This window comes from Gouania willdenowi, chromosome 14 (assembly GCF_900634775.1).
Source record: "Gouania willdenowi chromosome 14, fGouWil2.1, whole genome shotgun sequence".
NCBI classification, from domain to species: Eukaryota; Metazoa; Chordata; class Actinopteri; order Blenniiformes; family Gobiesocidae; genus Gouania; species Gouania willdenowi.
This window is the reverse complement of record NC_041057.1, coordinates 27,444,397-27,516,485: the sequence shown is the minus strand read 5'-3', so window position 1 is coordinate 27,516,485 and position 72,089 is coordinate 27,444,397. Positions and strand designations below refer to the sequence as shown.

The following is a 72,089-nucleotide window of genomic DNA, read 5'->3' as shown; positions in this document are numbered from 1 at the left end:
AGCTGTGGAGAAGTGTGAGGATGTGCAATAAAAGGAATGTTAGAGAGTCGCGTGGGCCAACTTTGTAATAAATTACAATAATCAGACAAGTGATGAAAAATCAGGACAAAACATCTCATCTTGGATTCGTTTTTAGATTATTTTTTAATGCAAATTAAACACAATGTCAGTGTTTTGTTCTATTTAAATAAGCAGTGCTGTCACCACACAAACAGCTAGCACAGCCTGGTTCACATCATCCACATCTTATTTACTCCACATCAATGGCCATCAACTATGGACCATGTGAGGGGCCCTCAGGCATGTTCTGGAGTTCTCACCACACTGTAAATCCGAATAAGTTACCAGAACCCAAAAGAATTGAGGAAATTGATTGCCTCAATTTTTAAAAGTTTAAACATTTTCCAGAACTTATAAGGTTGGATGACTGGCTATTTGTACTTTTTAACAGTTAAATTTAAGTGCTATATGAATATATTTTATTTTTAAATAATCCTTATTTGAAACATTTCATCGTTCTGAGCATGTAATTACTTAAAGGTCCTATGTCATGCTATTTTTCACCATCTCCATTTGTTTTAAGAACTCCAAAAACATAGTATTTGAGGTTTATTTCCCCAAACTCACCCGTTGTCCAGAATTTTAGCCCTCTGAAAAGTCACTTTCTGAGCAGTTCTCAAAATGGGGCCTACTTATGCATTTTCATGAGTGGGCGTGTCTATAGACGCTGACTTTATGTCTCGCTCTTTTACGTGGGGAATCAGTGATCACCAAAGCAAATTTATTTTGCAATTCACACACTGTTATTATAGTTTTCAGCAAAAAAACTGCACATGACTGTAAAACACATGACTATTTAAGCGGCTATTGTTATTGTGAGTCCGTCTCAGCGCTTCAGGGTCCGTTTTTATCTCAGCAGCAGCAGCAGCCATTTAAACTCTCACCGGAGTGTAGTAAAGTATAATATACTGTATATATATTATTTTTTACTAGACCGGCAGGTTACGCAGAAGTGCCTGAACACATATCACTGTGCCAATGCGCTGAACCACAAGATGCACTGAAAACCACAAGAGCCGAGTACACCTCCGCATGAACAAATAGTACACACACTGCAGTGCATGTTCACTGTGGAGACGCGGCACAGGCAGCAGGCAAGTTCTGTATTTAGTTTTACCAGTAGCCATCACTCCTTCAACAGAAAACAATTCCAGACTTTCGCAAAAGTTTTAATCAGGTTGGGGGTGGAGTCCATCACCTATCTCCTATCACCGCTCAGAGGAAGTCGGCCCATGTACATGACTCCTGCTTTGACGTCATGGTAGGAGCTGAATCTGATCAGCCTGTAGAAGCGCCGTTTTACCAGTAAGTGGGCTGCAGAGACCATCCAAGAATCGCTTGTTTTAATTCTATGAAGTTGTACTTGAGTTGTGCTTTTAAGTTGTGTTTACTTATAAGCAAATATAGTTCCATTTACTAAAACAAGCTCTGCTGAACTACGGCCGGGCCCGCGCAACGTCTCCGCGCCGAATAGCGTGTACCATGTTACTGAGAATTCAGTCAAATGACTCCGGTTCCACCGAGTAAAACAAAAGAAATTGTGCGACGTAAAATTGTAATCTACGTTGAATTACCTTTGAAACTATATATCACACGACTATATTCCCATAAATTTGGAAATTACCAAAAATGGGGGTGTGCCCCCGGGCCCCATTTTTCTAAAAAAAAAGGGCTCCAAGCGTCTCATCATATCCATTCATAGAGTATTCATACCAAACTGCATTCCAATCTAATGAGAACTAACTTAGTAGTCATTTGTAAAATGGGGCCCCCTGGCACCCCAGCGACACGTACGAGGTTATGGGCCCCATTTATATATTGGTAGATGCCAATGATTTGGAACCACCAATCGTCGTAATATTTGACTAGTAAATAAATGAAAAATCGACTTTCCTTTTTTTTTGTCTTTTGGGGTCCCTTAAGGCCCCCTGCTCATCAAATCAAAATTCGGGCTCTAACATTGATGCGTACACATCCATCGATTATACCTAACAATTTTCAGGCTGATCCATTCACGAATAAAAGAGTAGTAGTGATTTTAACTAGTGTACACAACAACAAGAACAACAAAGTGAGTGGCGTTTTGAGTCCAGCAGCCTGGCCTAAAAATATTAGTTAAAGTTACACAAAAAGGAAGAACATGTTACACAACTTGACATAATTAAGTTAGTCAAACTTTTTCCATAACTTTGTGTATAAATTACTTATCCTATTTAAAGCTGATATCTGGAGTTTCTGAGAAACGTCTCGATGTCCCGCCCTAAACAGCCTCACTTCCTGCCACTGCCTCTGCCAATCTACCGGAAGTCACGCCTCTACTTTTCTGCGGAACATAACAAGGTTGCATCGGGTCTCCTTGATATAGGTCTATGGATCAGGTAAGAGCCAAAATCATTATTACCTGTTTGCTGACGCGCGGCCTTGTTTCCGTGCACAGTTCCACATTCACTTTGATTGACAGCCTCAAAAACATGAAGTCGAAGCCTATTGGCTGGGCGCAGTCGGCGATCGTTTCCATTTGTATAGGGGTCTATATGTATATATATATGTATATGTATATGAATGACCACTGGCAGTAGACCATAGTAAAAAACTAGTGCCATCATACATAAAACATAGATTTCTCAGAAACTCCAGATATTAGCTTTAATGAATTGAAAAGTTGTGGTTTACAGCGAAACCATGAGCTCCATCTAAAAATCTGATTTATTGCCAAGCTTCAAACCCACACAGATAAAGACAGATGACAGATATAGTTAGTGCCGTAGTAGAGTTACACACTGCTGCACTTTATACCTTTTTGTCTTGAATTAACCATCTTTTTTTTTTTTTCAATTCACTGAAATATTGTAACATGTTTTTAAGTGTCACAGATTTGTACATGGGTTGCCAACGGTTAAAAAAATGAAGTCGATCTTTGAAAAAATATTACATTATGGGTAAATTGTACAAATACAAACGATATTACGATTATTTAAAGTTATTGGTGCCTAGTAAAATAGAAAAATGACAATTTCCTGTGAAATGTAGTGAAAATAAAACAATTGCATAAATAAGGGTAAATTAAGTGTCGCGTGTTGAAGCTTAAAATGAAAACTTAGTATTTAATAAGTGCTTTTTAAACTGGTAGCGCTTTGGACTACAGTATTCACAAGCTGTGAAGTAGCTCTGAGTTTTAGAAAGGTTGGTGACCCCTGTTCCATATTATACTGGAGCCTCTCAAAGGCTCAGTGATGCTGTTCAGAATTATTTACATGTTTTTATAAAACAAAACCAACTTTAACACTCAGGTAGTTGTAGTCGTGCAGATATTATTATATTATTAGTATATTTTACACTAGTGGTTCCCAAACGTTTTGTGCCAAAGGCACATCAAAGGACAAGTAAAAATCTATTGTGCAAAATAGCCTTTATAACACGTGTTATCACTCATATCATGTACAATATCTGTAAATGTGCAGAATTTTTTACTAATGCCAAAAAAAAATTTTTACTTGTGAAATATTTATTAAATTAAATATTTCAAAAACCTTTTAGTGATAGTTTGCCTCTGTATTATGAAATGAGTGCATACAAAATTAGTAAATTAAAAAACGATTATTTTTATGTAGATGTATTTTGCAATAAATGTATAGTTGTCACAAAATCCCACAGCAAACCCAGACTTGCCTCACGGCACACGGCACACTGGACACCGTTTGGAAACCACTGTTTTACGCACGTATTCACAAATAATTACAATGACAGACCTACTGTACATAATGAAATGCTTAGATTGTCTGGTTTCTACCATTGTGCACTCGTTTTGACATGTGAAAACAAAAACAGACGAATGTAAAATAACCTTAGTTATTTTAATAATTTTATATATATTCCTTATTGAGGGGATTTAAAAAAGTTGCTTTTCTCAATCACTATGTTCTTGCTCTTGGTTAAACATCGAGATGTGCATATATATATATATATATATATATATATATATATTTTTTTTTTATATATTATTGTTTTTCCGTGGAGTCGTCTGCCTTCTCTGTGAAATTAAAAATGACTGGTTTGATGTTGATATAAATTGATCGTTTGATCACTTATAATTTTGGTTTGCCTTGGCATGTTTTGAAGCTGATTGTACTGTTGTCCCTGGCAAACAGAAGTCGTCATTAAAAATGTGGCTGCTGAATTTATGGACGCGGTGAATTTATGGACGCAGCTGCTGAAGCAGCACAGCTGTGACCTGCGGTGTGCTGCTGAGGAGCAGGGATTGCAATGTAAATACTTTGGGGAACAGAATCGTGTAGGAATGCAGTATTATCCAACGTCCCTGTCAATATACTGCTAACAGGGAAGAGAGGAGAAAAAAAGAAAAGGGAATGGAAAACATTAGGAAACATACATTTACATTTCATTTATCAAACTCGGACTGGCAGTAATATATATAAATGTATATATACATATAAGTGTAAATGGTGTTACACACACACACATATATATATGTCTTTTTCTTTGCATTCCAAAAAAATTATCATTGCACAAGTTCCCAGTATACCCATAATACTGATGCACAGACAACAACACAAGAAACGGAAGAACAAGAGGAGAACTCGTGGGCGTTAATTTGAGTTAAAAAAAAAAAAATAAAACGGCTTGAAAACAAAAGCCCAATTGTGTGCAAATTGTGGAATAAAGAGTTTATTTTCAGGCTCTTCCACCGCAATGCTAAACATGTAGCAGCTAGCATAGCACGGACAATGGCCCTCGTCCGAGCAGACACTGTCTCCAGTCCACACTGGACAATATGACAGGGTTCACAGCCAGAATGAATAATGAATAAACCCATGAGTGACACATGAACAAACTCAATGGATAAATGGATTGTAGTGGACTGGGTGATATAGGATGTGGGCGGGGCTAAAAGGGCTGCTACAGATAGCATCGTCTGACCCAACTTATCAACTATGTTGAAAGACTATTTCAAAATAAATCCATCAGGTGGTCTATTTATTTCATGCCACATATTCTTACTATTTTTTTGCACTGTTCAGTTTCCACTTCTCTAGAATGTTCTGTACTAAGAACTGTTTTTTATTTTAATTCACAAAAACATATTTGTTTTAGAAAGTTCACAAAAAAAACTGTAAAAGCATGAATATAGCTTACTTAAATTTGAGTTTGTGCTTTTTGAACAATGCAATCATAATAATATTTATTCATATTGTGCATCATGTTATACTAAATAATAAACACAATTTTGTCATATTTATACCAAAATCCATTTAAATTGAAAAACGTTGCTTCTCGTGTCAAATTTGATTAGGCCATTAATTTATATTTATCAACTTTGATTAAATACAAAAGTCTGTAATTAATTAGATTACTTTTTTAATTGAGTCTGTATATATATATATATATATGTATATATTTGTTTATTTTAAATTTTATATATTTTATTTGTAATATTTCTTGAGCCTTTGTAGTGCAATAATTTCCTCCTGGGATAAATGAAGTATTTCTGATTCTGCATATACAGTATATGACATTGAAGCAGATGTCTTAAGCTCAAGGCCTGTGTGCTAATTTTGCATATTGATATTTAACATGGAAAACACCATAATGCTCAGTTTTATCTGTGAGAAGTTTCTCTGATCTATTATAAATAATTCCATTCTGATTGTGAGTTAAAAAGCTGAGTTAAAATGAACTATATATATATATATATATATATATATATATATATATATATATATATATATATATATATATATTCTGATGCTCTACAGCTCACCACTGATGAATGAATGAATGAATGAATGAATGAATGAATGAATGAATGAATGAATAACTGAATGAACAAAATAAAAACGGACAAATAAACCAAGTGATAAACAAATGAATACATTTTTTTAAATTAACCACTGTTGGATTTTTTTCCCCTCTCAAAACAATAAACAGAAAAAGTTGAAAAATGTTCCCATCACACAAGAATGAATAAAATCACAAATTCATGCAGACAAAAAATTCTAATTAATCAAATTCATTTTTATTTAAAACAGTAATGGAAGTACCACAAAGTTATTTATATTAGATTATTATAATAATTATTATTATTATATTATTTACATCAATAGCTGTTGCAGATCTCAGAAATTTTCTGAGTTCTGAATAAGAACTTTTTATGAGAACGACAAGTAAAAAAAAACAAATATCTCTGAACTGACAATAGGAGGGAATGTGTGATTGACTGGATGGATGATGGATAGATGATGGATGGATGGATGATGGATGTATGATGGATGGATGATGGATGGATGGATGGACTAGATTGAGTTTTTCTTTAACAATTTATGGCTAAAAGATTTCAACGAACAATTATTATTTTGATCCACAAAATAATATAATATAATTTAAAATGTTATTATCATCCACAGAAAGCAGCATCATCATCATCATCATCATTGAGCCAAACTAACTCATAGCGAGCGGCTCTGAGCTAACCAAGGTTATAACTACTACCACAAAGTCGCATCACACTTTTTTATTTTTTACAATCATTTCTAAGACATCAAAGCAATAATTTTCCATAAATGCAGCCAGACATCAGACTTTTTTTTAAAGTAAAAAACAAAAAAAAAACCTTGCTGCTGGTCTCAATATTAGCCGCACTGACCTCTTTTGTTGGCGTTTTGTTGGCAAGCTTTGGTCACTGACACACACACTGATGAATGCACGCACACGCACGGCTTTAGAAGACAAAAGGCGACCCTGCAAACAGGATCACTGCTGTCAGTCTACACTTCTGTCTCTTTGCAAGTCACACAACAGCCCTGCAAAGGTTGGATTACTCCCATGTAACCAAGATGGCAGCAGCTCCTGCACAATGACTCCACCCAGCTGAGCTCCAACCAAAGGCCAGAAGTTAAGATTCTGACTCAGGAGAGAAGAAGAAAGCAGTCGAGGGTGAATGAACTGGCAGAACATCTGAGACGTGAACTGGAGCAGGAGGTGCTTTGATCATGGTCTCTTCATTTTTCTGTTTATGTATTAAATTTAAGTAAACCACCATGAACCCTACACTGTATTACAGAATGTACTTTTCTCCTCCTGAAATATTCATATTTTTCCGTTTTATTTTTCATTAAAGTGAATAGATTCACAAATGTTCAGTGAAAATCATATACCACATGCTTGCTTCAAGTGGTTGACATAGCCACCTTTGTTCCTTTAGGTTCACTAAGCATTGTGTATTCATTTAGCAGGCTTTTTGAATTTACTGTTAAACAAATGTGACTGCAACCCCAAGACTAATGCTATTTACTCAGCTACAGAAGAAATCAGAAATGGATGAGAAAGAAAGATCTTTGCCGATATGGGCCACTTTCATCACGGTGGGGGCCACAAAAATGGGATTGTATCTGATCCAAGGACCAAATGATCAACATTCATATCAGCAATAAGAATAATGACAAACCTAAGCTTTAATACAGGACAGAACAAAGAGTTTTCGCTGTATTTTTCTGTATGTAATGCTATAGAAAAGTGGGAGGTTAAGTTTTCAGCCGCGCGGAGCCTCGACTGGAGTGCAGCGTCGCTGGCCCGGTGGGCAACTTGTGTTTCAGCTGACTCAGCATCACGTGCATGGCGCATTCAGCATCACGTGCGCGGTGCATTGCCTGACATTTTTGTTTACTCTTTGTACCATTGGCTTTGGGCATGTTAACATCCACAGGTAGGTGGATATAAAATTGGACTGCAAAAAAAAAACTACAGGATTCAGTTTAATAATGGAAAATGAAAATTATGTTTTGTTGAGATTTGATGAATTTGTTTGCTGTCATTGATGTCTAACTTCACTATTATCATCAGTAACTATCTAGGCTTTTAATTATGGAAGCTGATCCGCAGAGATATTATGAGGAACATGTGCATGCCCACACACACACACACACACACACAGATTCCTTGCTTTTAAGAAGTATGACTGATGACATCATCACTGAGTGTAGAGCTAAGACTGATGACACGGTCACTGAGTCCGTCGACTCAGGAGGTGGGGTGTGTGGTTGGGGCGTCCAATCAAATCCGACGTTGCACACCCTTGAACCAAGCAGCAGCCATGTTGAAACTTTCAGGTCAGTCTGCTCTGCAGAGATATTTGAGGAACACACAGACAGACAGAGATTCCTTGCTCTAATAGAGAGATGTGTACTGTTCTCTCATTATATGTGTTTTTGTTGTCATTTTGTATATTTTTCTGTTATTTCTGTATGTGTTTTGGAGGCATTAAGTATATTTTTGTTGTCATTTTGTATATTTTTCTGTTATTTCTGTATGTGTTTTGGAGGCATTAAGTATATTTTGTTGTCATTTTGTATATTTTTTTGATAATATTGTTGTCGTACTGTGTATGTTCTGTTAGTTTTGTGTGTTTTGTTTGTTTTTTTTAAGTAATTTTAAGTATTGTCATTGTTGTTTTGTGTACTTTTAATATTTTGTATGATTATGTTGGGGCCGTCACACAAAATTAGATAAAGGGCCGAATGCGACCAGTAGCCTATAAACTGCAATATTGGAAATCATCAGTAAAGAGAACACTAATTCTATAAAAATATTATTGCTAAATAAAATATTATAACATTGTATGATGATTATATCAGTGATGGACACATTTTGTTTTAGCTAAAATCAGAGCTGGAATTGTATAATGATAATAATAATTAATTTTTTTTAAAAACACTTTTCAGGCCACCCAAGAACACATTACAGTAAAAATGGAATAATGAAACAGAATAATGAAAACAGTGCAATACATTAAAAACACTATAGTACATTTAAAGAAGACAAGCAAAGAAAAGCAGTGTAGGTGAAAAAGAGATGATAATTTACAGAGAGTGGGCTGATTGGAAGACAGGGGCTTTGAGTCTGGATTTAAAGAGGGGTATGGAGTCAATGTTTCTGATGTCTGGGGGAGGGAGTTCCAGAGTTGGGGAGCAGAGCGACTGAAAGCTTAGCTCCCCATGGTTGTGAGGCGGCCAGTGGATACAGCAACTGCATTGCTTTTTTCTGCTCTTTCTAACCCAGCTCAGATCGAAGGATGTAACATGACGTACTTTCAATTCTCAAACCACAAATTCAAAACAATACAAGAGCACTCACAAAGCGCAAACCTCGCCACATTTCCTTTTTGCTAAATTTTTGCAGTTATCTAGATGTGATCGTGAGCATTTTATCATAATCATTCAGAAATTTCTGTTTCCATTAATAAACACACAGTAGGTCCAAATGTATCGGCACCCCATTGTTTTGTTTTTTTTAAAAATCCTTTAAATGGCCAGTCTGGATGAAACCAGATGGGGTAATTGAGGACCCAACTCAAATTTTATTAAGATCAGTCAAATATGAACCAAGATGGGGCGGTGTTTAGCTCAGTGGGTAGAGCGCCCGCCCCATGTACAGAGGCTGTAGTTCCTCACCTGCAGCGGGTCCAGGTTCAATTCCCGGCCTGGGACCCTTTCCTGCGTGTCATTCCTTGCTCTCTCTCACCCCCTTCCTGTCAAGCAACTGTCATATAAAGGCCACTAGAGCCAAAAAAATCCTTTAAAAAAAAAAAAAAAAAATATGAACCGAGATATTATTTTTTTTAATTTCCCTAATGATGAAAGATGGGATTTTTCAATTTTTTCAATCTGATCCAGAATCAGTTTATTGATGCGGATCCACTCCAAAATGTAGTTTTGAAGTAACTCTACCAATAGACAAACATATATACACGGTTAAATAATGGTAACAACTAAATAGAGCAGGGGTGGGGGTGTGTAATTCACTCAGGTGGGTCGAACCAAAAAATAACAGAATTCTTTGAGAGAAAAAGTGCAATAAGGCCAATATTGTGAAGTAAATCACTCTCTGTTTACACAATGTATGTAATTCACAGAGAACAGTGGTTCCCAAACGGTGTGCCGCGGCAAGTCCGAGTACGCCGTGGGGTTTTGTGATAATCATAAATTATTATTACTATATACAGCTACACAAAAATAATGTTTTTTTATTTACTACTTTGTATGCACTCATTTCATAATACAGAGGCAAAATCTATACCTATAAACAATTCTTAAGAAAAAAAAAATCTTTAAAAAAGGAAAGAGAACGCATTATTCCGCTGTTCCCAGGGTTGCAGGCGGGAATTATAAGACTGTGACAAAGGCTGTAGGACAACATTCAAATGCTCTGAGGTGTCATGTCAGCGTTAAGGCTTTTGCACAATAGGTGTGCCTCCAGATTTTTACATGTCCTTTGGTGTGCCTTGGCCACAAAAGGTTTGGGAACCACTGACCTAGAACATCCTAAGGCAACATCTACTATTTCATTTTAGGAAATGTTGAATTTGCATCATTTTTCTTAAAAATTACAATTTATCAGAATATCTAATAGGACTATTTGTGAGAAATTGTAGGGATGTTGAAAAAATAAGTGAAGAATTTGTGATTCAAAAATGTTGAAATTCTTCTTGAATTTGATAGATTTGAAGAACTGAAATATTTGGAACTACTGTAAGTAGTGATAATGATTTTCATTCTTTTTTTTTTTTTTGTTATTTTTACTTTGACTAAAACATTCCCACGAGACAAAGAGAAAGCTCTGGTGGGCAGGATGTGGCCCGCGGGCCTTGAGTTTCACACCCTTGACGTAGAGCTTTGAATCAGTAAAACCTACACAAGTGAGAACATGTAAACCATAAACAAAAAGGTGAATAGATTTTTTCTCAAGTAGAAGCAAAATAAAGAGACATGATATTAGGTTAGAGTTTTATAATATAGCCCATTATGATATGAGTTGTTAGCAGATTAGCTGCTACGCTAGAATGGAAGAGTAAAGTTCATGGTGTATTTGCAATGAATTGTTTTCCCATCATAAATATAAACATGACAAAACATTAGGCAGGGACTAAATCACATTAAAACCTACTGTAGTGCATTGTAGAAATGAGATAAACTAAATGTTTTCTCATGCAATCATAAAAGCTGAATTAATGAAAACGTTACATTGTTGAGTTCCAAACATTTCAGTGCGTGTCTCTCTGTCACCTACACTTTACTGATGATCAAAGGTAGCACAACATTTTCCATAATTTCAGATTTTCTGGAGAACAAAGTCTTCTACGACGAGGCGTGTCGCATATTAGACAGTTCACAAATTGTGTTAGTGCTGCAAAGTGTGCTAATCACACATAATGGCCTCTCAGGCTGCCCTTCCCACTCAGGCTTTTTCTTTTTACAAATGCTATTACCTCACTCAGGCACAGGAATATGGAAGCAATTAGCACAGACTGCATGGGCTATTTTGGCGACCACTCAAAATGACCCTAATCTCATGCAGGACTGCAGGACAGGCTGGAATAAAACGCCTTCTACATAAAAAGATGAATATCAAATAGTTTATAAAAATGTTGAAAGATTCTCAAAAGCAGAAGATTGATTTTACAGCGATGTGCATCAGATGCTGCAGAGAAAAAGTTTAAAGTTACATTTGAACGGCTTCAGAGAAAATGCATCATTAAACCAGTCAGGCTGGATGTTTTTTCTATGATCATATGTCAGCGTTAGAGTTAAACTTAGAGTTCTGTGCCACTGAACAACTGAACTTTAGGAAGAAAATGAAAATGCAGTCTTTGTGTTTGGAACAAAAGGCTTCAATAAGTTGAAAGCCTCTTTAAAGTCCATGATATAGAAATAAAGAACCACAAATATGAATGTTCTCCTTCAACCTTTGGGGCGCTGTGAAAAGGAGACAGATTATTTGTCAAAAAAAAATATGCAGGCCTTACATCTGTTTTCAATTTACCAATATATGGAAAACAATGTCCGATCCAACAAAATCCACTTGTGCAATCACTCCATAAACCAGGACACTGGACCGAGGGCGAGCGCTGCATCGTGTGCTTGTTTTTCTTCATTTCTCGTGCTCTGATAAAATCTGCTTCTCTGATCATGAACAGTTTAAAAAGCGTGAAAATCGAAGAGAGAAACTCATCACTCGTAAAGCTACTTCTAGAGAAACATCACCACTTTAATGTCTGCCCATTTTTCAAAGCCCATGTGTACAGCGTTGCTTTGATGGCGTTACATGACATCAGTGAAGTTAGCGTGACGGCGGCCTGTTCTATTAACAGTCACTCACAAAGGCAACACGTCCGACACTGTGGTCAGCGTGGGGGGGCCGGGGGGCCGCGTCATTTATCAGATCATCTCACTGATATTATACAGCTAATGTTTCCCTCAGACACACAGAGAGGTTTCATTCTGCCTGAATCACCTTCTGCAGACAAATCAGAGAACAGCTTCTAAATCTGTGACTTCTCTCCTTGAACGATCCACTGAGGTTTACATAGTTTAACTCAGCCAGACACTGGGTAAACATGGCGGCGCTCGACTGATCTTCATGTGAATAAAGGCGAGCCGCTCCCCTCTTTAACCTTTCTCAGTGATGTTAGCTTTTTTTTCTCCCTCTGGTTGTGTTTGCTCCTCCACTGAGGGCACAGGCTGCTCTCTGTCCACCCCACCCCCCCACACCACCCCACCCCCCGGACAGATTTACTGTGATTACGCGGACCAATGTTTACTTTTCCCAGCATACTTAACTTGCTTCTTTAATTCTTTTTAATTCAGCCTTGATTTCATCTCCCTGCGAGGCTCTTTTCATTTCTAGTGCTTTTGTTCAAATACACTGAGGCTTTAGCGTCGGCATTTAAAACCTTCTATTAGCATCACTGCAGGCTATGGATCTGTTTAATCTGATGAAAATGATGCCACATATTTTTGTATTTATTATGCTGAATGTGATTAAAAACAATATCCAACAGAAAAATATTAAGGGAATAGAGTATTTTAGCTACTGAAAATATGTCATGAAATCATAAAATGATAACATTAAATATAACTGTAAACAAACTCCGTCCTAACTACATGGGAACCGAGGTGTACACAAGTGTTTTTGGTCTGATGCTCGGATTGTTTTAAATAAATGTTTTCAGCATCCAAGGAGGAACCACATGTGCACAACGTAACTTTAATTTAAAGTGAAAATGAAGAGATGCAGCACAACTAAGTGTCTGTTCTTTACAGCCTCACAAAATATGAATGTATTTCTATTAGAGCTGGGTCAGAACTGGGATTCCATTATTACATGAGGCTTGGGTGCAATTCTGCAGATTCTACTTTAACGTTCCTATTTTAAATATGCACTACACCAGAGGTTCTCAACTGGTCTCACCCTAGGACCCACATTTTGCCACAATAATTAAATCGCGACCCACTTTTTTTTTTTTTTTTTTTCAGAATTCAACCAACTAAATTTAGTTTTTCAAAACTAGCTGTTGAAAACACACATATATAGTCTTTTTAAAACATAATTCTATATATTTTCCTGTGAAAAAGGCATTTCACAGCATACATGTCAAAAAAAAAGTTTCTTTCAAAATAAAAGACAAGTCCAATATAAGAGACATTAAGTATTTATTCATTTTTGACCAGTTGTCCGCAACCCATCCAGTACAGGTTCTCAACCCACTTTTGGGTCCCAACCCACCAGTTGAGAATCGCTGCACTACACTACATCTCGTGTTAACCGACACCAACATATTACACAGAAAAGTCAAATGAAATAAATAAATAAAATTGAGAAGATTTTTAGAGATTGATTATGAGGATTTTTAATACTGTCACCAAAAAAATGTGATATATCATGAACCAATATTTGTTTCCACCCTATATTTATTCTTGTAGAATAGTGTGAATGACTGACATCTCCACTAACCAAGAGTCCGTTTCTCTCAAACTGAGCATAAACACTATTTGTAGATGTTGCAGATGAAGCAAAGACATTGTACTTGTGTATATATTACATATAATATTTAATATTGTATGTCTGATTTTTATAAAGAAGGGTAATGTTTTCTTTAACTGTAGAATTACTTTATTAGGTTTGGATTTTAAAACATAAGATATTTTTAGCCTCTGAAGTCAAAAACAAATAAAAAATTAGAGTGACCCTATCAAACACTAACACTAAAGAGACTTTCAAATAAGATAAACTCTTTTATTATTTTTATTTATGAACTAATAAACAAATATCTGAACACTAACTAATTGATTTAATAATCCTGCATGCTGTCTGTATACCGTCAATGTCTTATTTGATTATCATTTTATTCACTTTTGAGATTTGTCAGATCATTATTAATATAAAAATAAATAATGCATGTAAAGAATCTTCCTAGATATTCTTTACAATGTTTTAACCATACAATGGAGACTAAATATAATAAACTATAATACATCACGAGTAAACTTCAGTCCTCTGGTAACAAATAGTTGATTTAAATAATGATGTTTAGTATTGATGCGATAATTTGTGGTTTAGTTAGTTCAACATCAACCATAAAGAGAACATAACTGTTATTATCTACATCCAACTCTTCCTGATATTTACACATTTGGCCATTTATGGAGTTTAAAAGACATAACTAAATATGGTTTTATCTTAAAGCTTCAAGGATCACTAGATACAGTTCATGCTCTTGGTTGAGTGCTTTGTTAAACCAGAGTATATAAGCTCTACACATTTCAGGGAGATTTTGTTGGGTTTTAGTGAAAAGCCTTTTATCTGAAAAGGCACGAAGAAAAAGTTACATCAAAGAAATACAATTTAATTTTATGTAAAAAATGAATTAATAATATTAAAGATTCTAAGCAGGATGATACGGTTAAGGGTAAAAAACAACAACACCTGGTTAACAAACTTTTTCAACTAACTACAAATAACCTGTAAAAGTGTATTAACCTGTTTCCTGGTCATCCATTGGTTCCTCTTTATCCAATGAGGTACTTAGTTTGCACCATGTCTTATCTATTAGCAACATTCCTAGGTCACACACACACACACACACACACACACACACACACACACGTGGACACACATACATTAAAAAAAAAAAAAAAACGGCCTCTAACAGCACAAACTGCTGCTCCTGTGTAAAAGCTGGGGGTTGAGGGTCGGATGGGGTCCACAAAAGTCTATTTACAGTACGGGTCAGTACATCTGAAAGCCTTTACCACTCCAGCCAAATTCTTTGTTTCCCTCTTTCACTGCCAGTTATCCAGACTGTGGGCTGCACAAAGGCAATTGGCATTATATTGTCCCAGCTGACATTAACCCCGATATTTCACTGCTCTCCATTAAAGAGCTCTTTTCCTTCTCCATTACTGGGCGATTCCCACAGAGCGAGGGGTCACACCAACCCAGGGGACGCTCAGACACTGACAAAGACCAACGGAAAAGAAAAGTAACATAAACTGCAGCAGCAATTAGCTGACTTTTTTCCTCCTTTACTTTTGTCTTTTCATTGTGTGAAAGGAGAAGTTGTCGACAGCCTGGATGAGACAAACTCTAAATCTGTCTTCTTTCCAAACCCTCATCAAGACGGTTGATTCACGTCGGTTTTTTTTACTCCACATTCAACATTAAAGTGGGACAAGAAGGAACAGGTTGACGTCGGGAAGCACATAAATGCTTTATTCCAAGAAAGATAATTCAGAGGAGGTTAGTGGGAGGTCAGCTGAATAGTTGCACGGTTTAATGATAACAATGGTTGCTCAGAGGGTCAGATGGCCAGCGCTCAAATATCAGACAGGACAGCAGGTCAGAATGAAAGTTTATCTAATCTTTAAAGACGTGTTGAAATTATGCAAAGCTTTGCTTTGAGCTGTTCTTTTTGTATTGGCATGTGACAAACTCCAGGAATAACCAAGGCCTGATATTGTATTTGATAGATTGTGTTTTCAAAAGCTTGTAAAGGACGTATCTGATATTGACGTGCAGGTTTCCATTCATTACATTTTGCAACACACCATGATAGGAAGTGATGATGGTTTGGGATAATAATTATCGCATTTAAGAAGTGAATTATTTGATTAAACACCTCCAAGATTTTGTGTGTGTGATTGCATGTTTTTTTATAGACTTTTTTTTTTTAAAGGATCAAGCATAACAGCAAACTGAACTATTTTTTTGTTACTATATAGCGTCTGACTAATTGCTATACTGCTGTTATTGCTCAAAAAGTTGCTGCAGGAGGAATGAAGTGTATGATTTACACAATTATCTGAAAATACTACAAGAAAATATCGAACCATCAAATGTTCATTTTCAACTGTTGGAATTTATTTAAATCTGTGGCATATGATAACAAATTACAGATTGGGATTTCCAACCATTAAAAAACAAACCTTAAAAAACATTTTCAACACAAAGTTAAGTTTTAAGGGAGGATGATTTTAATAAATCCATGTCCAGTTTCAAACAAATGTATTGCCAGTGCATTTTAAGTCACCATGTTTTCGTCAGAAATTTGCCCTTATGAAAAATATCAGTCTCAAGAAGCTAAGTTGCGCTTTACAGACAATATGATGTCATTACAGTAATTTCACTCACGCCGGTTGAGGAAGACTTTGAATCAGCTGCTTTGTTTGGCGTCTGAGACGGAGCTGAGAGAGAAACAACCACAGTAGAGTGAAGAAAAGAAAACAAATAACAGGAGATTTTTATCAAAAGTTGTCAGATCTACAGAGGATAGTTACTTAGAGTACTTATTAACTATATTGTTAATATATGTAATGCCACAGAAGTTCTTAACTTGTGGGTTGAACACCCATTTTTACTGAATCGCAGGCAAAAAGCAACAAAAACTTATTTTGACTTCCCTTCACACCTCTGACAGCAGAAATAACGTTTATTTCTTTGCTTAATCGTGACCTGCGCCAGCCCTCCCCAGAGAAGGATAAACCAGACTTTATTAGAAGGAAAAACATAAAAAGGGAGGGCAGTAACACTGGAGTGAGGGGAGGGGTACAAGGGAAAAGGAGTTTGGGAGGGTGACAAAAAAAATCCTATTTGATTTAGAAGATCGCACTGCTGAGACACTATGAAGACAGATGTGAACAGAGGGGGTGAGTGTGTGTTTACAGGAGTGACACGGACGCTGTCTGAATGGAGAAAACATGCGTGAGAGCAAGTGAATGCAGAAGTCATACAAGTCATACATATTATCTATTGGTTTTTGTTCTTTATGCCTAAAATAAGGTCTTTACTTGAATAAAAAGCATAAAATTTGAAGGTGATCTGTCAGCCAGTTTTTATTAGGAAATAATAAACAGCATAAAGTTGCATTTTGTTTGTTCAGGAGTGATCTCACACAGGACTCTGAGGCTGATGAAGCGCACAGTAATAAAAGCTAACGGATGGAACAGTGTATCAGTCTGTCCTGTATGGTTACAGTAAAAACAGACCAATTAAAGCTGTAAATGGGCTGATGTGCCGAAGTGGGACAATGACGATCTCCATTCATCCGGACCAGAGTAGCAGCCTGCCTACCTGCACGTTCTGATTGGCTGACTCATTTATAAGACACCCTCAACAGCCAATAGATTGTAGCTTACGTCACGGAGCGGCCGATCTGTGGATTTTCCCAGGAATATCTTTCTGTTTTATTTAAAATTTCATTTTTTGATTCATTTGTAATAAACGTCACTATTTCTATAATTTATTGTTTGTTTGTTTTTATATTAACTAATAGTGTGACTATTACTTCATTGTAGTTGTCTTGATATTCTGCTACATATTGTTCCATATTTGTATTTATTGACATTAAAGTAGAAGGTGATATCAATCACTGTATTATATTGTATATTGAATTAAATCTCAAATACTTTTTTAGTATCACAATTGTTAATGCACGAGTACGGGAATGTTTTAAAACCAATCTTTATTGGCCCCTGCCTTTGTAGAACCCCAGAAGCTGGGGCTATTGAGTGTTCATATATTTTCAAAAAACACCTAATCTTTCAGTGGTTTGGACAGTGACTGGTTGTATTTTAAGGCTGTGGTCTGGGTCCTCAGTGAGCAGGTGACTGACAGCAGAGGTTGATCTCATAACCTATTCTTTTCTAAGTTCCCGCTGAGGAATTCCAATGACCAAAGAGTCCTTGACTTGTCAACTGACAAGTCTGTGTTCAAGAAGAACCCACGCACACAACACCCTGTCTGTGGCCACACATACTGTCTGTTGTTTCTATAGTTTCTTGGAGTCAAACACAGATGAGGCCAATCAGTTCCTCCTTGACTTTGAGGTCTAAGATTAGTTGAAATGGAAAAGCTGATTGACTGTCGATAACCTTCCCCCTTGGACTGTGCCAGCTTGTTTTGCACTCACTCTGTGAGCCTACACAGGCTGGGGTCAGAAAGTGTTCCAGCTTCAGTGAGCGTGCAGCTCACACGGCCTGTGCTGCCATGTATCATGTGAGCTCTCAGCATGGGGCTCAACAACGTCCACAGCTATTTCTGTCAGGGTAAAATCATGGGAACCACTTTAACCAACACAAAGCTGGTCAGAGGGTAATGCCTCATTTTCTCCTCTAATAAGACTGGTTTGCAGAGCTGAAATAAATTGGATTAAAGCTTTTATAATCTGATGTTTGTCCATTGGAGGTCTGGGCCTCAGACACACAGGAGTGTCTGAATGTGAATGCTGTGACGTGAGTGACAAAAATCCCTTTCCAATGGCCTTTGTGAGGCAGAGGAATGTCCAAATAAACACTTTCCCAGGGTTTGCGTAGAACAAAAGCTGAACCAAAGTGCTGTCAGGTTGGACTGAGCTGATTTACAATTACATACATTATGCTTGGCTGGTATTTTAAAGTGGACAGGGTTTCAAAAGCAGAATAACATACAGTATTCACATAAAGATGATGGTAGAGATCGTTTAATTATTTTATAAATACTTCTTTCTTTATTTCCGTATACAAAATAACAGTATGTACATCCACACTGAAGTGGTTTACAAAATCCATAAGTTTAGCTCATAAGCTCTGAAAAATATACTATATTTGTAGTGACTGTAAGTCAGACAGAAAAGAGATAATGCACCATTTCACAAAATTCTTCTCTTCATCCACAGGGACTGCAAAGTGTCCTCATCCACATGTGACACCTGTTTCATCTCCAAATGTTTCAACCACAACAATTTTATTGTGAGTGGAACGTCCCAAAGTTTCCCTTTATGATCCTCTTCTTCTGCCAGATGAGATGGTTTTAACAGAACCTGAAAACAGAGCGTGGATCTGTGAGGGCCCACGGTGGAATGAAGCCAAACATAAGTCTTTGTCTAGTTGGAGAAACAGAAAATCCCTCTCGTCTCCTCCAGCATGTTTTCAATAGATTTTTAATAGAGCTATATTACGGTAGACCTTTACAATCCCAGATGAAGGGATTTAGGACAAGGACCCACCCTGGAGGACGGCGGTCTTCACGTGAACCACATGGTGCTGCCACCACATTCTGAATGTCCTGGTTCGTGAAGCCAAACAACAAAACGCTTGAAGCCTGATGGTAAAAGAATGATGCGATGCAATATGACCCTCTTGTGCCTGAGATATGCAGTATGCTAAAAGCTGGAATCTGTATTGTAGTGCTTTGGATAATCTGGAAAGCCTCGGGTGAGTGGGTAACACAAAGGAGATGCAGGGCGTTCATTTGCAGACGTATCTCTCCACGATGCGCTCGCACTTCTTGCAGGTGACGTAGCAGCACCAGTGGTACTTGCAGTTGCAGCGCTCCACCAGCTTCTCTGTGTAAGGGTTGTAGCCACGGCCACAGCACATCAGGTCACAGCTGTCACTGCCCAGTGAGGTCCTGTTGCACTGCCTGTAAGGAACACAAAGCAGACTCTGTCTATGTTGTGTTGTGTCCAGAGGTGTATAAAGTACCTATAAAAAAATAACTGAGTAAAAGCACAAAATACAAGAACTGAAAATGACTTTAAAGTAATTTAATAAAACATGTACAGTTGGTGGTGATATGCACATATTCAAGTTGGTTGCAACACGCCAATAACCAAGAAGGGAGAAGAAAGAAGACTTTGGTAAAAGTGAAAGTCCCTCATTAGAAAATCACTTGAGTAAAAGTATTAAAACAGCTCAGATTGAATGTAATCTTGTGAGAAAAAAATACTCAAGTATCAAAAGTACAAGTAAAAGTTAAGTATTTTTTAAAGTGTGCATAAAAAGAAGCAAAACAGCCATAAATGTTTTCCCCTTGTTCTCTTTATTTCACTTTCAAGTAAATGAAAAGACGTTGAATGATAAAACAAAGAAAAATACACCTGAGCAAACATGAACAGTTAGTGATGTAAGTGTGTGAGATATTGGTTCATATTGCCTGTAAAGCTTTCAGAAACCAATGGAACTTCTCAGATAGAGCAAATATTAGCTACGCTACGGTCTTTTAAATTAACGTGTTTCCGAGATCCCTGGGAAACCCAGACATTTTGATCAGTTAGTAAAATCCAGCCAGACAGTTCAGATAAGACGTGAAAAAGGACATGCCCGGGTAAAAGCGGACGAATGGTCGCCCTAATCAACGGCAACTGCTGAGGTAGCAAATACATGGTTACTATACACCTCTGGTTGTGTTGATACATGATGATGATAATGTCAAAGATAAAAGGTTAAAAACTGATTTGTAGCTTCAAAGGTGATCACATTCCATTAGCGATCCCTTTGGAAACGCTTCACATGCTCTCACTGCCTGTTTCAAGCCTACAATAGTCCTTTAAAAGGGCTCCAGCTCTTTGTGCACTTCTTTTCCCAAACATTTTTCTTTTCCATTTTCTTTTTGTTTGCTTGTCTCTGGGCTTTGGAGCCCCTGGTTTTAGGAGCCTGCTGCATCTTGAATGAGCAGAGAATAGCACTACCATAAATCACACTGAATACACAGGCTTTAGGCTCCCTCTCTATGGCTGCCCTCTCCACATAATTGCTTTGTTTTATGATGGCGAAGTGTTAATGACCCACAGGGCGAGAGGGAGAAAGAGAGACCTGCAGAGCTGATGGCTGGAAGGAGGACGGCGAGGAAAAAGGAGGAGGGACAAGAGTCATTAGACAGGTTTATTACATCTGTGGGAGCAGGCGGAGAGACACAAACCCCCACACGCATATGTTATTCCAAGGTCTTATTATATCACGTCTGAGGCAGAAAGACAGCAGTGCACATTCTGCTGCTGTATGGGGGGACACAGGCTCTTTGTGTGGGGGACACACTGTGCACATCAGGTGTGGCGTAATGGTCAACGCTAACGTACAGCTGATGATAGCAAGTGGCCATCGGAGAGCAAGAAATCAGCTGAGAAATGATTGCAGCTAAACTGGTGACACGGAAAGTGTGAAGCTGGGGCAAAGGTGTAGAGATAGCAAGACAACAAACAAACAAAGGATTATCTTTAAACTTATTGTGTCAATAATCATTACCTCATTGCTTTAGTGGTTCTCAAACTTTTTGTTACCCCTTTGTCTATTTTCTGAATCCAAGTATGTTTGACTACTACATTTAGCTCAGAATTCTGAGGAAAAACAACTATAGAGCATAATAATGGAATAACACACATTTTAAATATGTGAATGACACAGTATTTAGTGCATCCTGAATTTATTTATTTCTATAGTTTTTATAATTATTGATCATCTCCCTCCTGGTGTGGAACCAAGACTTACTCTTGTATTTTCAGTTCATGTTCTAGCAAAATCATTTCTATCATCATTTTGTGTTTTTTTTGTGTCAAATTGTGCATTTTGTTGAACGTTCTTTTTATTATTCAGTAAATGTTTTCTCTATATTTGTTTGTTGTCATTTTTTTTGTTTGTTGAAATGATTCTGTGTGTTTTTGATGTATTTTGGTTTCTTATGTCGTTTTGTTTGTTTCTCTGTTATTTTTGTGTATTTTGTATTGATCTTGTGTGTTTTCATCTTATTTAGTGTGTCTTTGTTGTCGTTTTGTGTTGCTCGTAACTACCTTTCTCTCCTAGTGCGTGTGTTTTTGGTGTCATTTTGTGTATTTTGTTGTTGTTAGTCTGTTCTTTTTATTATTAATATTCAGTCTATTTTGTCAAGTACCCCCTATAGTGCCCACTATTTGAGAAACAGGGCTTTGGACCATGTGTGTCAAACTCAAGGCCAGGGGGCCATAACCGGCCTGCAAGAAAAAGCTAAATTGACAGACAAATGTAAATCATTGTGTAAATGAACCTAAACAATATTTGCAGTGGCTCATCGTTTTCACTGTGATTATATCACATGATTGCAGTCATTTTTCTATGTTACTTTTTTAATTTTGCTGTTGAAAATTTTTTTAATTTTCCTCAAATTATTACATAACATTTTGCTTAATTAAATAGAAATAGGAAACAAAGGAAATGTAAAGAGATTACCCGTTGGATACTGGATAATGTTGGTTTCTTACATATTTTGTATTATATGTATATGTAGAAGTGTAAACTTGGGCACAATAATGTTGAAATTAATCATTTTTCCAGCATAAAATCTGTGGACCATTTGAGATCAAACTGCTCCGTATTTGGCCCCTGAACTAAAATGAGTTTGACACCCCTGATTTAGATGGACACATACTTAAACCCACAATTTTAATTCTTACATTTCTGAGAAATGTGTGCTTCCAGATTGAGACAAAACATTAAAAATTATAAGAAAACTTACTCTTAAAAATTAATACGTAATTGCAGATCAGAATTTCATTCAAAATGGGGGGGGTTATTCATTTGAGAAAATATCTGGGGTGCTGCCCTGCCCTATGTGTTTTGTATTGCACATTATTGTCTCACTAATCACTTATAGTTTCAATAATAACTCAATATTTAAAAGAAATATTACAAAGGCAAATTATATCATTGATAAACAATTACCATTATTTCATCAGCTTTGTAATGCCTTATCCTCCTTATTCCTGGAAATGCTGCTGTAGATTCCATTATGTGCACAAATCTCTGTGTGATGTATGACTACACTTAATTTCTACACAAAATCAAGCATTTCCATAGCATCATAATAGTAAAAAGGAGTTAAGTAATCTGTTCATTAAAGGTGCATTGGGTCTCCAATTTTCAACAAAAATGGCTCAACTGTAATTATTCTTATTTCAGTATTCTTTAAAATTGTTTTTAAACAACATAATGCATGAATTGTAATTTGACACAGAATATAGAGAGACATAAATGTCAATTCTCATTCAAAATATGAGGTAATATGACATGAAAATATAGAATTCACCTCCTGGAATGGCAATAGCTGAAAAACATGAACTAAACCTTCACTGACACGCTTTGGGACAATATCACACTTTCCTTTTCTTTTTTGTTTTTTGACGAGAAACGGAAGGACTAGTGTCGAGCTTCAGCAAGTTAATGAAAAAAATCTCATGTGATTTCAGCGCCTGCCTTCGGCCCACTGCTGCAGTATAGAAATTAATTAATTTTTGAATTAATTAATAACAATAGTTAAATTAATTAATTATATAAGCATTTTTGGCATGATTTAGGGGAAGTCGATGAAATGGAAACAAAAAAAAAATGGAAATTGTTGAAATGGGAAATTGTAGGCTGTAAGTGCATTGCCCACATCAGGGTGGACACGTTAAATTCCACCATAATCTGAGCAAGTGTTTTGATGCATATAGAAACAATCACTAGTTTGGTCACAAACATTAGCATCTTGTGTCTCCGACAGCAGAACGGACGCCTCGTGACTCAGCGGAGGCACTACTGGTGCAGACTGTGTGGCTGCTGCTTATCAGGCCTGCAGAGGGACGGGCACAAGTGGGTGTCCTGGACATGGATCACATAGTGTTTATCTAGACTGAGGCTCACATGATGCCACCTGTACCGTAGCACATTTATAAGAAGCCACGCTGTGCTTCAGTAGTAGCCTTTCTATTTCTGCTCAAACCTAAATGTGTTCTAGCACTAGATACAGTAAGCACAGACCGTTTTACTTGGAAAATCATGAAAACTATGCCTAGGCTTATCACTGGAGGTATTTCTTCCATTTTGTCACAATTGATTCTGTTTTCCATCAAAAAATAAATAAATTGAGAAATGGCTGTAAATGCATTACTACAGAAGAGGATTAAGGACAATTTTGATGGCGAAAATAATTTTGGGCAAATCAAGAATAAAGTCAAAATGTTAAGATCAAAATTGAAATTTCGAGAATAAAATCAAAACATAATTAAGGTCGAAAAACGAGATTCAAGTCAAAATTTCAAAAGTAGAACTTGAAATACAACATTGTGATAAAAGAGGAAGGTCTGCTAATGAAGTCACATCTACGGAAGCAGACCAGGGCCAATTTACCGTATGACAACAAACAGCAGATCATGGCTGTCTGCAAAATGCTCATGAACACAGCGTTGTAATCTCTTTAAGGACTTTCAAGAGATATTGCCAAAAACTTAATCTGTTCAGAAGGAAAAACCTGTGGCTATGGAGGAGCTACGGAAACAGATGAGGGCCAGTTTTGATGGAGACTGATGTCATATATATCAACTTTATTTTCAAAAATTTCAACTTTAATATGAACATTTGTACTTTATTCTTGATTTGCTCAAAATTATTTTCTCCATCAAAATTGTCCCTAATCCTCTTCCGTACATTACAGTTCTGCATCGAATGTGAAAACCTGTCTTGAAGCCATAGCAACATTTTGTCTTATTTAGTGTAAATCAGTCTGTCTCACAGCAACCTACCATCCCATTATAGCACTCAAACTCAACAAAGCTAAATTGTCTTTATCTTTGATGGACCTTTTACTATTTTCCCGTCAGTGTTCCTCTCTCCAGTCAGCATCAGTTAGAGTGCACTCAAACCCCAGAATAACTGCATTGCTAATAGTTTCAGATAGCAGGACAAAGGCTGCAATCATGGTGGCCTTTTCACTGGCACATGCTCAGACAAGCCACAGACGAGGCGCTCTCAGGGGCCGGTGGTGCACGTTATCAGTGAGCTCTGCAGAGTAAACCATGCCACCAGGCCGGACGGCACTTCAGCAGAGTAAACATCCTGGATGAGCAGACGCTCACTATTGCTCATTTCCTCTTTGTCAATGTGAGTCAGGCTACAACTGCAACCCCAGACAAAGGAACTATCCACACAGCTAAACCTCTTTCATTCACACGCACTCTTCCACACACATGTCCTACCTGTCCTGGGTTCCCACAGAGCCGTGCTTTTCATTCTTGGAACAGAAATCCGGAGAGCTCTGCAGGTAGACGAGCTCGTTCTCCCTCACCGGCCGGATGTCAATGTCTTTGGGTACCAGCTGTTTGCGTGTCCCCATTGGCCTGTGAACCACTTTGGTGGCCGAGAGGTACTTTGTCTTCAGATCCATGGCAATCTCTCGTAGATCTTGGAGGCCTCTCCAGCAAGTCCGTATAGAGCAGGATCCGGACACACCATGGCATTTACACTTCTTCACCAGCGCCTCTTTCAAGACCTAGATACAAGGAAAGTGGATATGTTGAGTTTAAGCTGCTTGAGTGTCTATAAATCCAGAACAAGTCCTTTGAAAATAATAATAAAACTTCTCCGTACCTGTCTGCCAACTTCACTGTTGTGTAGGTGCATCAGTTTATTGGCATGAGAACCAGAGCGCTTCATCTTCATCGGAGCATCATTGAATTTGGAGCCCATGATCAGACCATAGTGAAGGTTGTCAGCACAGCCCCCCCAGCGATAACCCGGCTGTGGAATCTCAGCAGGGATGGGCCCACAGGAGCACAGACGCAGATCCCCGGTGGTGCACGCTCGGGCTATGGTGTGACTGATGGTCGCCGCAGAGAGCGCGTAAACAAAAGCAGACTCTCTTGTTCCTGATACAAACAGACAGAACAAACCTTTATCCCATTGGGAAATACACACAATATATATTGCTGGAGTACAACAGCAGAGTTGTGCCTCAAAAGGGAAACTATATCCAGGGTTTGGACTGGCCATCTGGCATACCGAGCACTGTCCCGGTGGGCCGTTGACCCAAAGTTGGCTGGTTCAGTTCACTACGTTACATTTGTTTGATGAGCGAGTGAAGGCAGACACTGTAACAGGTGCCCGGAAATGATCCAACAGTGGCAAAAAACCTGGCAAGAAAAGAGTAAAAAGTGACTAAAATTGGCCAAAAGCAGTCAAGAGTGGCTAAAAAATGGGCAAATAAAGAGGAACCAGGTGGCATGTATTGGCCAAGTGTAGCTTAAATGGGCAAAATGTGGCAAACAATGGTGAACAGAGGCAAAAATGTAGAACAAAAACCAGAAAAATGTAAGGAAAAAAGCAAACAAGTTTTATTAGTATTAGTATTTATTGGGCAAAAGGTTGCTTATTTGGATGAAAAGTGGCCAAGAAAATTTAAGAAAGGACAAAAATTGGATAAAAGTGTGACAAAAATAGGGGGAAAAAAAACAATATTTATTGGCGATGGCTAACGTCTGAAAAAAGTTTTGAAAAAGGGCAAAAATGGGACAAAGGAAGTTGCAAAACGGCCAAAGGAAAAAGGTAAAAGGGGTTAAAGTTTCCCCCTTTTAAGGTTTTCTGGGGTCATAATTCTTAAATGTAAGACATAAAGAGCAACATGTTGAGCATCACTGACTTAATAACAGCTTCTACGTGGTGTCGCTGATAATAATGAATTTTGGTCCCAGTCCACCCCTGACTATATCTGTTACTGGAAAGGTGGTTATGGGTGGCCAAATGGTCAATCAAGGAAGAAATATTGTGCTCTTCCTGTTTGTTTATTTTTTAAAGAAATAATGTGATTGGGACTGTCCTCCATCACGTTCACAGTGATTCTTACAGTGGGAACGGTTTCAGATAACTCACACAAGCTGCCTGGAGAAAAAAGCTTTGAACTTGCAGAGCTTTTAGATCTCTCACTGGAGTTCAAGTCTTGAAACCTTGATTTTACGACCTAAAATTGCGGACAGACCCTATATAAATCCTCTGTATACTATCTGTTAAGAGTTTTAATAATGCAGATGTTACAGCTGTGCTTAAGAAGTGCTCTGATTAGATTTGCTTTGAACGCAAAACCAGCCAATACCCAGCCAAACTGGTGCTGGACTTTCAATCGATGAAAGGTTTGTGATTAATTTTGATATTTGAGCATTTGGAACAACTTTGCAATCATTTTATGGAACTTTAGCCAACAGAGTTAAAGTTCAATTAGTAGAAAAACTACTCCTAAAGACTAAGCAGACTGCATTCCCAATCAACTTTATGCTTAAGTTAAAACTGGCCTGTCAAAGTTTACATATATCTGTATTGGGTTTTTAGTCATAAAAATCTGTTCCTTAAATAAACAAGAACTCATTATGTTCTAATTGTGTTCACTATTTCTGTATTATTAGCCCACAGCTGTCATCCACCTTCCTGTATCGGGCTCAGATTTGGACAGAAAGAAACACAAAAACCAACGCTGAAAAATCAGCAGCAGGGCAACCTGAGCACTGATGTAATTGGTGATGATCTGCACATATGTTTAAAATTGGGGTGTAATTTGAAGTAAGGGAAGAAATCAGGTATGTATGTGGCCTGGTTATATCAAAGCCTTCCTCGGGTAAAGATGAGACGTTTCCTTTTTTTGTACAGTAAATGGCAGCAATATCCTTCTTGACCATTCCCATCCCCCTGACCCCATTCATTGCTCCATACAATCGTCCCTGAACGATCGAAGGGCTTTTTCTGGCAGAATGAGTCTGCAGTCTGGAAATACTGCACACTTAGAAGATAAACCATTTACTGTAAAATACTGACGTACAGACAGAGAGGGGGTTGTTCCTAATGACAGTTTAAGTCTGGAGTCAGGGCCACACACGGATGATATACTAGTATAGTTTTTTTAGCAGAGTAGAAAGATGTCATGTTGAAAACAGAAATATTTTATTATATCTTTTGACGTGGAAGTTTTTGTGGGGGAAAAAAAGAAAACACTGTTTTGGGGAATCCTGTAGGGAATTTTTTTAAAAATTCAAAGGATCAATCTAAATAAAAAACCTAAAATTTTCCAGTTGTTCTTTTTATGTTGATTTTAAATGCATTTGTAAGATAGCATCATTTTTATTATATATTTCTTGGCTCATGAAAAAACAATATCCTGCTGTAAACTGAGAGCTTTCAAACTTGAAACTAAAAGCTTAGCTGAAATAAGTGGAACATCATGCATATTCTTCATAGGACGTTGAAAAACTACTGGCCGATTCATATTTTCAACACATTCCCACAGCAGTCCAAGGAGGAATACGATCATACCCCGGTCCAAGTCTGGTGGATACTTTGTGGCATCTGGCGGGATGTCGATGGTTGAACAGTTCCAGCGCATGTCGCCAAAGGTCTTCTGACACGTCTTCTTGACTTCTCGGGCCGCCTGGATGATGGTTTGCATGAGCTCCAGATTGCTGCGACACAGTTGGGCTTGAGAGGAAACCATGCCGGGCAGCATCTTACAGTGCTGGGTCTGGTTGACGTATAGAGACGAGGGTGTGTGTGATAGAGCTCTGAGAGAAACGGAAATACAAATGGTTTAATAATCAAAATGCAATGGGTGAAATATTACCAGTTCTGACTATAGTTAAATATAAAATAAATCATCTTTGCTGGTAGGAGAAAACAGATTTACAATAGTATTCTAGAATACTATTGAGAGGCTGTTTTAGTGAGAGCTGGGACTTTGGACACACCAAGTTACTAAAACATACTCATGACTTTATACAATCTGAGTAACTTTATACATTATACAGCCGCAGTTCCAAAAACTATTTAGAGGTCGAGACCCGAGACAGAAATTTGATCACTGCAAAACCCAAACATAACAGCACTACATGTATTATTCCACTCTAAAACATAAAAATACAAAAGTTCAATATTTGGAATTTGGACAAATCATTACATTGCCCCCCCCCCCCCCCCCCCCCCCCAAAAAAAAATAAATAAATAAAAAAACACTTTCACTGCATTTAAATGAAAAGAAATTAAATAATTCCATTAAACTTTCAGGATTTTTTTTCTTTCTACAAACCACTACTGGTCCCAACTCACATTGAAATGTGTGATGCTCTAGTAAAAACAGTTTAATATAAATCCAAAGTTTACATTTCAGATGATATTAAGCTGCAGAAAAAGTCCATACGCACAAGTTTTCACCGAACAGATAAGGCTTCAGTACTTTCTTCAGGCAACGCAGTAAAAATACATTTGATCACAGCAGAAATCCTATAGAAGGACAGCTATAGATTCATAAAACACAAGTGACACATTCTTGGCATGGAGCTCCTCTTTTGTACAAGGACATAGGAGAACCTAGAACATGCCAAAGAGGAGGGGAAGTAAGCCACGACCTCCACCGGCAGATGAAATGATACTTCACTCTTTGAGTTTTCCATTTGAGGAAACTTTGTCTTGCGTGGTCTCAGCTTGACATAACTCATCTGTGTTCAGCGCATTAGAACAAGCTCACGATTTTATCAACGAAGATTAGCCTCAGAGAGAAACAACAGGCGGTACAGGTCAGATCTGATGGTTCCCCTTTGGTCTTGTGCTCTCTGTTGGGATTCTGTGAGAACAGCATGAGGGACCTGGGCCTGTTTTACATTAGGGGGCCCCGAGGGGGCCGAGCTCTGTGCCCAATGATAAGCTGTGACTGTCGGCCCTTGGTAACCGGGCCCTCGCAGGTGTTTATGAGCACATGTGTTTCGTATTCGTCTGAAAGAGTGGGTGAGATAATTCATTGGTTTCTGACAACTTACAGAACAAGTTATTTATTGATTGATTAATAAGGAAATTAATGGCAAATGACGTTAGGTCAAACAAATGCTACAGACGATAAAATGACACACAAAACCAGAGGGAAGTGCGTCAGTTATAATCTTCAGACTCAGGCATAAAGCATTTTTTCGGTAGGCGATTCAGCCAAAGTTTGATGGAGGAAATTATTTTAGGCAAATCAAGAATAAAGAAAAACAAAACTGGCCAGGCACCGTCCTCGTCTTTAAAGACTGACATTTAGGCTCCGGTACCAACAGCTGCTACTAGTGTCATTCCCGTCTGTGGCGCTGTACGGAAACAGATTAGGGCCAGTTTCAAAATTTTGACTTTAATCTCGTCTTTTGAACTTTAATCACAACATTATATTTAAACTTTATTCTCAAAATGTCATCTTTAATCTTGACATTTCGACTTTTATTCTTGATTTGGCCAAAATTATTTTCTCCATCAAAATTGGCCCTCGTCCTCTTTCGTACATTTTGCAAACTGAAGACGACGATAGACTTTCCATGATAATTACGATAACTATTGTTTTTTTTCTCCTACTTGACCATGAAATCATGGTGGTGCTCAGCACATCCAATCAGATGAGCCACTGCCACTCTGTGTTGCAACTTCTTCCCGCAGTTCACTATTTTCATGATTTGTGGGCGAACGAGACTATACACAGAGAGAAGACAGAGATGACGCCTCATCATCTCCATTTTATTTACTTTTGTCTTCATCCGTCCAGTTTCATGTGCAAGGCTAAGACGCAGTAGGACAAAATTGAATGTAAAAAATTTGGTGGATTGAAACAAAGGAGCAGGGACGATGAACAGGGTTAACTATCTCTCTCACACACACACACACACACACACACACACACACTAGAGGAATGTCAGCCTCTTTTGAAAGCTGCCAAAGGCACTCGCCTCCACAAAAGAAGCAGCTCTGCTCACACACACTATCACATAACTTGATGACATCGTGTGTTTTGACATCATGCGGATGTAAAGCAGAGTAAAGGAAAGGTGAATGCAGGGTTTGGCCCCAGGGATACTTACAGCCATTTGATGCCAGAGCAGAGCTGAGACAACAGCAGGGCTACGAGCACACTGACGGGCAAGACATGCGAGCAGCTCCTCATGGTTGGACAGCCGGCCGCTCTTCACACAGGATGCAAACACAAAGGGGGCTGCCTTGCTTCTGGGCTCAGACGCAGAGGTCAGCTCTCATGGCACGGTCTCTCTCTCTCTTTTTTTGTTTTTTAAATCCTGCGATAAATCAGAAATACTGGCAGTGACTGTTTTGCTGCAGAAGGATGCTGGGAACCGTTTCAGACAACTTCTATCTTTTAAATTATGACTACAAAACTTTTCTTTTCATGGAAAATTAATATCCTTGAAAAGATCTCACTTATTATACAAATTTAATAAAGCTCTGGGAGAAATATCTGTCTTTTCTTTTATCTTTGTTGAAGGGGGAAAAAATGACAAGTGTAAAAAAAAAAAAAAATTCTTTTTTTAACCAAAAAATATGAACATTACAACATTTACGCCTACTTCTCAAAATATGCAAACACTAGAAACCAAGCACGGAAACATTTTCCAGACTTTGATTCTGTTTCTGCGGGTTTATGAACTCACAACAAAACTGGTAACTCATCACAATACACTCATTGGACACACACACACACACACACACACACACACACACACACACACACACGATCTGGATCTCAAGACTTCAGATTTATCATTATTGATCATGCATTGACTTTTTTCTTAACATTGAAGAGCCTGGACATTTTCTATCAAACTAATTAAAAAAAAAAAAAGGAAATAAATCCTCCCAAATGTTCATTAATAGGACTAATTTGCCCCTCACCCACTGCTCTCTGCTGTGTGTGTAAAAAAATGCTAAGAATCTGAGATAAGGCTGACAGCAGCACAGATGAAGAGTCTGATTGGAGCAGAATCATCAGCAGCAGCACTTTAATCTGATGCCTGATAAAGAGCCTCTTTGAACGCTGCAGGTAGCTGGGAATAATGGAGCTGAATTAGGAAAACTTTTAAGGATCACTATTCAAATGCCAACTCATTGTGTTACAGCGAAGAATGACTCTTTATAATCACCTACTTTACAAACCCTGAGCAGCCTCGTTAAAAGGCCTTTTGCACCACTTAGGATCAAATTTGACTTACTAACACTTTTACTGTTAGCGTTTGGTTAAAGTGGCCCTAATGGCAGCCACTGTTTGCAGATAAAACCTAAATGGCATCACACGCGTAAAGATAAGCGCGGCGCACTGTGGAATGACGCACCGCGCTGACCTATAGCCTAATTGTTTTACAGAAGGACACAAATAATGCTTTTAATATTTATGATAAATTAAACTTGGTGATTTTTCTCAATTGATGAAGTTTTATGTCTTTTTAAATTAAATGTTGCGCTTAAAATATTTTTTAACTGCTTTGTGTATTCTTAATATAACTGTGTAACAGAGCAACTTAATATAACAGTGTAACTTAATATAACAGAGCAACTTAATATAACAGAGCAACTTAATATAACAGTGTAACTAAATATAACAGTGTAACTGCACACGCACATATTCCCCCAGTGTAAAGCCAAAGAACAAAGCGCCCATCCTCCCCATCCGCTCCAGTGCCAAACTTTTACGCACGGCAGCGCGCACAGCGGCTCACCTCAGTTTGTTGGAGCAGGTCAGAGAGAAGCGTAAAATGAAAATCAAAAGAAAAGTCCTTGAAACTTTCCCCAAAATCCCGTCACACAGGCTGTGAGAGCCGCTTGGTAAAATCCAGCACGGTGTAGAGGCAGCGGGATAGATCCGGACAGGTACGCATGGTGCGGCTGTGGGTCCGTGTATGTGTGTGAGGGAGAGACAGCCTGGAGCGGAGTGTGTGTGTGTGTGTGTATGTGTGAGAGAGGGACAGACCCCGCTCATATGTAGCCAGCCCTGTTTGATCTCACTGCTGATGTCACACCTGCATTAGCATAAGAAAGGAGGCCCCTGGCAGGGCCTGAGCCAGGACATCACAGCAGCACCCACAATCCCCCAGGGGTGCACACACATCTCTATCAGCACAGGGAAAGGAGGGATTTTAGTTCTTCAAATATGTTTTTCCCTATGGATTTTAGAAATCTCCTGCTGAGTCAGTCCAGAGTTAAAACCAAATAAATATTTGTCAAAATATCTCAAAAAAGAACAGATGATTTTCCCACTTATTTCTCTGTAGTGTGACTATATATGATTGACTGGCAAATGTGTTAGAAATGTACTTATTTCTGTTCTCTGAAAATTAGAAGAAAACAAATGTAAAAAATAAAAATAAATTAATTATAGGGTGGTGTTCAACTTCATGATACGCCTAAAAAATACTACAAAGGTTGAGTATTTTAAAGAGTTGTGCCACAAATTATTGATGGATGAGGAAAAAAGTCTGTGAGCATGTAAAAGAATCTATAATGTTAAAAAAATAAACTGACAAATGTTTCTGTGTACCCCTACTGGTACACGTACCCCAGTTTGGGAACCACTGCTGTAGAACAAACAAACTATGGAACGCTTCAATACTTAACCTTTATTCTGTTTCAGGCAGTCACATATCGGCCTTAAACTCAACAAAAGAAAAACTAACTTGATGAAGAAACCTGAACAACTATCATTGATTCATAAACGGAACATTTAATTGTTGGAATCATTATTTCATGTATTTTATCATCGTTGTTTATCAGATGTTCCCATGAACAGGAGGATAGAATGTTAAATATGTCTCTCTGGAAAGAAACATAGTAAACTCACGTTTAATTTCACTGACAGGCCTTTGTTTCTCAAACTGAAATGCAATTTTCCACTGAAATCTAAATATAAAAACCTGATCCATTTGAGAAGTAAATGATGCTCTAAAGCAACAATGATGGTCTTATTTCTGAATCCAAGTACCCTCTTTGTTCAACTACATTTTGTTCAGAATTGTATGAAAAAACAACTATAGAGCATAATGATGGAATGATGAGTTATAACAATGTAAAGAATCCCATTGTAAATAAGTAGAATGAAACAGTAGTTTGTGCCTCCTGAATAGGTTTTTTTTTCGCGATCTCCCACCTGGTGTGGACCTGACATTTTTAGTTCATGTTCTAATCAAGATCATTTCCATCATCATTATTATGATTATAAAACAAAAATATTTTAATGTTTTTTTTTGTTAATTTTCCACTTTCTCTCAAATATCCCCTGTAGTGTCATCGCGTACCCACATTTGAGAATCACAGCTCTAAGATGCATCTTAAATGTATCAATGTGGATGCTACAAAACAGTTATAAATTGTAACAATGTGACACGACACACACACTGACAACAATGTTTGGTGTTTTTAAAAAAGTGTCAAAATTTCCTTCACTGGTTGATTTCCTTTAATATTTAGCACCGTGTATGTGATTTGCTGCCCTAATGTAAAGTTGTCCCTGAGACCCTGTGACCTTGACCTTTGTGACTGATGCAGCAGCTGAGGTCTGTTTCATGTGTTCTCTTCACTTCAACAGGATCGCGCTGTGATGCTAAATGTCATGAATGACAAGTGTTTGAAGCTGGGAGGTCGAAGCGTTTAGAAGAGATTTACTGTACCTCTTCCAAACCGGATCGATTCCAACCAGAGAGACTGATGTTTACACACAGACTTTCAAATTCTGAGCTCAGAATCAACATCTTTACAAGTCGGCTCCAATCTGTTGTGAGGAAACAGCTATGGGTAGATGGAGAGGGACACAAAGAGAGGCCCTGGAGTTCATGGTGATGGAAGAGCCCGTGGAGATGATCTGTGTGTAGGAGATCACCATCTCCATCAAGGAGCTTCACCATGATATTGTTACAGCTGCAGTGTCACGGCTATCTGCTTTAGACACTGTGTGATTAGTGGGAAATGAGCTTGAATATTTACTGTACTTATAATTTCGTTTTTACAAAATCGACAAAATGCACTGTTGTAGACAGATGTGGTTTTAAAAAGGTGCTGCAAATTTCTGCAAGTAAAAAATCATTTAGAATTGAGAACAATTAAAAGAATTTTGCTAAATCTGAAACATATTACTTTTTTCAAACATAATTATTGATAAGCAAATTAAGAAATAAGATGACGTGATTAAAATGGTTTTATATTTCACTGGGGTCTGTGTCTGAGGGAAGTTTTCTGACTTAAAAAGTTTATTATTAGTATTCGAGTTTTCACAATTTTTTTAAAGTTTGGTTTGAATTTTTTCATGAAAGACCAAAGCCAACACAAATACAACACTTTAAAGGACTTAAAAGAAGGAAAAAAAAAACCTTGTGATTTTTAACTATTTGAGTGATTCACAAAAAAACATTATCAATTGAATTCAGTGAGTAAAAATGAGGTCAGTGTCCGACGTGAAGGAGACAGTGACAGCTTAATGTTAACCAGGTGAAAATCCCATCATTCTCCTGCTCACAGCTGGGATCAAAACCACAAAAACAAAGAGTTTGGTCCAAACACACGAGACTGGACTCACGTCTTTTTGGACACCATTTGTTTAGCACAGATCTATTGTGCTTTGATGGTGACGGCCTATGAAGCGACAGATGGGTGCCACTTTTGAACACCTCATGTGGTCTTTCAGAGCACACACTCCCCAGCTTAAGTGTGTTTTTGAAGTTACTGCCACTGTCAGACACTAAAAATCAAACCTTAACATCACAGCTCAGCCTTTCCTATAATTTGGTGAATGAACAAATCTGTTAATTCAATATCAGTAGGATAATATATTACAGTTTCATCACAGAAAGTAACTCATTTAAATGAAGGAAAACATTCAAAACAAGTATTTTTCCACTGCATCCCCATAATAATGATTGTATTGTATGTACTGTGCATTGACAATAAAATCAATTTTACTAAAACTCACACTTATTTCAGCACAAAAACCACCAGTGTTCTGGAAAAATACTGAAGGAAGAATAAGTCATTGAGCAACTTGTTATTTTCCTCTTTGGCCTCATACGTGTATATATGGTCTTATTTTAGACAAAGGCTTCCACACATGCTGATTCTGAAGACCTTAAGGCATGTTTTTATGGATCCCATGTATGATTAAAAGCAAATAAAATCCCAATCTAAATAAAGACTATTGATCTAAACCAGTGGTTCTCAAAATTATTTGGCTCAAGTACCCCCATTCTCTTACTTTCAAATCCAAGAACTCTTTGTATGACATTTAGCTCAAAATACTATGAAAAAACAATGGCAAAGGTCATTTATAAAAGACAATAACTATCAGTTACTTTCTAATGTATGTAAAAATGCATTCCATCAATCAAAGCGCGTGATATGGTCTTGTTTGATCCGACAACCCACCACTTGATTCAATCATAAACTGTTTATTTTTTGGTGTCAATAATTTCAGATTAAAAGTCAAGTATTCCTACCTTTCAAAAAGACGATACGAAACCTCCAACCTTAATATTCTTGTTTGCTGCTTCAAATCCAGCAAGTTCTTGGTTTGTCCCTATTGAGTTTAAGATCCGCCAACTTTGTAGTTTTTCTGAAGAGACAATAGTTCATGCGGGTTCTGTGTCCAGGCTGTTTATCGAGTGTAATGTCACGGAGGAGGTGTTACAGAGGAGGGAAAAGGTGTTATGGGTGGGGGTGGATGACCTCACCAGTCTGGCACAATCTGATCATTTAGAGAGATGTGCCCGGATAAACACAAAAGCCTGAGAGTGACAGAGGGATGTGAGTGTTGCATGGCCTCTAAACACCAATGACAGACACATCTGGTTCCTACCAGTCCACTGCTTTAGACTATGGTTGGCAGAGGCGTGACAGCACCAGCTGAGCATCATTTGAAATCATCAAAGTCAGTTTTTCTTTCACGACTACAAAAAACCAGCGCACAAGGCATTCAGAGTGGTGTGCCCGCTCTGTGAAAACACTTTGGAGCAAATAAACACTGGATGTCTGTGCATGGAGCCACAAATGAGCTGGGCACAGTCTGACAGGAGACCCAAATAAATCTCAGAGAAAGTCACAAAGACTACTCCCTGTCTCTTGTTCAGATGATGTTGTGTACATCAGAGAGAAGGAAACACAAGCTGAATTCCTCACGTATTACTTACTGCTACAAAGAGTGCAGTAGGAAAAATGAAGTGTTATTTAAGAGTACAATCAACAAGCTGACATCAGAATAATTCAAACCAAACGTTACTTGTTCATAGTGTAAGGAAAATCTGGATTCTAAACACAGGCTGACAAATTTCCCTGGTTGGAAACCTTGAAGTAAAACCTACTTAATCCCTTTGTCTTTCCTCCAAAATGCAGTAAACCCTGTGTATGGACATGATTACACTGCCCAAAGTCTGACATCAGTGCACAAGCAGCAGGATATCAGCAAGACTTAGCTATGGAGGTGTCCTGTTCTGCTTGTTTTATGGAGATGCGTTGTTCATGAGGATCCACACTCCACTCACAGAGTCAGAGGTCAAATGATTTGGAGCTTTGTGTCCACAATGGTAATGATCAACTTCCTCACCCATCCGTCACCTATAGCTCTGCATTGATCAGAGAGCGAGGCAGGGTACACCCTGGACAGGTCAGCAGTTCATTACAGACACAATCAGGATCACTCCTAACAATGCTCACACATGAGGAATGTATGAGGCCCTAAACCCCACACTTCCAAAGCTCTGGTTCACAGATGAGCTCAAACCTTTAAATACCTTTACATTTATAGAACATAAGCCCCAAGTATCAGCGCTGGTTCACAGCAGGAAAGCTGAAGGTTTGAACCAATGTGCACTCAAAGAGGGAGTTTAGGTTTTAGCCAGACACCCCAGTTTATTCTCCCAGTTCAAAAACAATGGATAGATGTGAAAGAAAGGCCTCATTATAGTCTCCATTTCAGTAATTGCAGGTCAACACATAGAGGAAAAAGACCAAATAATCACACCATCGAAGTAAAATGGTTTTAGCCAATGAAAAACAGCCAAACTGTGCTGACGAACCAGCAAGGTTTACTGGACCGAAATGGAATCTTTTCCAACTTCTGCAGCTTTATCATTAAAGGGGGCAGTTGTACAAGGTACAAGATGTATCATTGAGGATACGAGTGCTCTTGTCAGGTTATGGTTTTTTTTAAAAAAAAAAAAAAAAAACACAAAATCTGCTACACACCAAATTGTTAGTTTATTTTCATTTTAAATATTTGTATTTGCATTTTTTTTTTTTTTTTCCCTTGCCAAAAACATTGCATCTGTATCGTGAGCCCATTTACATCCATCATATCATATCATGAAGTATCTGTGTCGTCCCACCCCTACTTATTACAAAATGTTTGATTAATCCATTATTTTAGTTTGTGTTTGCGACTCGGCAAAGATTCTATATCGAAACAAAATGTAAAACCAAATAAATAAAAGCAAGTCTAAATCAAAGTACACTGTCTGAATAACTCCTACAACCCAGCTTCAGAAAGCAATTAATAACAGGTGTTGACAGACAGAAATGCATCTATAGTTATAATAGCAATAAACTCTACTGTCCCCAGTACAGTAGCTGCATCGCTAAATGACCTCGTATCCTAAGCAGCCAAATGGAATTCATAGAAAATAATTAACAGGGAGGGCAGACAATACACACTTGCTTACAAATTACATATTAACCAAATCACAAAGGTTAAAAGTGATTTGTGCGACAAACACAAAGCAGACGTGTCTACACTGTATGACCAACACTGCAGTGGTCTACGGCTTGAAACCAGGACAAACACCTTTTATAAAATATTTACCCTGTCTTTGGTTGTTGTATGACCTGAATGACCTCAAACTCCATGTATCATTTCTCATCTATGACACCGAGATCTGCAATCATTAACAGCTCTTAGGAAGACTTCATGGAGTATAATGCTAAATGGATAAATGAATGGAAGAGGAAAAAAATAAAAGGCTAGACTATACATTCATTTAAAATCAGGCTCTGGAATTATGCATCTCTTTGACTGTATTTTTCTATGTTGCAGATTTACTTTTGGTTTAATTCCAGGACTTTATCAATACCAGTACAGTAGGTGTATAACACCTTGGCCTAAAGATGAGGTTAAATCAGTAGATCAGACATGGGAAACTGGCTGCCTGGATTCCACATGTGGCTCTCAGTCAAATTTTGTGCAGTACCCCAAGGTAAATGCAAAATATCACAAAAAAAATACACAAAACTGCATAAATAAGCAAAATGAGAACACAAATGTGTCAAAAAAAAGAAAGAAAATGAAAACAAAAATAAAAAAATAAAAAAAAACAATGAAAGTGTCTCAAAAAACACAACAGAACAAAAATGCACAAAAACATCTACAAAAATACTCAACATTACAGAAATTTACTAAATTAAAACAAAAACACACGAACCCTATGCATTAATGATCAGATTGGTAATTCTAAATGCTGACATGAATGTTGATAATACAGCCCTCAGAAAGTCACATTTTTAAAGCCCCGACTTTGTTAAAAGTTGCCCATCTTTGGGGTAGATCTCTATTAATCTGCAGGTACCAGGCGCCCCCTAGTGGAAGAGCAGAGAAAACAAAGGGAAATGACCCTTTCACACAAAGAAATACACTGTATCAACTTCATTTAAGAACATTTTATTACTTTTTAGACAAATATATATGATGATTTTCCTATTGAGGAAACAATCGTTCAAAGAAACATTAACAGCAAACTCATTCCTGCACAGTGTCAGAAAACAAGGGTAAAATCATCAGACATGGCGGAGCTATTCTTCACTATTTGTGCCCAGAAAACAGAAGGGTTTCGTTCCTTGATTAGCATTAACTGAGGACAGCGATACAGAACTCAGTCTGGCCATCTGTGGTCATGACAAAAATAGAGTTTTCTCAAACATGATTGAACTTTTTATCTGTCTGTAATATGATCGAGGAGGAGGATTTGTTAGTTTTGAAACAAGGCACACGAGCTTTGAGAGCCATCAGGGGAGCACTGCTTGTTGTTTTGCCAAGAAATTGGTCCCATGGGCTACACTAGTAGTTCATAACAGAAAGAATAAAATAGGATCTGATAAGGAAACAACCAAAGGAGAGGTAAAAAAATATTAAATGTACAAAAAAATAAGGAGCTTGGGACCCCATAGGTTCTTTAGTTCCTGGCAAAGGTAAAAACTTACAGAGGGTGGAGCTCAGACAGAGATCTCTTCTCCCGTTGCACAAATTCTAGCAAGCTTCTATTTCCCTGCCTAAAATTGCTCTCCCTCCTAGAAAACGGTAAGATGACCTGAAGTCTGAGGAGAGTCTCAATGTTGCTAAAACTTCTGATCTGTGAGGTCTTCAGCGTGTCAAGCACAGTTGTTGGAAGATAACCAGCCAAAGGGTCCAACCATTTTGCCTTCCACAACTTCATCTCGGATTGGAGGGACTCCTGATTGGGCAGGTCCTCCTTGTACAGGCCAAACACCAGACTGCTGAGAATGCTGGTTTCTGCTTTGAACATGGCATAAGGCACGATCTCCAGACACCTCATGGTATCCAACACCTTCTTTGTGAAGAGGTCATCAATCTCTGCTATCGAGTGCTCTACAAGCCTCATGCTTAACGACTCTTTGTAAAACTCACTCAGCGGCTCAAGAAGCACTGAATGCAACATTGGGACATGAAGTTTAGCAGCCAGGCTAACCGCCTCCTCGAACCACACCTTGTGATGAGTGTCAATATCGCTCTTTAGTTTATCCAGAGATGCTTTCATATCAGGCCAGTTATTCACAGCAAGCAGCATGTCTAAGGGTTTTCCCTGAAGAGACTGACTTAGCTTTTTTGTTGCACTCAACACATACTTTTGTGCCACCATGGAAAGGACAAACTCAAAGTTTCTGATGGCATCGAAGAACTGTGATGCTTGCTGTCGACTCGCAGCCTCTCCCTCACCTTTCAGTTCATCCAAGCAGAGCACAACTGCTTCCAAAATCTCTAAAGTCACATCATGCATGTCATGACTCTTCTCCCAGTTTTTAATGAGCTTGTCTCGTAACTCGCTGCCCTTTCCTTCATTGTGCTCAAAGGTGTGAATGATCATCTCTTCCAGGAGGTTCTGGCGCTGGGCGTCCTGGGTGAGCCAGTGTAGAAGATTTCCCAACAGGGCTGCCCCATTAGCAGCCTCTTCTACAGGACAGGATTTAGCTAGCCACACGTTAAGCGACACTGTGGAGCTGATGGTTCTGATAGCTTGTGGGTATTTGGTTGCTATAGCTACGCTAACAGCCTTCATCTGAGCCCCGATTTCACCAACACTCAACGAAGCCTGCCCTCTGCAGTACTGCATGTTCAGCCCCCACTTCTCAGAGAGAGCGGTCTCTATAGCATCTGCAAGGACTACAGAGTCTTCAACTACAGGAATAAAGGCTAAAGTTTCCTCACACTGAACGTTTTCTATGTTTAGGTACCTGATGCCAAGTGGGATGTAAAACTGGCCTTCGATTTCAACTGCTTGTTCAGTGATAAAGGTGAAGAACTGCGAGTCCCAGAGTTCCTTAAGGATCTGCTCGCGTACTTGGGGCTCGTAGAAGGACACGGCTGCTCTCGGTCCCGGGATGATCTCTAGGATCACTTCTTGATCAGCGGAATTCATCTCCTCACCTGTCGCTTTCTCGGCTTCATCGCAACTGGGCAAAACTGGGCTTTCTAACTTGGATTGTACGCCTCCTAAGTTGAGAAAAAAAACAGTATTAAAATCGAACACATTCTTACAGTGGAACAAAAATCAAGGGTAATATCAATATAAAATGTATATTAAAAATAATAGATGATCTGAAGCTATAGACTTTCACCACGATGATAACATTAGTTATCGTAAAGAATATTCTCACACAATAAACCAGAAGTGCTTTCTTTTATCTAATCTGGTATTATTCATCAAACGTCTTTTCTCCTCTGAGGATGATGTGCAGGAGAGGGAAAGATCATCCACTCGTATGACTGTCATGGTATGACTAACAGCTTCCATAGCTAAACTTCACACACATTTCTTCAGCAGAATATCAGTAAATGAAACACAAATCCTAATGAAAAACTGTGTTGTTTAGAATTATATTAACATTATATTAAATATAGTATTAGTATTGGGTATTAAACAGTAAGAGTGAAATAGTTAAAACATTCTGTGAAATATACAATACAGACTTAATATCAGTTGCACATTTTAACTCAAATCGTTCTCTGCAAAATTGGGCAATTGTTGGTCATTTTGTGTGTCAAGAGTGCCGTGCATTACCATCATGCTTCCTTTGCTGGTAGATTAGAACCATAAACTGTAAAAAGAATGGATGGGACAAGCTCCCGGGGAAGTGAAGCTGTTTTTTTGAGCTCCGGATGCAGTATAGGTCATAAACCCCGCCTCCTCAATGTTAATGGATGGGAGTCAAATTGTAAGTTAAAATACTAGTCACATAATTTTTTATTAAACCTAAACTCTGCTGCGATCATTAGTTATCACCCTACATTGTGTTCAAGTTCTCATTTTTCTGTGTTTTTTTAAATAAGTTATTTAAGGTTGAAAAATGAGATTTGACGTCAAATATGACGATTATTGACAGCCGCAGATCTTGCGTAGCTCTCTTTGTGAATAGCATAAGGAGGAAAAGCCAAGACGTCATTTAACTTTTCTGTTCAGTTTTTTTTTGTCTTTTTTGAGCTACTAGTACTAACCTCTATTACCTGATCATCTGAACAAGATGTTGGTAGAATTTCCAGCGGGAAAAATACTTCAGTTCGTGGCGTAGCTGGGCTGCGTAACTCATCAGAGCAATACACTAAATGGGCGTGTTACCAGGGCTCCTCCCGTCAGACCCTAATGCACAGAGTCTGGCTCCAAATGATGTAAAATTTGAAAGTCGAAAGCACCCCTAAGCACTGTATTTTGAATTCAAGAACATTGAGTGTGAACAGCTACAGTGCATGCCCACTGATTACAACTGGATAACAGTACTGGACAATATCAATTTTAATTTCTGTAATCTTGTTTGAGGAGTTTCTATTTTAAGTTTTATACTTTAATGTGTCCTGTGGCAAGTTTGACTATGAATAACAGTATTAACTATGAATTGGACGATACACAGAGTTTGATTAAAGGTTCAAGAGATTGTTATGATGTTTTGAAAAGGAAAACAGCTAAAACATTTAATTTATTCAATCATATAATATGTAAATTAAATATGTATCATTATTGTGATTATTGAATCAAATTGTAATGGACTTTTAAGTCTGCATGAGCTTTTACAATTTTAAACGGATTCTAAAATGGAGGGTAGAGTCATGTCAGAGCGTATCAGAATGTGAAGAGAAAACCCAATGTTTTTGCTGCAGCTAGATACAACACAGACCCCTTTAGGAGACATCTTGTTTATTATTGTGGGATAAGGTCCCACCCCTAGTAGTAATCCTCAGATGGAGGGCAGTAATTGATGTTTACGTGTGCACAGTAGAACTTACCGCCATCCAGCTTTAGTTTCTGCAGGGTTCCCATAACCTGAAAGATGTAGACAACTATAGTTAACAAATGGAGATTAAAAAAAATTAAAAATGGCTGGTAATTAATTTTCTATAGATACACAGGACAACAAAGAGGGAAATATAACTAATGGCTTATTAAAGTTACATCTGAAAGCTGTAGATCACAACCTTATGTATAACTGTGTTTCACTGTTTGCCTTTGTTCATTTAATGTTGGGGACCGGGTCAACAAAGTAGCCTTTGGTTAGATGGCCTATGGACATGGCATCGGTTTCTTTTTTTTTAATGCAACATTGCTCTCTGTTCTGTCCCTCCTAAATAAACTAATGAAAACAAACAAAAAAACACTAAATTGTCAGACTCTAAGATGTCAAATAAGCCACTATACTTATCATTGTACAAAAACTACACATTTCAGTTCATGTCAGCTTTGCTTCTAATCGTATTAAGTAAGTGTTTCTGATGGATGTACCTGGTGCAGACATGAGGCGCTCTCTGGATCAGCTTCCACACACCTCTCTATGATCTCGGGCAGTCTCAGTAGTGTTGTACGATGAGAAAGGAGCATTATGTGGTCCATTCTGTTGCCTTTGCACATTGTTTTCTTCAGCAGATCCCGCAGAGAATTCAGAGTGGTCTTCATCAAGTCACACTCCATGCTGACACTGGGGAGAACAGCCACCAGTCTCAGCAGTAGACTCACGGCTGGGTGGTTTGCAGACTCGGGATGGGCCAGTGTTTCAGCGATGGATGTTGGAGGAGCGACGTCTGGGTACTGTTCTCTCCACACTGATGCCCACGTGTTGATTTCCTGCTCAGCTGCCTCAGGATCAGGAATGTCTGCCAGATAGATGCTGAAGGGTGTGTATGAGGACTCGGACACTATGGGCTGAGGATTGCATGACGGCAACAGTGACAAAACTGAAAGGGCTTTGAGGTGGTTGTCGGAGAAGCAGTACTGCATCTCCTCAATGAGACTTCTGAGAAGAGGAATACTGAGATTATCTCTGTAATAGATCTCAGGAGATTCATAGTTGTTGGCTTCTTCGGAGAAACAAACTTGCTCAGGAGCAACCTTGGTTGCTAACTGGAAAGCCTGCTTGAACCAGGCACAGTGCACGGCACCCACATTTTCCAACATTTTGTTTAGAGTCTCAAGGATTGTGGGAATTTTCTCAACTTCACAGAGAATATCTGCAGGATTTCCACAGCGAAACACAGTGCTACAGTTGCGAAGAGGAGTGCAGGCATTCTTTAAAATCACCACCGTCACAATGAAATCAATGTCTCTCAGAGCCGTGGACAGGACTTGAGCATGCATTGATTTGGCCCCTGTAGTGCAAGAGCTGACTGCATCTAAGCAACTCAGAATGCCCTCCAATGTGTCTGCAAGTATGTCAAAGAAGTCCTCTCTCTTTTTCCACCGTGAGCAACATGTTTCAGGGGTTTCCTCCAGGGCTGCCCTGGGCATGCTCAAAAGCTCGTCCACAGCCTGTGCCAACTGCTGCTCCAGGCAGGGAGACTCATCAAAGAACAACAGGAGGTCCTCTGTGACAGCCAGCATTTTGGTGACTGATGGACAAGGCACGCTTCCAGCCAACCAATGTGCGAGGCCACACGACTCACTCGGTGTCACAACGCAGAGTGGATAGCTCTGCAGGAAATCCAAAGACATTTTCTTCAGGCTTTGATAACCCGATCCCAAGTGCATGAAGGCTTGTCCTCTGCACTGTGACATGGGTAAGCCCCAGTTCTCAATGAGTGTCTTTGCCAATATGGTTGCTTGTCTATCTACAGGAGACTTTTCATCAAACAACAAGAACCCCATGAGCTCCACTTTGGGGGCTGACTCTCCAACATATCGGACAAAAACTGGGAGGTGTGTCATATCGCCAATTTTCACAGGTTTATCTATGATGAGTGAAAAGAATGGTGAATCCTGAATTTCCTTCAGTATGATGTCTCTGATGCCATTCATGAGGAGGTTCACCACGTCATCATCTCCTATGAAAGGTGTGCTTTCACTACCGAACCAGTGACACATGCTGAGCTCCTGAAAGAAACACTCCCTGTCATTTTCTGAAAGGTCACTAAGACTGCTGTTCTTTTTCCCTAGTTGAGCAGCCAGTCTAAAAACTGTAGCCAGACTCTGGCGGTTGTCTACTGTTTGTCCATTTTCATCCAGTGGTTTCATCTCTTGGTCTTCTGCTTTTATAGGAGAATGCTGGATTTGGGGTTCCTCTTGGACTTCTTTAAAAATATCCACTGAAAACAAAATAAAACAGAACATAGGGGGAATCAAACTTAGACATGAATGAAGGAGGAATAAAAGAATCAGTTGACCTCCATACCTTCCATGTTGTTTTCAGGGTTCTTGGATAAACTCTTTGTTTCCTTGTCCTGCAAAGAAACACAGAAAAGCTAAATTAAGTCCTTGGCATGTGGTAAAAAAAATGTATGGTGTGCTAGCATGGGTGTGAAGGGGAGATTCTGTCAAGGAGTTTTCCCGGTTCTCTTCAGGGTACCTGACCTGATGAAGGCCATGTTGGCTGAAATGCGTAGGACTACTTTTTAATGTTTCTAGAGTACAAACTTTAATAAAAGCTTTTTAAGACTGCCTTTGAGAGAACATGATCAGCTTTAATCCGTTTCAAATGACTCAGTGTTTAAACAACATCTCATCCCACAGAAGTTCTGTGGGAAAAGTTCTTCTGTTGTTGTGGACGTGACCATCAATGCCAGGGATTGTGGAGTATGAATTGGGTGAAATTAAAGCTGCTCTCATACATCTTTATACGACATGAATAATTAAAAAGGAGCAGTCAGAAAAATACATGTCAGTACAACTTATATATACCTTTTAATTGTATATCACTCATTTTAAATTACATTTTTATATTTGACATACGTTTTTGTTTAATTGTAGTTTTCTTTTTTATTAGTATTATTTTGTTTCCTCAGAGTACAACTTATATCAATTGTATCTTACTTTATTTTTGACATACATTTTTGTTTAATTATGAGTTTTTTTATTTATTAGTTTTTATTTTGTTTCCTCACACGAGTTAAAAACTTACATTTTCTGAAAAAATTGTTTAATATTTCCAAAAATACCGAATTTTAAAAAATTAATGTGGAAAACACGGAATTTGGAAAAATATTAAACGCATATGTATTTAAATGTAGAAACAATTTTTGAAAATCATAAATCGAATCGCAATATCTGTCAGAAAAATGGCTATTAAGTTTTTTGTCAAAATTGTGCAGCCCTAATGTTTTGACTGGAGTTAAACTCTTTTCTGATACTTCAGACACTACAGCCTCAAACTATAAAGAAATATGAGTACATACCAGACAAATGCCCTCCAGAGCTTGTGGTGTAACCTTTAAACACTGGGTCACCATGCGATCCAGGTCTCTGCTGAAGTCCGTGCCCACCTGTAGCATTGCCAAACATGGCGATCGGTCGTTGGGCTTTGTGTTCCTCAGGTATTCCTGAAACCTTTTGTAGCGCATTTCCACCCCGCAGTCCTCTAGTGCTGTGCTGGGCAGCACAGACATAATCCTCAGGAGAATGTTGATGTTTCCAAAGTACTGCATGAGTGGCAGACGCAGTGTTTGGAAAATGGAGCTGGGGATGGTTACGGATGCTACTTTGGTCTTCCATGTTACTCTCCAACAACACAGCTCAGTGAAGAAGTTATCAGCGTCAGGGAGGTCGCTGCTGTAGAGGGGAGTTTTAGACTTTAGGCTCTCAAACATGTAACTGGCTGTTACCGAGCATGGGACCAAAGACAAGAAGTTAAGAGCTTCTTTGTGGTCCTCTGAAAAATGGTCCTTCACTGCATTGATGAGGTTGTCTACTAAAGGCATACTTAGGCTGTCTTTGTAATACCCAACAGGCTTTATCATGGTATCCCTTGGTAAAATGCCTTCAGGCACTTCAATCTGCACTCTTAGACTCTGAGCCATGGCACCGGCCTCCTCAAACCAATTCTGATGGAACACCTTGATGGTTGTTTTTACTCTGTTCAGAGTTGCCATAATCCCACCGATCTGGCAGAGCTGGGATGCTGCCGTGAATTGGTCTTTTTGTATTCCTGCGCTCAGCTCCCGGGTGAAGGACGAGGCATTCTTCAGAACCACCATGGCCATGATGAAGTCAAACTGCATCACCTTTTGGAGCAGGACTCCAGCTTGCTCAGACACTGAGGTTTTCCATCGCTGCGGATTGCTTTTCATTTTCTCCAGGCATTCGACAAGGGGCTCCAACATCTGCACAAATACCTCATAGGAGTCGTGCTTCTCCTGCCACTGAGAGCAGAACTTTCCCTGGAGCTCCTGAACTTTTTCAAAGTTCTCTCTCAGACCAAAGTCCATCACATGGTCAAGCTGTTTTTCTAAAGCCTCACTACTACTAAAGAACATCATCACGTCTTCAAAAGCATCAAGGGCCTTCTTCACAGCAGGCACCGGAATGGATTTTGACCACCAAGTGTTGAAAGAGTAGAAAGAACAGTGTGTGCTTATCGCCAGAGGATACTTCTCTTGCACTTTACAGGCAAACGCTTTTAGTTTGTAAGAAACTTCACCGGAGCCAAGGTACGCTTGCCCGCGACAGTTGTTCAGATCCAAACGCCAGTCCCCCGTTACTATTGCCATCAGATGCTGAACCATGTCATCACAATCCAAATCAGCTCCAAGGAATCCCATGAGCTCCATTCGCATGACATCAAAGCTGTCCACAAACCTGAGGAAAAGAGGGAGGTAGTTCTTCTCCCCCAGGATCACAACACGATCGACGAATAAGGAAAAGAAGGAACTTCCCACCTCCATGAGGATTCCCTCTCTGACGATGTTTTCGCACACATTGAGAACCTCGTTCATTTCAGACTTGGTCACATACTCCACCTCTTTGTCCGTCAGAGGGCAGGCTTCCCCTTGGAGACTAGGACTGCTGTATGCTGCTGTCACTGCAGCCTGCAGAGCAGATTTTAAGGCTTCTCTATCTGTCTCTGCACACCTTATTTCCACAAGCCTGTCAGCATCCATTTCCAGGTTTATCCGGTGCAATTCCTCTTCTGTATCCTTTTCAGCATGGTTTCCGATGACAACCACTGAAACAGCATGAGTGTATGATAAATATAAGTTGTACATATGCAAACAGTTAAAAGCAGGAATCAATTTCTATTGAAAAAAGAAAGAAAAAAAAACAAGGCTTAAGGAGAAGAAGACAGCTACAGATTGTCTGTCATGAGTGTACTAGCAAAAACCCTCTTAATATTAATCACTTTATGCACATTTAAAACATTTCTAACCCTAATCATATTCATTTCCATATACAAACATTAAAAACACGTCAGTGGCTACAGTGTGATTTTTTGGGAGGGGGGCTGTTGGTAATTAAAGTGCTTAGGGCATTAGGAATGCAATAAACAAGTTACATTACAAAGTTTGATTTAGGTGGTGTGTGATGGACAAGAACTGAAAATTTGTTAGTGTTAAAGAAAATAAAAACAAGATAGATTATGATAAACAGCGGAAGACAAAAAAATCTTTGTAAATGACAATGAAGTCTTTTAGGTCTTAAGGGGCATTCACACCGAACATGACTGAAGTGACTCGATTACATTAAAATCAATGTAAATGATGCAACCTCAAGTTATCACCCCTCAAGCAACATGACTTGTGTAATTTAAGCGACCTTGTCGCTCAAAGTTGAAAAATCTGAACTTTTTAAGCAACTTCAAGTGACAAATCCTTGATCCTTCACTGTCTGTTGAGCGGAGGCTGTTGCCCCTCCCCGCTCCTGTAGTTAACTTCTTGAAAACCACAGTAACTACTGATCTGAACACATTCTGAGTGAACTCATCCTTTAATATCTTCGTAAGTTGATCATTAAAACCGTAAAAGTGGAGCAAGAAGGAAAAGAAGTGATCAACACCCTCTCTCTTTCTCTCTCCCGTCACCGGCTCGAAACTCTCACTCACTCACTCCCCTGGTGATCGCGTCACTGGAGCGATGAAGAGACCAAAAAGCACCACTATGTGCAAGTGAAACATAGGGGAGATTTAATTGACTGCAGCACTACAGTCGCGTTCGGTGTGAACGCAACTTTGAAAGTCAACAAGCCCAACTTCCAATACTAATAATGAAATAAATCTCACCTGGAGGTGGTTTGTCTTTCTTATCTTCATCCTATAACAAAGACACAAGCATATGTCATTTCATTGAGCTTTAATCCATTGATGTTTACCAGTTTCTTAAAATTAACTCACTATTTGTAGAAGCTGCAGGATGTCTGGATGCTTCTGCACAAATGATTCCACCATCTGCTCCATACTAAAGTGAACATCCTGGTTGACATAGATGTATGCCATGCTGCACTTCCTTTGGTCCTTTGGGGTGGCTCTCAAGTAGGAGTTGCACCGTTCCAGCACCATGTGGTACTGGCCGTAAACATCTGCCTCTGCATTGACACATGGAACAGTTCCCAGTACCCTTAGCAGGCTCTGCACATTGGGGTAAAATCCGATGTCTGGGATCTTGAGGGTGGCAAACACCGTCGTTGGAAGGATTCTGCGCTTGCTGGCATGCCTCCATTTAACCTCCCAGCAGCCGAGCTCTTCGTAGAAGGTGTCAGGCCGAGAAAGGTTGTTCAGGTTGGCGTCTGCTACTTTATCCCTGCGGATGCTGAAGTTGTGGTCGGCCATGTAGGATGGCACTAGTGAGAGCCATCGAAGGATTCTGACCATCTCTATGCTGAACACTCTCTTGACTTCTGCCACCAGGTACTGCAGGATGGGCCGGCTCAGAGTCTCTCTGTAAAAGTCCTCCAGTGGTGTCTCAGCTTCGTCTCCTTGAGGTTGATCTGAATTTGTTACCTCCACTCCAAGCTTTTTTGCTCTGCCAACTGCATCCGAGAACCATTTGCGGTGAAATATGGCAAGTTCCTGTTGGTATTTGCTCACCAGCTTAAAAGCGTTGGAAATGGTGTACTGCAAAGTGCTGCTGATGCTGATGATTCCCCTGAGACTTGAGTTGAGGATACTCACACAACAGAGAGTGTTTTTCAGAATAGTGAGGGTGATGATGAAGTTGAAATTCTTTAGAATGGGTTTGAGCTTGGCCACTTGCTCTGCTGTGTTTTCATCCAGCTTTGAAATTATTTCATTTATGCTGCCGAGGAAAGGTTCCAGGATTTCCAGCATGGTTTGAAAGGAATCAGTGCCATACTCCCAATTCCCAGTGAGAGCTGCTTTAATCCGGTCTGCTTCACCTTTTAAATGCCCGTAGGTTGTCTGAATCTTTCCCTCCAATCGCTTGAACAGCTCTGGGGTTCTCCTGAGTAACGAGGCCACCTCTTCCACAGTGTCAGCCACCTTCTGAATGGAGGGCACGGGCATGCAGCGGATGATCCAGATGTTAAAAGCGTATGGTTCGCTTGGGGACAGAACGACTTGTGGAAACTCCTGCAGAATTCTGCAAGTCAGATCACGCATTTTCTGACACATGGGGCCTGTGACTAGGTAAGTGAGTCCTCTGCAGTGCTCCATCCTCAGCCCCCATACGTTCCGCAGCTCCGAGATGAGCATGTAGAACAGGCTTTCTGTATCCAAGTCACATGATAAGAACCCGATGAGGTGCTTTTGGGGGAACCCAGCCACGGTGACAGATCTGATGAACACAGGGATCTGATCCTTGCCCTCTACGCTCATCACATCCTGAAGAAGGATAGAGAAGAAGCGGGCCAGGCGGAGGCTGTTTTGGATCTCCTTACGCATCAGGTCTTCACTTAAGTGTAGAATTTCTTTCTTATCAATTTTCTCTGCGCATATTCTGTTGACAGGCTGCTGACCTTGAGTTCCTCCCACCTTCTCATCACCACTGAGGGTTGAGCCATTGATAGTGAAACCTGTCACAGCCAGAATTTCTTTAAAATAGGCTTTGAGAGTTTCTTTAGCGCTGGAGCTAACGGCTTCCTCTGGGGTCAGGGAGTCTTTTTCAAGTTTAATTGTCTCACTGTTCTCTCCAGACACTTTTGCTTCTTCATTCTCTTCTGTATTAAACATAACAGAAAAAAATTGATTATTACGTTAAGAATTTTAGTTTCAACGCTTTAAAATGCCAGTTAGTGCAGTTAATGTACCTTTTGTTTTCTTTACAGTTGTAGCCTCTTCTTGCGGCTGAACAGATGAAACAGAAAATACAAATTTGTTATGACATTCCAATGACTTCAATACTTATTAAGATTAAAACACAAGACTTAAACACTTACAGGGTCTCCAGCCCGCTTCCTGTTGCAGCTTGTTGGCGGATTTATCACTGGCGGCGAAACATCAAATATTGTGGGCACTGCATTTTCCATTAAGACACAGCTTGAGGGGCTCTGAAAATGCAAAGCAAATATATTTGTAAAACACATTTCATACACAAGGAAATTCAATGTGCTTTACATGATTAAAAAGTGTAACAGAAAACAGTAAATCAGAGTTTAAAAATCAACAATCAAAACAAAAAGGTGTTTGAAGGCAACTCATTTAATGGATTTTTGTTGACATTAAAAAAATGGTAATTGAGATACATATTCAGTGCTCCTCAAAAATGCAGAATTTTAGAAATACTCTAAATTATACATAGTGCGATACAAGCATGTAGTGCATCAAAAGCAAGCAGCTCTGTAACTGAGCATTTCCCACCACTTTGGAGCCATTCATAAAGTGCCTCATAAACACAGACTGATCAAAATCAAAGTACCGTACCTTATTCAAATTATCAGCGATTTTTCACTCATCAGCCTGGGACTATTCCAATGTGAAAGAAGCATTATTTTGGCAAAACTCTGCCTATAGACAAATTTTCAGTTCCTCTAGGATTTAAAGGCCAACTTGTGTAATTGTTGTAGCCTAAAACCCCAGATTCTGCAGCATTTGAAAAAAAAAAATTGCAGCAAAAGTTACGGCATGAAAGCCTTTAATGTTTGCTATAACTTAGTGTAAATGGGTCACTTTGGGAAAAAAAAATGATTGCTTTTGAATTATTTTATAACAATACAGAGAAAGAGGATATGGGGATTTTCCAGAATAGAATATTAAACAGAATCAGTGGTTGTCTAAAATTTTGAAACAAAAAACATCCTCAAATAATTCAATGGTACTTTAAATGTAAAAATCTCATTGCAGGATTACTCCTAACTTGTGCATGGAAATCCCACCCGGGGGCACAAGCACCAATGACGTTGTATGTTAAGGTTTCATTTAATCAGATAACTGTTACTTATTTTGCTACTTCTTTTTGAATAGTGATCAGCAGACACCTCTTATGAAGACTGGCAGTTGACAGTCAAAACATGCCAGGAGATCAAAGTGGATTTCCTAAGTAACAGTTGTCTGAATAAATGAAACCAAAAAGAAAGCAAAAATAATCTTGCTGGAATTAACAATGACACCAGCCACTGCTACCATTTTTTTTTCAAAATCCTCAAAAACGCTGTTTTTTCACCAAAAATTGTATGGCAGGAGATTTCAGCATATAAGTGCAGCACAGCAATAACTCCTTAGGTAGAATCACATGTTTTATTTCTTTAAATAATGTGCTGAGTAGGCCTTGAGAGGAATTATTTCTTACCTGATTGGAGATCATTGATGGCTCAAAGTGCTTTGCACACAATTTGTAGAGTTTGTGGAATTGCTCAGGAGGTTCTGAGGCCAGGTCCTGACGACAGCAGTTATTCAGCCATTGTTTGCAGCTGGAACAAAAAGAAGGAGAATTCAGAGACCCAAAAAGCAAATGGCACCAAAATACAACTTTTTTTATATACACCAAATGTTTCAGAGAATATTTATCAATACCAAAGTCATGCTCCAACAACGGTGTGAAGAGAAATATATATCCCCTCGCACAAGTGATCTCACCAGGAATTTTTCACAGCATGGGGGGTGTGGTGCACTTGCCGCAGAAAATTTTGCTACTGCCTTACTTTTAGGGGTGTGCCATCTAAGGGGCCTCATGACTTGTTTTTGATTCAGGGTGCTACAAATAGATTAATCAACGATTATTACTATTTTTTATGCATCTTTTTTTCTTTTCCTCACTGTGTGGCTATTTCATACTTTTAAATAAGTTATATGTGTCTGTATCCATTCATTAAAATAACCAAACAAATGTATCGCTATTATCTTTCTTCATATCAAATCACCAAATACAACAGTAATCAAATTACAAAATAAATAAATACATACAAAAATTACTAAAATATTAAGTTTGCTCAGCTAATTCAATGTGATCTAAGACAAAAACGTATTCAGTAACAACGAAGACTTCCAAACAAAACTAAATGAGCAGCATAAATCCCACAAGAAACTAAACATTTTGTGCACCATCAAAGCAGCTTTAAAAACACATAAAACCTACAATATCAGCTCTCATAACACTTGTGAAATTTAGGTTTTTAAATACAAGGTGGATGATAACACAAACACAGAACACAATTAATTAGGGATGTAACGATTAATCGTAAGGCAGTTAAAAATCGATTCATAGGTATCAAGGTTTACATCGATGCTGTGAAAATTGAATCGCAGTACTTTTTTAAACAGCAGAGGGCGCTATCCAGAAGTGTTGGCGAAATCTGCTAATACTTTCTTTCTAGCCGCCTTCTACTTTTAAACATATTCATAAATGATTCCTTACCCCTTTAGCACCAAAAGAATATCTGTAATATTACGTGAATATCTGTAAAAGTCACGTTGTTCTATTAGCTCTGTCTGCTAGCATAGCATCTCTTCTTCACTGCAACGATATTTGCATGCCAACTGACCACTGGGTTACCAGCGCCCTCTGCTGGTCCAAACAAATATCTGATGCAAATACAGTGCAGACTGTTTTTTTTTTTTAAGTCCAATTGTTAAGGCACAAAATAAATTTTCAGTTGCACTTTTAAAAAGCAAAAGAACTATTATGCAGTTTTGTATTGTTTACTATAGAACCAGAATTTAAATTATTAGACTTCTTCTTCATTTGTATTATTCCTTTATTTCATTCAAGATTTATCTTTAGTTAAATTGCATTGTTTTGAATAGTTTATCAAGGGATTATTTTGACAATGAAAAACAAAAGGAAAATAGTATAGTAGTTTCCCAAAAAAAAGGTGGGTTGAATATCACCACCAGCCCCTGGCACCAACTGTCGTGGTCCAATCCCCATGTCGGGACACACTGAGAACAGTCACAACCCTGTTAAGTGGCAAGTTGGGAGCAGTGCGGTGCCTTCGCTGCCGGGCCCTTCCAGGCCACAGTATGCTTGAGCCTCGGCGTACAGCAGAGTCCGGACTGTCCGCACTCCTTGGAGCTTAAATATGTGGACGGTTATCAAGGTTAAGTAAGCAGACGATGCACACAGGCAGCATCAGCGGCAGCTAAAGGGCTGCAGGGGTCCTCAGGTAAAAACGGAAGCGTACGAGCCAATCACCTGTATTAAATAGGTGCAGCTGATGAATGTTTCTGAGTTATTCAGATTAAAAACAGTTAAAATAACCCGTGCACACCTGGGAGTCCCATTTGTGTCCATGTGTGCAACAATTTAAGACAGTACCGATTGAAAAGGGAAAAAAACAACAGAAAATCCCCCCTATGTTGCTGAAAACTGAACGTAGGGGGCGCCATTGCTCAGTAGGGAAGAAAAATTACGGGGGCCCCTATGCTCAACAGCGCTAGCGAGAACCCTAAAATACCATGTCTAAACAAATGGAGAAAACTGACCGATTAATTTTTGAGGCAATTTGGGAAATGTCACAGATTAATCAACATTGGTAAATATGTAACCAATGTTTCGGCCAATCAGCTGCATGTTAAAGTAAAACACATTGCTACTTAAGCAGCTGATCACAAGCTGTGGAGCGTGCGTGTGCATGTACGTTATCGTTGAAACAAAATGAACCAGGACGAACACATTACACAAGAATGGCAACATAAACACCACAAATTGGTTTCACTTTAACGTCTTGTCGTCAACTCATCAGATCAAGGAAATATGAGCTCAGTGGGACTGAAAATTAAAGCATTTGAATGAATAAATGCTGTAGCTGTGAATTGAAGAGGTTCCAACTGATGTATTTAATTACTGTGGAGACACTGGGAAAAATGCATTATGCTTATTTATCAGTGTATTTACAGTTCTTATGTTGACAACTTGACTATGTTACTAATGACAGTTCCTTAATTTAATTGTAGTAGTGCTCTGCTTCTAACTTAGTTTCAATAATATGTTGGATATTGTAAGAATTTGTGTTCATGAACAGCAGGGCTTCTCAAAGTGGTGATTTTTGATTAATTATGAAATATGACGTTACTTGTTCCTTTAGTTCTATACATTTAAAAATGTGTTATTTATCAGGACTATTTGGGGGGGCAACGGGCGCAGGTGGGGCTTGAAAGTTCACCTTAGTGGGGAATACCCAAAAAAGTTTGAGAACCACTGATGTGCATTACAGAGCCTGTGCATTTAAATGTTCTCAGCCCATGTATCAGTTGATTTATTGGTATCGGCCCCAAAAATCCCAAATCGGTCTGGCTCTATTTTGTAATTCCTATTGTACACTGTGTCCATCTCAATTCAATAACTAAAGAACTACATTTTCTAGTCAACGATCACACTTTTACTGAACTTTACCTGTAAACCACAACGTTACACATTTTTTCAACAGTCTGTTACAAACTACGTCGGCTAACAATATTAACAGATATTCATCACCATCACAAAGTGAAACATTGCCTCAGGATAGTGAGACAACACTGGGACAATTTTTGCCTTCCGTCAATACAAAAAGTTCACGATGAGCAGAGCAGTAGTTATTACAGTAAAAAAAAAAATATCTTAAAAAAACTGTAAATGGATCGAAATGCAAAGATGTGACTTCATGTGTAGATGGAAACTGATCAGAATACAGTGACTCTGCATTAATAAGAACTGGAGTTGTTTGAAGAGAACCACCATTAGCCAACAGTGTGTACCACCTGATAAAGAAACACACTCCACTGGCTTAAGAAGGTGCATCATCGCACTGAGCAAATTCAAAACAGCATAAAAAGTGGAGCTGCAGTTAGGCAAGTTTCAATAAAATGTGTTACATTTTTCTCACTTGTACCTGTTCATTTTCACTGATTCTGTTGTAAAAGAAGATGATTATCATTTAAATTCAGCTCAGACTGACGTGCATTGGAAACATTCACACTTCATTTTTCACGTTTAGATATAACGGAACCAATTTTGCTGCTGTTTATCAATATACACTAGAGGTCGACCAATATGGGATTTTCAAAGGCCGATGCAGATACCGATTTAAAAAATAAATAAATCAGCCGATGGCTGATTTCTAAAGCTGATTTTGGAAGCCAATAAACAATTTTTTTTAAAGCACATTGATTATGGAAGACAATTGAAACACTCAAATGATAAAAATGTGGGGTCCTTCCGTCAGTCAAGCGGTGGCTGCAGCTGCCCACATGGGTGCCTGATCAAATATTATATCTATTATATTATATCCTAATCCTATTATATCAGACTTTTATTTGTAAACCTATTTGCTTCTACCTCTCCCATGCACATGCTACTATTATTACTTTTTTTGTTGTATATTCATACATCCAAATTAATGTTTATGTTCTTTCTTTTTTTAATTTAATGGCTACTCTAAAGTGCTAAATAAAAAAAATCGACCGATGGCCGATCTTGAAAGAAGTCCATATATTGGCCCCATATATCAGTCGGTTGATATAACGGTCGACCTCTAATACAGGGCTCGAGACTGCGACCAAATTGGTCACAAATGCAAGTATTTTTTCTGTGTGCGCGAGTGAAAATTTTATCTGGTCGCATCCGTGCGAATGCGTATGATTGACTTTATTTTGGACGGAGCAGCTGAGCGCTTTGTCACGTCACACAGAGTGGACTTCTCTCTCTGCTCTGCGGGTGAGAACGATGCGCGCTCACGCAATTTGGCTGCAATTGCACAGTGTATGCCTGCCTTTAATGCAATGGTGAATGCATGAGCACCAATGCGCTCCTTTGGTGTGCGTGCGGTACGCAAACAGAGCCAGGTATAACGAGTCCTTCACTGAGTGCGCGCTCACATTGAGGGCAGCAGTAAAAAGGAAGAACGTGTCGAGCTCAGTGATAGAGCGTACACGCTCATCAGAATCAGCATGGAGGGACCAGAACTGATGGACTAAGATGACAGGCCAGATGTTCAGCTGTGGTTCCCGAGGGCAGGGGTCTGCAATCTGTGGCTCTGGAGCATCATGTGGCCCTTTGACTCTTATGCAATGGCTCCCTATCGCTTTGGAAAAAAAAACAAAAAAAAAACTACTGAAATATATATATATATATATATATATTCTTTCACAGAAGCTATTAATGATTAAGGACAAATAAAATCGAAATATAACAATTTGTTAACCTAAAATAAATCATCTTGTACAATGAATCAGCACCTTCCTACTTCACCTCTTGCAACATCTACAGACCATCAACTTTCCTGCACCTGTGACTAACCTTAAGTTTTAAATCCCTGGTAAGATAACTAAACCAACATAAAGACTTTAATTGTGTGGGAACAGATTAATTTAACCACCAATGTACAGGTTAAATATGCATGCTTTATGTGTGGCAAGAAATTAGCAATTAGCATGTGTTGACTACATGATCATGTGTTATCAAATTCAAGTTACTTTATAGCCTTTCAAATACATAACTAAAAAAAAATACTTCTTTATATAACATTGCGTTCATGTAAACTGAGATGTGTAAGAATTTGAAGATGCAAGATACTATTTTATTTCTTGATGTCAATATATTTTATTTTAAACTGTTTTTAAGTTGCCATTTACATGATCAATATAAATCAAATCAAAGTAAATCAAACATTATTCTGTATCATTTTAACTGTATAGACTTTATTACACTGTATTGTCTTCATTGAGAAGGTATTTTTATGGCTCCAGGAGGACTTTAATCCAGGTGAGATGAGGTCAAATGGTTCCTTGTAGAGTAAAGGTTGCAGACCCCTGACCAGGGGACGAAGGTTAGGAGACCCCACTATAAGAGCTGTTGGTTATGCTAATGTTAAGTTAATTCAAGTACAGCATTTCTGCAAAATAAAAAAAACAATTAATGTCACCTGTTATGTTTTGCTGTTATTTAAAATGTTTTTGTTACGTCTTCTTTTAAAATTATATAAAATAAATGATCTGTTATTTCAGCCACTGATGGTTGCAGAAAAACTTCACATTGACACTAAAACATTAAAACATTTAGCAAATATATCTCGAGTCATTGTCAATCTTTACTTCAAACAAAATTACGGTACGCCAGTTAAGTCAACTATTCAGCATGAGTGACTATGCTATACACTCCCCCACTCCTGCTAAAAAAAAAAAAAAAGAAGAAAAAAGGGTGCGACCAAATTCTGTGCTGAGAAAGTTAGTCGCACCAGTGCCACCACTGGAAAAGTTAGTGTAGAGCCCTGCTCTAATATACAGTATATCTGAACTTCTGGACAATATGAAATTAATTTTCACCATTTAACATGCCAACTGTCCAACTGGGCTTGTTACTTTTCTTTTTTAAATGGGCAAGCACTTAAAACAGAAAATGTACAGCCCTGTTTATTACCGTGTATCGGTTATAACAGTAGTAAAATAAAGCCTCCCATTTCTGTTTCAAAGTTTCCCCAATTCCATTTAATTTCCACATTAGCAGCTTTACCTAAGTCGATTTCATTAAAGGCTATAAAACTTGCCAAATATGCTTAGTACAGTTAATAATTGCATTAACTACTATTATATTTTTTTAATTTTGCATGATGTTGGGTGAAGGTGACATCAGGCTGAAATAGCGCTGGGCGATATATCGAATATACTCGATATATCGCAGCTTGTAGTCTGTGCGGTGTTGAAAATGAACATACCGTTAAACTCGCGGACTTTTTTTTTTTTTTTTTTGAAATGTCATCTTAATGACAACATGCACAAAAGGGCACTATTTTTTTTTAAAATATTGTAGTGACATTATGTACAAAAAGTGCACTTTAATTTTGTGTTTTGAAATGCCATGTGAGTTGCATCCTGCACTAATGTCTTGTTTTGAAATGTCTCTGTGACAATTTTACACAGAACGTGCACTTTCTGTTGACAATTTTATGTTTGAGCCACTCACTGTTTAATAAATACAGTTATGTCAACTTTGACTTAGTTGTGATATCCCCTTTTTTGCATGAAAGTTTAAAATTGGCATATATTAATGCAGTATGATCAAGAATGTTTTAATGTAGACATATAGAATCATCATACTGGTGTGATTTTGTGCATCAAAGTGTTAATTCAAGGGTAATGCAAAATATCGAGATATATATCGTGTATCGTGACATGGCCTAAAAATATCGCGGTATTTATAAAAGGCAATATCGCCCAGCCCTAGGCTGAAATCACATGTTCCTCCATTTGTTACACTTGACATTCAGCCACTCGTTTACACTGAAAAAAGCTTCTAAATAAGTTATACTGTCCCACAACATGTATGCTAGGTACTATATTCTGTGCCATATTGTATTTCAAACCATATTTTGTTTAAATGAAATTAAAAAAATCAATAAAATACATGTTATTTTAAATGTTATTTCCATTTGAGGAGATAAACACAATGATTTGCCCGTTTTATGTGAAAACAGAAATGGTGAGCCCTAACTGTGATTCAGTACAGCTATGCGGTAATTGTAATGTTTGTATGTATATAAAAAATACAATCATTGCCTGCACAGCAGCCATAGTGCAAGATTTATTTCCTACTAAGAAAATTTAGCAAGAATACCATGCATCACCTATAACTTAGAGACCATTTTAAAAAGCATTGTTTACCATGGACAACTAAAGAGGAAACTACAAATGAATGCCACTGCGGAAGGGTGCAGATTTTTTTTTTTTTTTTTTTTTTTTAAGCATCATTGATAGTGATTCAGCATAAATTCCATGTGACTGATGGTGATTCAGTCAGCAGAAATGATGCATATTTATACCGAGTCTTTGACCATTTGTAAAAAGTGACTCGTATTTTCAAACTGCTGCATTTGAGAAAGCAGAGAATCAGGAAGTGTGAAAGAAATGCATTGCAGGTGATCATCATCACACTACAATACATTTCTGACTTATTTTCAACAAGAAATTGCTAATTATATTCTTGATAAACAGTTCAAACTTAGGTAGCGCCAGGTTTCTATTGTAATTAAAATTGCAAAGAGTAAACAAAGTGATCCAGGCTCAACTCATGTTGACGAGCAGATTCTGTATCGAGGTTCACGCTGAGGGCGTTTGGGTGGAGAAAGAATACGGTTTATATTGCGTAACCCAGTCGATATTATGGGTTATTGTTACAGGCCTTTGCTTGTCGTGGTAATGTTGTAACACACCAAAGTGTTATGTTAACTACACACAGCCTAAATCTATGATATGGATACAGTGTGGACAGTGAGCGTTGTTGGTACAGCACAGTGAGCAGGACACACGGTGCTCGGTTTGAGTCCAGCCCTAATAGCGATGCAAATTACAATCGGAAAAGTTGTTAACTATTTATTCGTTCTGTGTGCAAAACAGTGAAGCAGTCAGTTAGTCCCACATCACCAACTATACAGTCCTGGGTCGTTTCAGAGACATTTTTCTCAACTAGTCAATCCTACACAGACTTTTCTTTCACTGTGCCGAGTCTGCGCCATTTTCCACAGACTAGTGTCACTACCAGCCAACATGATGCTAAGCTAATGGTAGCAATATGAAGCTAACGCAGTCAATTTCTCACTTCTAATCACACACTTTGGACCTGAGTGTGGGCTTTACCGTTCTGGATCCGATGGAAAGCTGAAAAGAGGCGTGTTGTCCTCAGAGCCTTCCTGCTGGTCACAGTTAGCTGCAGCGCAGCGGTCGGTCATTTTGCACCGCAATAGCGCTAGCGTGCAAGTTAGCTAGCTTAGCAGGCGGAGCAAGAGGCGAGTCTACAGCGGCTAAACTCTCACTACAGAGTCATGCCACAATTAAAACCTGCTACAGACTTCTTTCAATGCTATTTTCATCGATTCACTCTTTGGTCAACTAAAAACCTGTAAATTCCCATGCTTTTAAAAGTTGTTGTTAGCGTGCTAAGCGAGGAGTCCCCGAAAGCGTGTTATCCCCATCAACCAGGAACTACAGCAAGTAGGTGTCCGTGTTTACCAGCAGGGGGCGGTGTGGCTCCACAGGTACGGTCCAAAGAGACGCAGTGTCAAGAGAGTTCACGTCCTCCTACATGAATGGTGGTGTTTGATATGCGATGATTCCCCTAAAACATGTCAAACCTAAGAGCCGGGGGCCAAATCCGGCCATTCAGAGCATCAAATTTGGCCTGTAAGATTAAGTCAAAATGATAGTGACAACATTAATAGTTTAATTCATTCAATTAATGAAATTCCACAATGTTTGCAGGGACTGGCAATTTCCCCATGCTTATAACACATAACTGCAGTCATTTTAATCACAAATTGTGGAAAGAACTCGTTTTTTCTTAAATCCTTCAAAATTGGAAAACAAAAATGTCAAAATCCAGCAATTTGGCCCCTGAGCAAAAATAGTTGAACACCTCTATCATGAACCTTTAAGAGAAAGCAAATTTCTGCTTAGAACAAACAGGCAACCAAAGCAATTTGTAAGATTGATTTTCTACTTTCTTTATTTTGCCCAGAAACTCTATTTATAGTTGTATTAGATGTATTAACTACACTGTAGGACAAATCATTTTTATTTTGAGGTTAGGACAGTGGAGTTTTTAGGGTAAGAAGATTAAGTACTACCACCTTAATCTGAAATCTAGTTTATGAAATTCTAATTTTATTACAACTTGTAAAAAAAACAACAGGATGATAAAAAAGCATTTTGTTTTTAACATATAGTTTGTATGTACATTATCAGTAATGTTTTATAGGAATTATTGTCATCATGAAGCCTGATGTTAGGTGTCGTAATTTATTTTTGTAAATGTATTTGACCAGTTGTTTTTATATATATATTCATTAAATTTAATAGGATTGGTTGCACTCAGTTGCTCTTTTCTTTACTAATGTATGAGAACTCAATCATCAGCATTAACGAATACAAATGTGACATTTAACTGTACCAAGTTTATTAAACACTAAGGCTAAGTTGAGTGAACCATTTAGATCATTTTTTAACGGTTACAACTGTCCGAGAAGCAAAGAGAGGGTAACAACCTCTAAAGTGACGTGTAGTACCTTTATTATAGCCAATCAGGAGGCTCCAACTCTATACAAAAAGATTACATTAGATATTGTCTACTTAATATAACCAGATCACATGAACCTGAAACGTTATTTGCAATTGCTATTTTCAAATTCTTTTAAAAGCATGATTTCTAAAAAGTCTGAGATTAAATGTATAAACAAAATAAAGTTAAATAAAACCCAATTCCTAATTCTTGCAGACTCTGATTTTCTTTAAATTAATCAAATATTCAAGGCGATACATAAAATAAGACAGTCTTTTTAAAAGCCCATTTTAATGTTCATTTGTTGTAACTTTTATAATGAATAAAAATAACAGTACAGATGAGATCTTTTAAACATTGTAGTAACACTCAAAACAAAGTGACCTAAAGGCCCTTCTGTGCACTCCTACAACAAACTATGACCCCTCCTGTTGGTCAGCATAGGTTTTCAGATACATCTCTACTGCAGAGTCTAGTTCAAGCACATAATCACTGTTCATGTTCAGAAGAGCGAGGCTTTTTGATTTGAACGCCTCCGGAGTTTTTTCCATGTACATCCTGAAGCGTTTATAAGCCAGATCAGAGCTTTCCTCCAGAGCCAAAGTGGGCAGAACACTGACCCGCCTCAGCACGGCCAGCATGTTGGGGAAGAACTTGACATCTGCCAGCTGCAGCGTTTCTTGGAGGCTGCAGGAAAACGTCTCACCTTTTCCTCGCTTGCTCCACTTCACCCACCAGCAGTGCAGCTCTGCAGAGAGGTTAGCTGCGTTGGGAATGTCCTCGTTAAACACCTGTACGCATTCTTCTTCTGGTTGTGTGGACTTGTTTTGTTCGATGACAGTAGGGACCAGGGACAGACCCTTGAGGTTCTTCAGGTGGTCTTCACTGAACAGTTGGTTCAGTTCGCTGATGAAGTGCTTCACTACAGGCACAGAGAGGTGCTCTTTGTAGTACTTCTCCACTCCCAGGATCTCACCTTCGGACCGATTCTTCCTCAAATACGATCGGGGAACTTTAACAGGGATCTCCATTGCAGTGGCCAAGGTAACGGCTTCATCGTTCCAGAACTCGTGATACACGTCAATGTTATCCGACACTTCCTTCAGGGACTGCAACACACCCTTCACGCTGTCTGCAGCCAGGCGCACCTCTGCTGCGCTGCCTTGTAAGTTCTTCCCAAAGGCTCGGGTAAGCGTTGTGACGTTTTTCAGCACCACGAGCGTCATTACAAACTCAAAATCAGTCAAAGCTTTGGAGATATCCAAGGCATCGTTTGTTACTTGGTCTGTCCACCTCATATCTTCGTTGTCATGCATGCTGTCGATGCAGAGTAGCAACGCCTCTAGGATCTCCACTGCCACCTCAAATGCATCATGTCCTCTCGTCCAGTTGCTTTGACAGCTTTCTTTTAGTTCTTTGACTTTCTCCTCTTTGTCTGGGTAGGAAATGAAAATGGCGTGTTCAAACTCTTGCTGCAGCTGACTGGACTGACCGAAGAAGGATTCGATCTTCTTCAAGGTGGACAGGACCAGCTGAACGCCAGACGAAGGCATGCTGCTGGCCAAAGACTCGTTCAGGGTACGAGTAGACCTCAGGGTCAGCACTGCTTTTGGATTATTCTCCATTAGTTTGGTGGCAAATGCTTTAATTTGACTGAAATGGGAGCCAGAGAAGGAATGTGCTTGTCCTCTGCACTGAGCCAAATCTAACCCCCATTCCTCGGTCAGCTCAGACAACATCCTCTCTGCCTGATCGTCTCTGTTGAAGGCCAAGAACCCAGCAAACCTCTCACGCTGGTAGTTCGACTGGTCGACAAAACGCAGGAAAACAGGAAGATACCACTGGCCTGAAATCTTCACCAGCTCATCAGTGAGCACTGAGAAAAAGCCGTTCTGCTTTACTTCCTCTATGACTTTACTGCGGACGCTTTTCTCACACACCTCAATAATCTGCTGGAGGTGTTCCAAGGAGCAGCACTCCTTAGTTTCTTCATACCTTTTCTTCAGGACTGTATCCCCACAGCTCATGCGGTGATCCAACACTGCCTGAAGGTTGCTTGATTCAAGGTTTTCAGCTTTGCCCTGAGCCGGCCCTGTGGGAGGAATGCTCTGCTCTCCTAACAGTACAATTACTTCAAACAATGTTTTCAGATATTCTTTATGTTCTTCTTCCGCTGTTAATGTTATTTGATTTGGTTCTTCGTTAACTGGGTCTTCTTGAGACTTTTTAGCTCCTACAAAAACAACAACAAAAAGACAGTCATCAACATCTCCCACCAGATTGGGTCTCATTACAACTCACAACATTAAATCTAACTTAGATGTATACATAAGAAAATATTATGACATCAGAATCTAAAATGACTGACTATCTTAAACGGTTTCTGAGAAAAGCTGTCCCCTTTGAAGATACGTTGAACAGAGTAAAGAAAAACGGAACAAGGGCAATAACTCCGGAAGAAATAATTGCGCACTTCGCATTTTCTAACTCAATCAAGGTGATGATACCCTGAAGACCCACACCAAATTTAGTTATTCTATCTTAAACAGTTTCTAAGAAAAGCTGTCCCCTTTAACTTGGACTGATAGAGCTCAAACCTATATCCCCCTTCCACATTTTGTGGTGGAGGATAACAATAAATCAAACATCCTGTCAAAATGGGCCTTTAGCACGAATCTAGATTTCCTCTTATTGCGCTAACTTCCAGGACTTATTTGGTGTGTGCTGTCCTACAAATCTGGCTAACTTCTAACGGGGCTAAAATCACCATGGTAACTTAGGATGAACACCTGACCTAATCGGGAGTAGGTTTTGTTCTGGCTAGGATCCAAACGGGTATTAAAGTCCCGCCTCCTGACCAATCAGTTCTGTTAGAAAACGACCTGTCCAATAAAAGTAGGATCATTCGGAACACGTTGCTGTGTGGATCTGATGTGACTGACAGGAAAAGAATATTTATCCTTTCATTTATCCATGACATCCTATAGGAAACATAGATTTTTATCTGATGGACTGACCTACATTAGTCAGCTGATAAAGCCTGCATACATCGGGCACTTTGAGACTAATAAATTAATTCATTCATGTATTCTGTAATGATGCAAAGAGCCTCAGTCCTTTAACCCTCTAAGGCTGAGGGATGCTGTAATGTCCACCTCTGTCATTCACAAGAGTGCGCGTGTAGCCAGGCTCAAATGTATTTGCTTAACTTAGCGTTATCAACCTTCGTAGGACAGCTTTTGTCAGTGAATGTTTGGTTAGCTGAAGCCTGCTAACGAAGATAAATCCAGGATATAATTATCTAGCTTCGTAGTATAGGCCCAAAATGTAATTGTATGCTTTTTTTTTGGGTCAAATAATAAACAAACATTTACTCACGTTTTCTTCCCTTGGTCTTAACTTCATTTTCTTTGGTCTGCAAAGAAATATTTGTAAAGGTTTATGATTGGATACACAAACAATCTGCATTTTTTTTCATGTCCTTGATATATAATTACTTGGACCGCACAAAAAAATAAAGTCAACACAATATTTTTGTTAAGGTGATATTGTTTTTCCAGCCCTTAATATGAAAGCTCCAACAGCACCTTATGAGGCATTAGAGCATTAGATTGAACAATTATTGGATGTTTTCTGGGAGTCTTTAACACAGTGGTTCCCAACCTTTTTCAGGTCGTGACCCCATTTTTATATCACAGATTTCTGGCGACCCCAGAGACTTTTCTCTAAAATTAGTTTCTTGATCAAATTTGTTATACTGTTACAAATACAGAGTAGTAAAGATTAGTGCACAAAGGAACAAGATGCGCCAACTAAGATATTTTTATGCGGTGCTATATAAATGAAGTTGAATTGAATTGTTTGAGTCTGTGATGTTTTAATTTGAAAAAGAATAATAATTATTTAAGCTAGTTGAGCTTTCTGCCTCTTCCTGCACTGTATGTAGGGCTGAACGATTAATTGCATTTGCGATATAAAATGCGATTTTCTAATCGCAAAGGCTGCAATTTTTATTTATTAATTATTTTTTTTATTGTCCGATCTCGTACTGTCATGTTTACACATTTCATGAAACGTGAAGTTAGTTAGATATGTTGAAGAGGTAAAGCCACAGATTTGTTTGCTTTATTGTTGTAATTTGTGCCTTAAAATTCATATTTTATATTTATTTAAAGTTTAAATAAATCTGAACATGTTTATTATGAAACAAATTGATTCATTGCTTGTGTTCATTGAAAAATACATGACAAGAGGCCCTTGAAAAAATAATCGCAAATTAAATCGCAATCGCAATATTGAGGAAACAAATCTCAATTAGGTCATTTTCCAAAATCGTTCAGCCCTAACAGTATGTATTTTTTTTAATGTGCAAAAATAGATAAATAAAATAAATATATCAAAATTAAAAAAAATAATCTTAATCAGTAATTTTCTTGTTTTATTATTACTGGACATTTCAGGCAACCTCATTTTATTTCCAGGTGACCCCACATGGGGTCATGACCCCAAGGTTGAAAAACCCTGTCTTAACATGAACATTTTCGACTCAGTAGCAATTTGAACTTAACTTTGATCACCTTGTGTGATTTGAGAAATATCTTCAGGCTGATTTGATGAGCAACACATGCAACGGTTTCCTGAGCCTCAGCAGAGGATTTACTTGTATTGTCGGCCCAACATGTAAGTCATTACTATTATTTGCCATCCAAGCAGTTTTCCTGCTTCCCTGGTGTGTATTTTTTATACACATGTGAAATGATGCATTAAAGAGGAAGATGATATGTTTTGACCCACCATCTCGTTGCTGCGCTTCACTTGTCCACTTGCAGGTTGGCTGGATGTGTCAAAAACAGTTGGAATGGCTTCGTCTTTCAACGCAGTACGCTGAGACTCCTGAAACCCAACAGAGGACAAAACACACATTTATTACTAACTAACATGAATCTTTATCTGTAGCATAGATGACATATTGTATATAGAATTTATCAACAATGGGCAACTTTTATCACAGTGGGGGCCACAAAAATGAGATCATGTGTCCCAAGGGCCACATTATTAGGGTCGCAGACACCAACAGACTCATCCACAAGGCCATTGACGTTGTGGGGATTAAAATGGACTCTCCGACAGTGGTGACAGAGAAGAGGAGCCAGTCCAAGGTGGAGGCCATCTTGGTCAATGGTCTCACCCACTCCATGATGCGCTGGTCAGTCACAGAAGCACCTTCAGCACCAGGCTGATCCCACCCCGGTGCTCCACAGAACGTCACAGGAAATCATTCCTGCCTGTGGCGATCAAACTGTATAATTCATCTCTGTAACCTCACAGCTTGATTGTTGTAAATATCTGTATCATATTTGTATTATTGTATTATTATTAGTAGTAGTATGAACTGTCTTACTTAACTTTATTTTTTACTACTGTAATGTGTGTGTATCTGATCCTTATCTTTAAGTCTTTTACTTAATTATACACTTATTTAACATATATTCTTTCTTTCCTCTTTGTTGAACGTCTATTCTTTTATTTGTGATACTTCCTTGAGTGGCTGTAACAAAAGCAATGTCCCCCTGGGATTAATGAAGGAATTCTGATTATCAACTCATATCAGCATTTAGAAAGACCTGAGCATTCTAATTTTTTTTTTTTTTTTTTTACATTTTCTCTAATTCTGTGTGTACTTGTTTTGTGTTTTTTGAATTTATTTTGGGTTTATTTTTATTTTTATTTTGGGTCATTTTGTGTGTTTTTGGAGTCATTTTATGCATTTGTGTTGTTGTCTTGGGTGTTTTGCGAGTAATTCTCAGTATTTTTGTTGTCATGGTCTTTTTGGAGTCATTTTTGTGTATTTTTAATGTTGTTTTGTATATTCTTCTATCTTTTTTATGTATTTGTGCTATAAAGTGTTTTTTTGAGTAATCTAGCGTATTTTGATTTCAATTTGTGTATTATTCTGTTTATTTTGGGGGCCCTAACCCTAACCCCCGGGCTGCGAGTTGCCCACTTCTGGTATAGATGAATGGTCTGTAAAGGTGACTTCCGCCTTCTGTTAGGAACAAAATGTGAAAAGCCCACTTACACCATCAAATGCAGCAGAGTCAAAATGCTTTGCACAGAGTCTGTAGTGTCTGTAAAGCTGCTCAGGCATCTTGTCGACAAGGTCCTGCCTCTGGCATTTTTCAACCCACGTCTTGGACCTGCAGCAAGGAGACAAAAATTCAAAAGTAGCTTAGCATCTAACATTAGAGTGCTGCACATTAGTTAAGAATATATCAGTACAAGTTCAATTATAAACTGGAATCCCTCACTTTGATAGAATGAAACACATTTAGCTGGGAGGCTGCAGTTGCTTTTTGAAAATAATTTTACTAAAATAAAGAAAAAAAAGCCTTTAAATCAAAGGAATCTGACCTTTCATGACCATTGAGTTTAATAATTGAAGTACCCACAATTAGTATTTTGAGTTTTTTTACAAAGGGTTTGCAGTCATAAGTGACACTTAAGGTTGACTCTAAATGTTATAACACCCAGGCGCACAAAGATCTTTAGGATGATATCAGGGGACCATAATGATTAACTAATCTTAAACTAATCCTAAACCACAACCATCCCATACTTATTTAGCAAAATAATGAGGTCAGTGTGCAAAGTATACAATTACATACATATTGAAGAAAATAAGTGTTACATAGGCTTCCACCTCTAAGTGCAGCTACACAACTGTCATAAAACTGTCATCTCTAGAATCATCAGGAGAGAATCACTGCACTCTTCACCAAAATATACCACGGTGTCAGAAAATCATGTGAGGAATTATGTGAAAAAAACAGATTTGCACACTTGGATCAATGCATGTAACTTTAATGCACAAAGCTTTCAGTCAGAGGACCTTCATCAGAGTAGCATAAAAGTTACTTGTATTGATGCAAGTGTGCACTAGAGCTGGGTGATATGGACCAAAACTCATTTCTCAATATTTTTTTCTCAAAATGGCAACATACCATATAAATCTACATTATTTTATTTCAAATGAAGTCTCTCCAGAAAGACAATCCTGGGTTAAATTTGCTGATGCAAAATAGCACAAAGAGACATTTATTAACAAACAGCAGCAAAATATGTGCAGCGTTAGTGTTTTTCTCCTCTAAGGGACAGCACGTGTGAGTGAGTTCTGTAGTGTGGCCTGTTTAGGGAAAGGTCTAGGTTAGGACGCACTCAGTAATCCATCTAACGGAGCTTTTCATGCTGTTCTGAGAAGTGGTGAAAGCAACGACTCCTCAAACAAGTATTTTAAAATAAAATAAGCTATTAAAAAATAGGCAGTGGCTGCTAATACGTAACATGTATCAATATACCAGCATTCTCGCCGTACGCAACGCCCCTCATTGGTCAGTTTAGGAAACGTGATAGGTGCACCACGTAACCTAAACTGGCCAATGAGAAGCTACGCACTTGTACTTCCATTTGTATTAATACGTCAACTACTTTACGGACTAACTAACCCTAATCCTAACCCTAAACTACATTACGGACTAAGTAACCCTAACCCTAAACTACGTTACGGACTAACCCTAACCCTAAACTACATTACGGACTAAGTAACCCGAACCCTAAACTATGTTACGGACTGAGTAATCCTAACCCTAAACTACGTTACGGACTAACTAAGCCTAACCCACGTTATGGACTAACCCTAACCCTAAACTACATTACGGACTAACTAACCCTAACCCTTAACTACATTATGGACTAAGTAATCCTAACCCTAAACTACGTTACGGACTAACTAAGCCTAACCCACGTTATGGACTAACCCTAACCCTAAACTACATTACGGACTAACTAACCCTAACCCTTAACTACATTATGGACTAAGTAATCCTAACCCTAAACTACGTTACGGACTAACTAAGCCTAACCCACGTTATGGACTAACCCTAACCCTAAACTACATTACGGACTAACTAACCCTAAACTACATTACAGACTAACTAACCCTAACCCTTAACTACATTATGGACTAAGTAACCCTAACCCTAAACTACATTACGGACTAACTAACCCTAACCCTTAACTACATTATGGACTAAGTAACCCTAAACTACATTACGGACTAAGTAACCCTAACCCTAAACTACGTTACGGACAAACAAACTAATCCTAACCCTAAACTACGTTACGGACTAAGTAACCCTAACCCTTAACTACATTATGGACTAAGTAACCCTAACCCTAAACTACGTTACAGACTAACTAACCCTAAACTACGTTACGGACTAACTAACCCTAACCCTAAACTACGTTACGGACTAAGTAACCCTAACCCTAAACTACGTTACGGACTAAGTAACCCTAACCTACATTACGGACTAACTAACTTTAATCCCACAGAATGGTCACGTGACTTCCGGTAACATCATCTTTCGTACAGATAGATTGCCGGTATATGGATACGTATTACGTACTAGGAGACACTTCCTAAAAAATACATATTAATCTCGGTGATATTGTTATTTTCTAAATCACCAAAATAGAAAACTTGATATATTTTGAATCTCGATATATCGTCCACCCCTAGTATGCACATCTCCCTTAAAACCCAGGCTTAGAATCATTAAAAATAGCTCTCAGTGAACTTTTAATATGTACTTAATAATGTCTGGGTAAGCAATGCAACATAACAACATTGCAAACAAACAACACATATCGGTATGTGCAGTAGTAGTAATAATAATAATAATAATAAGCGTCAAACCGCCTCCTATATTTTTAAATGACTTTACCTATTCTAGCACATCAAGGCAAAGGCAGCTAAGTTTACTCTTAAACTTTAGTTTCAGGTAAACTCTGGAACGCTATTTTCCTTACTTGGTTCAGTAATATTGATAAATAATCCAGAACTGAGTTTAAATGTCACAAGTCATGCTTCATTAAAGTTGAAACTGTCAAGTTGAATGCACAATTTACACTGAATGTAAAGCTCGTAGTAGAATTCCTTGATGTAATGTTTCTGACAGGCACTGGATCCCTGTTAGCTTCTATGCTAACATGAGTTACCTTCCTGGATCCAGAGGAAACCTGAAGAGCGGCTCAGGTTCGGTTTGGTCACCGGAGCAGTTTGGAGCAGCGCACTGGTCCTTCATACCGAACCTGGGTCAGAACTATAGGGTCTTTAGCCGAGAACTGCTTTCATAAAACACCAAACACAGTAATGCTAATGCTAATGCTATCCACTAAGACTCAACAATAAGATGAGATCCCTGCCTTAATTTCAAAATAAAATAACCAAAACATTTAATGTCAACATTTAAAAAAAAAAAAAAACATTGACCCCGCATACGACGGTTGGTTGTTGCATTTGATTATTAAATATTAAACAAGTATTATTTGTATCGTTTATATTTACATTTGAGTTAAATAATAGTTATCCACCTCCTTACTTGCCGCTGTGTTTTTTGTTATTAAAAATAATGATACTAATAATAATGAGCGCTTTACAAAAA

General features: G+C 38.5%; 3 protein-coding genes across 4 annotated transcripts; all 3 read right to left on the bottom strand.

Annotated features, from left to right (window-relative positions):
• Positions 1 to 18,849: 18,849 nt before the first annotated feature.
• Positions 18,850 to 36,327, bottom strand: wnt11 (wingless-type MMTV integration site family, member 11). Of its 2 annotated transcripts, none has more exons than XM_028467631.1 (6): positions 36,206 to 36,327; positions 30,803 to 31,012; positions 28,245 to 28,489; positions 25,539 to 25,816; positions 25,148 to 25,440; positions 18,850 to 19,806 (listed from the first exon to the last, which is right to left on the bottom strand). In XM_028467631.1, the coding sequence occupies exons 2-6, from the start codon at positions 30,883 to 30,885 to the stop codon at positions 19,632 to 19,634; spliced, it is 1,074 nt and encodes a 357-aa protein (XP_028323432.1). In that variant the 5' UTR covers positions 30,886 to 31,012; positions 36,206 to 36,327; the 3' UTR covers positions 18,850 to 19,631. The 2 variants fall into 2 exon arrangements, with proteins under 2 accessions (XP_028323432.1, XP_028323431.1); XM_028467630.1 differs by lacking the exon at positions 36,206 to 36,327 and adding an exon at positions 32,447 to 32,705.
• Positions 36,328 to 39,398: 3,071 nt separating this feature from the next.
• LOC114475514 (uncharacterized) lies at positions 39,399 to 61,522 on the bottom strand. The gene is made up of 11 exons (XM_028466385.1): positions 61,170 to 61,522; positions 52,915 to 53,035; positions 51,566 to 51,676; positions 51,437 to 51,473; positions 49,566 to 51,346; positions 49,455 to 49,485; positions 46,639 to 48,404; positions 45,639 to 45,687; positions 43,760 to 45,552; positions 43,267 to 43,303; positions 39,399 to 41,481 (listed from the first exon to the last, which is right to left on the bottom strand). The coding sequence occupies exons 1-11, from the start codon at positions 61,259 to 61,261 to the stop codon at positions 39,950 to 39,952; spliced, it is 7,350 nt and encodes a 2,449-aa protein (XP_028322186.1). The 5' UTR covers positions 61,262 to 61,522; the 3' UTR covers positions 39,399 to 39,949.
• Positions 61,523 to 62,860: 1,338 nt separating this feature from the next.
• Positions 62,861 to 71,840, bottom strand: thap12a (THAP domain containing 12a). Its single transcript, XM_028466794.1, has 5 exons — positions 71,644 to 71,840; positions 68,666 to 68,783; positions 67,381 to 67,479; positions 65,965 to 66,001; positions 62,861 to 64,819 (listed from the first exon to the last, which is right to left on the bottom strand). Exons 1-5 carry the CDS (start codon positions 71,727 to 71,729, stop codon positions 63,003 to 63,005), a joined length of 2,157 nt encoding a protein of 718 aa, XP_028322595.1. The 5' UTR covers positions 71,730 to 71,840; the 3' UTR covers positions 62,861 to 63,002.
• Positions 71,841 to 72,089: the final 249 nt, after the last annotated feature.

Excerpts from the sequence above, each read along its gene's own strand:
- wnt11 (XM_028467631.1), bottom strand. The coding sequence starts at position 30,885 with ATGAGGAGCTGCTCGCATGTCTTGCCCGTCAGTGTGCTCGTAGCCCTG. Across the intron at positions 28,490-30,802 it reads TGCTCTGGCATCAAATGGCT|AGCTCTATCACACACACCCT; the intron begins GTAAGTATCCCT and ends CGTTTCTCTCAG. Across the intron at positions 19,807-25,147 it reads TCTGTGGGAACCCAGGACAG|GCAGTGCAACAGGACCTCAC; the intron begins GTAGGACATGTG and ends TGTTCCTTACAG.
- thap12a (XM_028466794.1), bottom strand. The coding sequence starts at position 71,729 with ATGAAGGACCAGTGCGCTGCTCCAAACTGCTCCGGTGACCAAACCGAA. Across the intron at positions 68,784-71,643 it reads TTTCCTCTGGATCCAGGAAG|GTCCAAGACGTGGGTTGAAA; the intron begins GTAACTCATGTT and ends TCCTTGCTGCAG. Across the intron at positions 66,002-67,380 it reads TGAAGCGCAGCAACGAGATG|ACCAAAGAAAATGAAGTTAA; the intron begins GTGGGTCAAAAC and ends ATTTCTTTGCAG.
- LOC114475514 (XM_028466385.1), bottom strand. The coding sequence starts at position 61,261 with ATGACCGACCGCTGCGCTGCAGCTAACTGTGACCAGCAGGAAGGCTCT. Across the intron at positions 45,688-46,638 it reads CTCTGGAGGGCATTTGTCTG|GACAAGGAAACAAAGAGTTT; the intron begins GTATGTACTCAT and ends GTTTCTTTGCAG. Across the intron at positions 41,482-43,266 it reads GAAACTAAAGCTGGATGGCG|GAGGCGTACAATCCAAGTTA; the intron begins GTAAGTTCTACT and ends TTCTCAACTTAG.